General features: G+C 36.4%; 3 protein-coding genes and 2 long non-coding RNA genes across 5 annotated transcripts; 4 read left to right on the forward strand and 1 right to left on the reverse strand.

Moving 5' to 3' along the window:
* Positions 1 to 4,837: 4,837 nt before the first annotated feature.
* On the forward strand, positions 4,838 to 8,151 carry LOC126678899 (protein ABCI12, chloroplastic). The gene is made up of 7 exons (XM_050373819.2): positions 4,838 to 5,378; positions 5,451 to 5,567; positions 5,907 to 6,143; positions 6,496 to 6,660; positions 6,834 to 6,909; positions 7,554 to 7,618; positions 7,916 to 8,151. Exons 1-7 carry the CDS (start codon positions 5,049 to 5,051, stop codon positions 8,066 to 8,068), a joined length of 1,143 nt encoding a protein of 380 aa, XP_050229776.1. The 5' UTR covers positions 4,838 to 5,048; the 3' UTR covers positions 8,069 to 8,151.
* An 11,539-nt stretch (positions 8,152 to 19,690) lies between these two features.
* On the forward strand, positions 19,691 to 22,705 carry LOC126678901 (uncharacterized). Its single transcript, XR_007640766.2, has 4 exons — positions 19,691 to 19,787; positions 19,874 to 19,960; positions 21,068 to 21,159; positions 22,109 to 22,705. It is a non-coding gene; the product is annotated as an uncharacterized LOC126678901 (long non-coding RNA).
* Positions 22,706 to 25,321: 2,616 nt separating this feature from the next.
* On the forward strand, positions 25,322 to 28,151 carry LOC126678900 (uncharacterized). The gene is made up of 4 exons (XR_007640764.2): positions 25,322 to 25,500; positions 25,587 to 25,673; positions 26,780 to 26,871; positions 27,821 to 28,151. It is a non-coding gene; the product is annotated as an uncharacterized LOC126678900 (long non-coding RNA).
* A 104-nt stretch (positions 28,152 to 28,255) lies between these two features.
* Positions 28,256 to 28,917, forward strand: LOC126678291 (F-box/kelch-repeat protein At3g23880-like). The gene is made up of 2 exons (XM_050373194.1): positions 28,256 to 28,266; positions 28,299 to 28,917. Exons 1-2 carry the CDS (start codon positions 28,256 to 28,258, stop codon positions 28,915 to 28,917), a joined length of 630 nt encoding a protein of 209 aa, XP_050229151.1.
* Positions 28,918 to 38,092: 9,175 nt separating this feature from the next.
* Positions 38,093 to 39,318, reverse strand: LOC126678292 (uncharacterized). Its single transcript, XM_050373195.1, has 2 exons — positions 38,953 to 39,318; positions 38,093 to 38,866 (listed from the first exon to the last, which is right to left on the reverse strand). The coding sequence occupies exons 1-2, from the start codon at positions 39,316 to 39,318 to the stop codon at positions 38,093 to 38,095; spliced, it is 1,140 nt and encodes a 379-aa protein (XP_050229152.1).
* Positions 39,319 to 55,840: the final 16,522 nt, after the last annotated feature.

Below are 55,840 nucleotides of genomic sequence, written 5' to 3' on the forward strand. Positions count from 1 at the left end.
TGTGAATTGTATATACCGTTGCGATGAGACACAAAACGAATATGTCTAGTAAATAAATCCGGCAATAGATAAGCCAAGCACAAGAGTCTCGGGAAGGTCCACGAACCCTAGTCTTTGGTTCGATGCACGATAATCTTACCGGAGGCAAGTAAGGTTATCTAGTCGGTTAAAAGGCATTTCCTAGTTGAACTAGGTGGCAAATCCATTTTTAAAACTATTTTTAAATCGAGAAGTCAACCATAAGCCTTGGGCGAGCGGCCCCCGAACTCTGCTCCGCTCACACCTGCTCTGGTTCTTGTACCCCGACAACTTGGCCTCTGCCTCGGCCTCTTCCAAAGTCTCTACCTCTTCCGGCTGCTCAAATCGGTTAATTTTGTCGACCCTGGACAGAAGACTCATCTTGTGCCTCTTCGGCTACATCTCGCGCCATCGCGGCATGAGCTCTTGTTTATCTTTGGTCAGCCATCCTGACCAAAGAAAACAACACCACTATTAGTGCTCATGGCAAACTCGAGCTCAACTTACGCTCACATATAGGCACAAAACTAATCATATACGCATATGCATCTAATCACATACTCTTGATCATACGCACATAGACAGACTCACATCCTATAGAAGAAAGTTGATTTTTTTTGAAAACAAACAAAAACATATTAATGACATGACTCGAATCCTATGTGTTGCAGTAGTTCTTAACTTACTTAGGGACAAATGTCAAACCGATCACATATCATATAACACACACACACAAGCCTAGGAAACTAAACCATTGCTCTAATACCAAATTTGTCACGACCCAAAATCTTAGGTCGCAATTTGTAATACCCCGTATATTTGGAAAAAATACATGATGAATTATTTATATTATTTTAGCTAATTAAGGATATAAACATAGAAAATTACGGAATTTTGACGAAGAATGGAAATTTTAATAAGTTGGATTATTGTATTGGATTATATTTGTGGAAAAATTAATATTTGGATTTTAAGATATTCATGTCGGGATTAAATGAGAAATTAAGAGAAAATTTCCATTAAATATATAAGGACCCTAGGGTAATTTTTTTAATTAATATCCGTATTTTACGTTATTTGGATTAATTAAGAGAATCCATAAATATTTGGAATACTAATTTTATAATACGGACCCAAGGACGATACATGGCTTATTCGATTAAATAATAAAAATTTAAGGAAAATGCCATATTTAATACTTTTGGAATATTAAAAGGACACCGTAAAATTTCAAAGTCGTTGTTAAAAGGGATTTGAGCTCGGAACAAAAACAAATTGGTTTAATCGATGGATTAATAATTATGGATTTTCAATTAAAGGATAAGTCAATTGGGTTGGAGTTAAGCTCATTATATTAGAAGCCCAACTTTTTTTAGTTAGACACAAAAACAAATGCAGAGAATTCATTTTATGTCAACTTCATATTCTACAACAAACATCCTTTTTCCCATTGCATGTTTAAGATGGAGGATGAGTTTCTCCATTTGAGCTCAAATTTGCCAAATTTTCTCTCAACTAAGTGATATCTTTCACTCACCATCAATTGGAAGCTGAAATTGAGGTAAGAAAATAAATCCCTAGGGATGAGATTTTAATTGATATGTTAGGGTTTTATGAGTTTTTATAGAACAATTGCAATTTAGGTTTGAGTAATTAAAAAATTTAAGAGTTAAGGGTTTGATATGAAGATTGATCACTCAAATTAATTAAGAAACCTCTATATAAAAGTTGGAAATTAATGAAGTTGGAAGTGTTGTGAGTTGAGAGTGAATCAAAACTGTTTGGGTCAGAGTGAGGCGGCCGGAGAAGAACCGATCAGGTCCGAAGGCCTGATCAATCTGCTCAATTGAGTAGACCCAAGTCTGCTCAATAGTGCAGACCATGTTTGCTCAAAAGAGAAGAATGGCTGCTCCAAAAGAGCATACAAGATGGTATGCTTTGTTGGGCCGACCAGTTGGTCACTCCGGGTCCTCGTGTCGCCGGAAATTGTTTCGACGTTGGCTGTTTTCAATTTTTTTAAAGAAATTAATTAAAACGTCTTGGCCCTTACTATTGGGTGTCTAGGAAATAATTGATTATGTCGTTTCTTTGACCATAGTGGCCGCTTCTTCTCGGAAGCATCTCATCGCGCCATCCATTGTGCGGTCCATGGCTTCTTGAAAGGTTTGGTTTGATTTTTCTTCTGGGGTGGGCGTTGGACTGCAAAAACCCTAGAAGAAGATTTTGGATCTCTCGGTTGCCCCTGGTGCTATGAGCGTTCGGGGGTTGTCCTCACTCGATCCTCCCTGCCCACCTGACAACGTGATTTTCTCCCTTGCCGCTTGTCCCGAAGCGTCTTTGCTAACGTCCGCCATCCTGGGATCCGATCAGTAGTGATTTTTTTCGTGAATAGGTTCCCACAGACGACGCCAAATGATGGATCCGGATGTCTGACGAGCGTCTCGAGCCCTGAAAAAGGAACAAAGAGAGGAGAATCGGAAACAGCGGGTCTGGGACCCCGTATCCGCTCCGAAGCTCTAGTCGGTAAGGATCTATTTGAGTAACGGAGTATGGTTTTTGGATCTTTTTCGTACTTTTGGGCATGTGGCCTTGTGTCCTTTTTATAGTGATCCCAACGCATCCATCTTTCCTATTCGATGTGGGATTTTCTAGTTTAGCGCTTTGCTTCCTTTATTTATGTTTATTCCATCGTTTTTGTATTTATTCCATCGGTTCCATTATGAAGGCTAGCCTTCAAATTATCGTTGGCAGCCTTTAGGGACGTGATTTCCTCCCCATGTCTCCGAGAAAAATCTTGAATCCTTTTCAAGACCTCAGACGCCTCCTCCAATTGGGCGTTAAGATCTGAATGGCCTTCAACCTATTGGGACAAGTGGGCACGTTAAATCTCCAACCGGCGAACACCATCTAAAACGGAAGTGTTTGGGTGAAAAGAGAGGGAACAACATCCCTGCCAGACATACTGTCGTAGGGAGAAGCAGGGACCTGACAACCAAGAAAGTGGTTCAGGGAGGAACGCACATGACCAACGTTCAATAGGCCCCCCTTAGGCAGGACAAAAAAATCCTTATCCATGTCTGCTCCTTTAATAAGAGAGAACGGAGAACATCTCTCCTCGCACACTGCTCAGGCGAAGAGCAGAACTATAAAGAGAAGTATCCAAACGTTTCCCATCGACCTTCCCAGAAGGCAGCACCAAAGTTGAAACAACGGAAGAATTTTTTTTGTGAAAATAACAACCGAATCAGTAACCACTGAGGAAAAAGCAGCGGTGGAAGCACTAGGAGGCATAATAGCAGGAAGAGAAGTAAGGGAGGCAGTAGCAAGGAAAATGAAGTACAAACGTGCGAAGCAATAAACGGAGTAGAAGGGCGCTCTAGCACTGGAAGGGACATGGTGACAACATCATCATTAAAAAACCTTAATCCATAGCATCAAAGATATGTTTTTTGTGATAAAACGCTAAAAAGCGAAAGCAAAGAGAAATAAGAAGAAAATAGATAAGAGAAGTGAAAAGAAATAAGAAAACACTCAGCGAGGGCTATTTATAAGAAGAAGGAACAAGAGAAGGTCAAATTAAAAGACAACAGTTTGGAAATCAAGATTCTAAAATAATAAAGTGGAGAGAAAAAAAACAAAAAAAGACAAAATAAATGAGGAAGTGAAATGAAAAAAACAACTTTTAATACAACACGAAGACTAGGCGACGTGGGTAAGTAACCGTCACGAATAAGGCAGTAGTAATAGGCATTTGACTCTCGAGAAACATGGGACACGACTGCACCACAATAAAAGAAAAGCATAAATATCACTATAGACAAGAGGAAGACACTAAAGAGAACATGAGAGAAAAGAAAAAACACATGAAGAAATCAAGCTCACTTTCACTATTCTTAGAGCTAACTACGGGGTAAGAATAACGCCTGAAAAGAGAGTTATCTCTGAGAATAGGAAAAATAACATGATTTTCCTTTATGACACAAAATGGAACAATAATAGAAGCAACAATAAAACTAGGGAGGAGCCAACAAAAGGCACAACAGGTCATGTGCGGAAATAAAATACCAAACAAAGTCCCAAGCCTCACACGCGAACTCTAGATTGTGACGTATGACCAAATTTAAAAACACAACTACAATCCAGACAAATGACAAAATCGAAAGGTAAAAGTGCCACCCTTGCTAAAATTGCATCAAGAAAAAAAACTAAATATGAATATCTAGTCAATGCAAACTAGGGAAATTAATAATGGAATAATACAAAATCTATTAATCTCGCATTGCTTAATACAAAAAGACCATGTGGAAAAACTTATAAAAAGATGACAGTCTCATTCCTTTAGATTATTAGACACTTTTTTTTGGCTTAATTACTTAAAAACCACCCACCTTAAACTTTTTTTTCGTTTATACCCTAACCTAGAAAAAAATTCATTTATACCTTGACGTATGTATTTATGTTTCACCTCTACCCCGAGATACTAAATTAACCTCTTTTCATTAAGAAAAAAGTTTAAAATAGTTCTTCATTTTTAACCTAAACTATTAATTAGAAATGAATTTTTCTCTAAATGAAGGACTATTTTAAACTTTTTTTTAAATGAAAAGAGGTTAATTTAGTGCCTCGGGGTAGAGGTGAAACATAAACACATACGTCAGGGTATAGATGAACTTTTTTTTAGATCAGGGTATAAACGAAAAAAAAGTTTAAGGTGGGTGGTTTTTAAGTAATTAAGCCTTTATTTTTTAAATCAGTATCACACTAATTTAAATATCAGAGTGAATGGAGATCCGGCACGATCACAACCTCTTAAATAGCTCCAACAGAACTATATCTCATCGCATCTCCGGATCCATCAATTTTGATTTAAGAGAAATAATGAATAATGATGGTCTATCAATGAAAATCAGGCTATTGGAGAAATTTAATAAATGGCGTTTAAAGTATCAACAATGTCGTTTTGGATTTAATTTAGAATACCGGGAAGTCATTTTTGTAACGGTTGTTTTAATATCAGAAAAAGAGAAGCAATGAAGTGCATGCACAATACAATCCTAAGTACAACTATCATTTCCCCCAAATTTCAAAACCCTAATAATTTGAGGCCCTCAATTTCACCAAATTACACACACTCCATTTATAGAACCCATAAAATTCTGAAGCTAAGAAGCCTTAGAATCAAAGCTTTAGTGGATAATCACTCCGGAGATTCGAGCAACTGGTTGAACCGGTTCCCGACCGGAGCTTTGGCAGCTGAGAAAATATTTAGAGTGATTTCAGGTGCCACAGAAAGTCCGATTGCGCAGTTTATATCTCCTCCAACCACTCTGTTACACCGTGTTGACCCCCGAATTAAATTGGTAATTTTGATAGTTGAGTTGGATAGTTATTGGTTTGGGTTGGAGTTTGTTGATGTGTTGCTTTTAATGCAGGTATGGCTTTTGGTTTTAGTTGTATTGCCTGCAAGGTCGCACTTAATCATGCGTGTTGGGCTGGTAGTTTACTTGGCTCTTTTGTCTATCTGGATTCTCCCCAGACAAGTTTGGATGGTAAATCTTTCTACTTTTTGGACTATAAGCTTTGTTTCGCCGAGACCTTTAATAATCTTAATCTCTTGAAATAGCTTTAGACTGCAACATTCGTCATTATTGTAGTTATTTTAACTAGGTAGCACGGACACAAACATGGGGATATGGGACACTTGGACATGGTAAAACGGTGTTATTTTAAGATTTCTTATCCTAAAAATTTCATGTCCGAAGCGCCAAGTTTCCGACACTGGCGACAGGCTTCCAAAACTGGAAATGTAGACCGAATGAAGTGTCTCTGTGTGTGAACTGTTTCTTAATGGTGGTACTCATTGCTGAATTTCACCTAACCACTTTTAGGATCAATTGGGAAGAGTGTCATTGCTTTCCGGAATTTTGTTTATAATGCTGGGTTTCGGTTCAGATAGTGCACCTGCACTTATACAGTCAAGAACTCCACCACCTGCAATGATGGGCTTGCCTAGCCTTCCTGCTTCTTTGGGAGGCTATTCATATTTAATTATGAAGCTAGGACCCCTAAAGTTTACAAGGAAGGGCTTATCGGTAGCAAGCACAGCTGCATGCTTAACTTTTACGGTGAGTTGCCTTTCATACTTTTCGTTCTCTTTTGTCATGCACTGCAGAGGTTCCATGAAAACTAAGCTTAGAAACATTTTTGCGCAGCTTCTGAAGGCACAAACAATTTACATGTACACATGCAAACTTATAGATATTGTTTACATGGAGTCGCATCGCAGAGCCTTTTAAAAAGTTATTTCACGGGTTTTCTGGAAGCTGAAACCCTTAACATCCATCCTAAACTTCTATTATAACTTTTTTTCTTGAGAAAATAATTTGGGTTACTTAGTATACATATATTACCCGGCTCTTTGATAAACCAAAAACCTTTTGGTCAATCTAAGGAGTTCTGTCTATTTTTTTCTCTTAGGTTTTCCAAAGTGCAAGCCTCTGTCTGGCAACCACAACTCCGGAACAATTGGCATTTTCTTTACGGTGGTTTATGCTGCCTTTGAGATATATTGGCGTACCAGTGCCTGAAATTATTCTTACCCTCTTGCTCTCTCTAAGGTTCATCAATCTAGTGTTTGATGAGGTAAAAAAAAAGGGCTAGTCGATTTATTTATTATTTGTCAAACAGACTGGCAATTTTTTTAGAATACTTGCAGTCACACTTTAATAGTTGAACATATTATTATGATGATTTTGCAAAAAAGTGTTTCCATTAGTTTCTCACGCCCATAAAGTAGCTACATGTTATGTCTGCAGGTTCGTAATGTTGCTTTAGGGATTGTATCTCGAAGGATAAACTGGAAGCTATTAACAATGATGGAGACAATTGATGGTAAGCAAACAGCTCTTGTCTTTCTCGTATGTGTAAAAGTTCAGGAAAGGGCTATTGGTATGTTTAGACTGGGGGTTGGTCTCTCTTGTGATGGTATTAACTTTAATTTATAACCTGTTCCCAGTTGTTCATGTTCATTGCAAATACAAGAAAGAAAGACATTGACCATGTATCTAATACTGCGGTTCAGCCAAATGGCCTCTTCTCTTCTTTGACAATTTCTATTCATTAAAGCCTTTAATCTGTTGTTTACACAATATTTTGTTAGAAATTAGGTGTGAGGGAAAACAATTTCCAGTCATTTGCTATAATAGTGGTTTCATTTTATGCTTCAATCACAATGTGCCCTGATCCTTGATGGTATCAAACATGGGGAATAATGAAATGACTGTTACAAACTGTGTTACTTGGGGTTTTGGAAGCAGGGATGAGTATTGAATATGAGTATTTGGCTGGGTTTTAAATCTCTACTATTTTTCTAGATTTCTGATTTGAGGCATTAGAGTGCCATGCTCATTTATGAGTGTCCTGGTTTAACCTGAGTATTTTGTAGTATGGTTGAAAGTATCGATGTTTTTTTAACTCTTTTTGGATATACTTGGATTGAAATGTTGCTGTTTTAATTTTGATATTTGGGTTTGCAGTTTTTGCTTCCTATATACGTCGAATCTTCAAGAACATCTTTAACCATGCAGAGCAGATATCTCAGGTTCGTATCTGGTTACTCTTCGTCTTATTTTATATGTAATACTATTGATGGTGATCTCATATGGTCAGTTAGTTAAGTTGTGGTCTAGGAGATGATCAGAAGTGATAGAAGTTGAGAAAATAAAGAGTTATGTTATACAAAAGAAACGACAAAAGTGGTAGGAGGTTTATTATAGTAAGAACGGTGATGCGTTTATCTGTTTGTAATTTATTTTGATTAGAAGAAAGCATATGAGTTTGAAGGGAAAATAATAAGAATAGTAAGAGATTGTTAGTAAAGAGGTTTGCGGTTTTACAGGCGATGATTGTGCGGGGCTTTAGAGGGGACAGCAACTCTCATAAGATGTACTACATATGGAAGTCCTCATTTGGGATGGCAGATTTTGTTTCCATTCTGTGCCTCATTAGTGTTGTAGCTGCTGCTTTCCTTTCTGATTATTTCCTCCTTTGATTATCTGATTGTTAGAGACACATTATCCCTCCAGATAATGCATTCTTAATCTACTGTCATTGTCACCACAATTTTATTTTATAGCTTTTCTTGAAACAAATTGATGCATTTTCAATTACGAATGTTTTCAAGCTCTGTTAACTCCAACAACCACCAACTAAAGAGTTTCTTCCATAACCGTTGCGCATATTTACAATAAATCAATGATCATTGATCTTTCAAATTATTATTTTTTTATTATTAAATATTTCACATGGTTAATGCATCATTAGTTTGTTGTATGCATTATTAGCACAATGGTTGTGTTGTATAATTTTTTCCAAACTTAATTGAGCTTCCAATCTTCGTGCCTCTGCTAACTCATCATACATTCTTAGTTTGATCTTTAGGTTTCAGGGTTTTAAGTTATAAAGGAATTCATAAGGAACACTATGAAATATTTCAAAATTTATTTGGCAATATAGTTTAGCACTTTTTAAAAACGGTTTATTGAAAATATTTTAGAACTCTTTTTAAAACTGTTTTAAAAGAAAAAAGTTTGACTGATGGAAAATATTTTTAGAAACTACTTGAAATTGTTTTAAAAACTGTTCTAGAGAATGGTGAAAAATATTTTTATAAACCATTAAACAATTGAGAACTCGTTTGAAAATGTTGGATAGTAATTTTTTGAGATTTCTGGAAGATAGTTTTAGAAACCATTAAAAATTATTTTTAAAATTAAAATGGAAAATAGATGAAAAACATTTTTAGAAATCGTGTAAAAACTATTTTAGCAACGATTGCAATTTATGTTTCAAAAATTGTTTGAAAATAAAGTATGTCGGAGTGAGAAGTGGAGTAGAAATTTTTGTATAATTATTTATTATCATTAGTTTAGGCACATTTTAGTTTCTTTTAACTAAATTTTTTTTATAAGGAGAAATATTAAAATCATAAAGACAATAATAACTTTTTAAAATTGGCTTATTGACTAAAAAACTACTCACCTTCTAGCCCCTTTTTAATTTCACTATAACGTTGCAATTTTGTCAATTATACCATAATTCAAACCTTTAGCCTTCAATTCCAATCTTAAAATCAAATTGGACTTTTTTCGACTCAGAAAAATTCATAAAACCCTTATAAAGTACTTTTTTTTTTGAAAATTTATAAAGTACCTATCCTATCTCTTTTCCATTCAAAAAATTAAAAATGAATAATTGGACCCGTGTACTAAATCATGAATTTTAGAGAGATGAGGAGAGAAAATAAAATGAATTATGAGGGTTATAATTTATTATATATGTATTTATAGTGTCCGTATAAAAAATAATTGAACCCGTGTACTATAGTTTTGCAATGTCTATAGGCAATATTTTAGAAAACCAAATCAATATCTTTATTATTTTTTTTATAAAAATCCCAATTATAAATGATTAAATTTTGTAAGGTAATTATATAAAAAAATCCTAAATTATAACAAAATCGAGTCGAAATACAGCCCTATCGAGAGTTCAACTTGGAAACACCTAATTAACTTAATTTATTGGACTCGTAGAGAGGAGAAATTCTGGTGTGAATCTAGTTTGTCACATAGAATTGTGGCGTATCTATTAATTGCATGACACGTGGTGGTATTTAATATTAGTATATCCCATCAACAAAGAGAAGTTAATTCTAATTATAATAAATGTGATTGGCTATTACATTAAAATTCCATCCTACCAAAATTTAAAAATTGATGAATTGTACATTTCTCCTAAAAAAGAAACCCTTAAACATTTTGGCCGAAACCGTTTTTTTTGGCAAAATAACAGTTGTATTAATTTCGGTAAATAGAAGTACATAATGTTTGTGAGAACTAGATAACAGAGATTACAATAATAACTCCTAAAAAGGAGGCTTTAAGGACTTTTTAGCCACTTCATGGACCATCCAAGTACACATTTGCTTAACATATGCAAAGTAAGCGAACGGTATAAAAGTATGACTTCTATTATTGATGGAATATCTTTCTCGACTTATTCCAGTGTCTTCGCAACTTCGGGTGATATTAAACCTGAAAGACAATGAGAACTACAATAAGTGATAAAACTCAAAATTTTCATACAAATCATACCAACAACTGTTACTATATTATAGTTGCATCAGAACTTATCTTGAACATTGCAGACGGTAGAGGCCTTCATCAACGTACTTTAACCTCACAAGGAGTACAATATCCTCACAAGGAGTATGAAACCTCACAAGGAGTACTTTAACCTCATAAGGAGTATTTTAATTACAGTGTTCGGAAAAAAATGGCAATCAAAAGATGCATATCGGCGATGACGGACCAAACTTTCAAATATTTTTTTTGGTTAGTGTCTTCTGAACAACTTGAAAACGGTAACCAAACAAATTTCACACAACAATACCTTGATGACATGCATAATTCATTTTATTTTCAAATCACATTTTGAACTACATATAACTATACGTAAGAACAAACCCGTCAATTAAGAATATAAATTAATAAACCAACAGAGAAGAAAAATAAATACCACCTTTTAACGAGTGAAGTGAAATCAAAATTTGAAAACTTGATATGGTTTTTTTTTTGTAATTATTAAAAATATGAAATGTTTAATGATGTAGTAATATAATTTTAAACATGCAATTTCATAAACTATATCCACAATTGTAAATAGAATTATGAAATTCAAATTTAGAAAAGAGAAAAAAAGAACTTATCTTGTCACGTTGTTGAAGATTGTTCTGTCCGGTGGTGAAGATGGTCGGATGATAGGTGGCGGTGATTGAGAATGTTACCCTAATCAATGTAATCATCCATGCGGCAAAGTTGAAATTCCACTTGACGGTTACTTGGCTTTGAGAAAATCCTTCATCAGATTAAGTTGATGTCTTCAAAACAGCCACTTCCACAATTATATCGTATTGCATTCAAATGGTTTAGGGATTGAATAATAAAAGGCATATAAGAACAATTCTGACTTTGGTTTTTTTTTTTTGAAATCAACAATTGTGACTCCTAACTAGAAAACTAAACTACATAATTATTAATTATGAACACTTAATTATACAGTTTCATGAATAACTCTAAAAAAATTAACACACTAATAAAACCATTTCAGAAAGTGGCCATTGGTTGAGCAATTCAATGACGTAAGCATGTGATACTGTGACTTGCATTTTGATACATTAACATGGGGAAGTAGAGAAGTTGATTAAGAAAATGAATAAAGAAGGTGGAACCATAAAAAACAAAGCTAGATTAAAACACGAAAACAGAAAATCAATTAAGACAAAAAAGAAGAATATAATTGTAAATAGGAATAAAGAAAATGTTGCAATTTGAAAGTGTGTGAAAGTGAGTATAGATTAATCATTTCAAGGGGAGTTTCAGAAGCTAGTAACAAAATTCTATTTAAAATTCAATACTTCCATCACATAACACAAGAATGCATGAAATCATGCCACACGGATAAAATTCATGTCATGTCACAATTTCCAAAAACAAATCAGACCATGAAACTATAATGCAAAGAGCAAGATACCTGGCCAAGAGAACATCCTCCGCAAAGAAATCCATAGAAGCAGTAGAGACACAGACTAAACAATTCGGATCTGTGTATTTCAAAACCAAGTAACTGCCCGAGAAACCTAAAGTAAGCGCCCATTTGCAGAAACAAGGCGATCTCTTGCATTAAACACATGGCCTTGGTTCTAAATTAAACAGTTATTAACTTGGCCAAAAGCATAAAAAAAGAAGAGTTATTTTCAGGGTTGCCATATACGTCATTCTCGTGCTTGGCCGAAACCATCTTAAAATCTGCCGTTTATGCTAACAATCTCTAATCTTTTGAGTTTTGCCATTGAAATGGCGTGCACAAACGTAGGAGTGAAGAAGCCACACAGATTCAGACCTGGAACTGCAGCTTTAAGAGAAATCATAAAGTACCAAAAGAGCAGAGAGGTTGTCATTAGAAAGCTTCCGTTCCAAAGGCTGGTCCGGAAAATTGGTGAAGATCTGAAGAGTGATGTGAGGTCCCAAAGCGGGGCTATTGCTGATTTACAAGAGGCTGCTGAAGCTTATTTAGTGATGGGAACTACCAATAAAGAGCAGTTACCTGCTGAAATCATGGCGGAGATCCTTTCGCGTTTGCCTGTCATGCGATTCAGGTGCGTTTCCAAACTCTTCAGAACCCTAATATCGGATGCCCACCCACCTCAGAAATTCAACTCGCACTCGCTTTATTGTTTTATGTGAAAGTGGTTCACTCCTTAAATCATGTCCTCTGCACCCTGTTTTTGACAATTCTGCAACTGTTCTGCCCCATTCTTACCCTTTCTCATCAAATCGCAAATACTCTCAGCTTGTTGGTTGCTGTGATGGATTAATACGTCTGACTACCATGACATCATATGTTGCCTTACTCAATCCATCTACAAGGCTACTCCATGAATGTAATACCCCGTACGTTTGACGTTGCCGAAGTGAGCAACGCAATATAAATTAATAGTCAGAACGACTAGAAAAAGGAGTTAGCGAAGGAATTAAGTAATTAAGAACGAGGATAGGTCGATATTGAAATTTAAAGAAGGAATTTCAATATTTGTAATGCCTAAATTAATTAAACGGGACTAAGGAAAAGTTGGAATTAAAAATAAGATTAAGTCCCCGAAAAATTAGAAAATGGAATTTTATTGCCCGAAAAATATTAAATAAATAAATTATTGACGGGAATCAGTAATTAAGAAAAAAAATATTGATAATTTGGATATCAATATTCATAAAAGAAAAATAAGGATGAAAAAGTGATGGAAATCGTCGTTTTCGCTCAAATTGGAGAATTGAGCGTTTTAGCCAAAATTTGGCAAAATCGATTAGCGGAGTCTAAATAGTGAGTTGGCGGAAGAGTATTATTTATTTGGACATAAATAATACGAAATTTATCGAGATTAAACGATTGAGTGATTTTTGGACTAAATTGAGCAAAAGAAAAGCTTAGGACTAAATGTTGAGGAGGTGGCTTCATTAAGGGTTGAAGTGCACTTTTTGCCATAAATATATATAGGCCTAAATTGAAATAAGATCAGCAATTGCTCATAAATTCCAGCCATCATCTTCCACCTTCTTCAACCTCCAAACCCTTCCCCATGTAAGTCAACTTCAACAAAAGAGGAAGAATTGCAAAGTTTTTTTTTTTGAACGCGCCGTACGCGCGACCTTTCTTCCTTCTTCTCAGATGAAGAGCATTAAGAACTTCCGGTATCGGGAAGATCATATAAGCCACATGGCAGAAGACTTTCCATTTTTGCAATCATTGTATATGTTGCTTCCTTCTCACTCCTTCAACTTCTGGTTTTCTGATTCCTTATCTTTCCACTCTCTGCACCCGAGGTTTCCTTTCAGATCTTCTTCGCTATACATGCAAATCTTTTCCCACTTTCGGTTTAGAGAAGATCATTTCTGCCAAATGGCATTTTATCTATCAGATCAGCAATCTTTTCTCATTACTCATTACCCTTTAAGTGAAACCCTTCTTCTTCCCCTACTCTACACTCTCCAATTTCCGGCAAACAACCTTTATCTTAGAATAAATATTTGCATGATGGATTCATATTCCCAACGTCACCCCTCCTCTTCTTACCCTTCCATTGATGATCTTATAGCCAGAACTCACAATCTTACCTTCTCAGATCCTACCATTAATCTTCCCACAGAAAATCTCGAAAACATGTCTCCATTCCAACTGGTCCTCGTGGGGAAGATTCTTACGAAAAAATCCTTTGAAGCTGCTGATGTGCAACAATGGACGGCGGATGCATGGCCATTAACAGGATCTCTGTTGGTGGAGAAAGTTTCCTTTGGTATCTTTACGTTTGCGTTTGAGAAGAAGGCAGATTATGATATGGTTTTGGAGCTCAGACCATGGAATATTCAGCACCAACACATAGTTATCAAGGAGTGGCCTCCTAATAGGAGTATTCGTCATATTTATTTTCGTTCAACCATTTTTTGGGTCCAGATCCATGGGTTACCAAGAAATCAAGTAACCGAAGATAATGCCAGGAGATTGTCAACCTTGTTCTACCGTTTTCATGAGCTGGATTTTGATATGTCGAATCCACTATGGAGACAACAATTTCTCAGACTGAGAGTGGAAATCTTAGTTAGCAAGCCCTTCATGAGAGGGTGTATGATCAACCCACGATCACCATATCAGTTCTGGGTGGATTTTAAGTATGAGGGTTTCCCGGATACCTGCTTTTACTGTGGGCGCATGGGGCATATGCTTCGTGCATGCAGATACCGCCTGGATAATGCAGTCAAAGGCTTTCATCTCAGAGGAGGGGAACCTCTACCATTCAGTCCTCAGTTGGGTACTGCCCCGATGAAGCATAGTTCTTTGGTTCAACCTAAACAAGATTATGCAGCCCATTTTATACAAGATACTCGAAGACCTCAACACTACAGAATCAACCATGCTCAGGAACTTTTTCATCATATTCCAGTCCCAGTTACTACACTTCCTAATACACATCATCTGTCTCAAGGTCCTAAGATTCAACGACATGCAAACCCTAGGCAGCACACTGATGTCATGGAGGATGACACTCCAGGAAGGTCTCTACACAAACAGCTCACCATCAACAACCAAGCAAGGCCTGCTGACAAAGGTAAAAATATTGCTGACATACTGCCACCTGTCCAGTTTTGTTCCCAGTCAGTGCCATGTGGTGGGTCTTCTTCCTCAGGTGCTCAAGAGGACTTTTTGGGTCCACGTTCAGCGATTACCGTTTCTCAAGGGCCTGACATGTCACAACCACAACACTCAACCATCCCAGATGGTATAACACAGTTTGGAGGGACCAAACACCCGAAACCAGTCTATCTGCCTCCGCACTTACTCCAGATCCTGAGCCCCCATCTGAAGGCTAAATTTATCAATGCTGGGTCCAATCTTCTCCTCTCAGAAAGTGAACAAGTTGAGGTTTGTTTAGACCTTATCCACAGAAATAATCCGTTCAATCCAAATGGATCCTTTGATTGTAATGATGCGTTTAATGAGGAAATTGCTACTCTCTTTCAAGAAGTGTGTGTGGACGATTACTCAATGCATGCAACGTTTGGAGACAACAATATGGATAGATATGCAATGGAGGAAACAATATCTGAAAGAAAAGAAAGCAAGTGGACCCGGCTGGTTCGTCAGGAATCATCAATGGCTTTCCACACGGAGGTTACAGTTCAGACGACACAGAAGAAACGCAAGTTGGATTGGATTATCCAGACTGAGGATAACACCACTAGAGTCACCAGCAACGACCAAGATCTCTCAGTTAATGTGGACAATGTTCACACCTTTCCTAGACATGAGCTGCCTTCATCCCAGTGGATACAAGAACTGGAACAGTTTGACACTAATATATTTTTGAGGGACACAGAGGCCACCCCCGAAGGGTCTCCACGAGATCCATGAAGATATTGTTCTGGAATTGTCAAGGGTTGGGGAACCCCTTGACAATTCAGCAGCTTTGCAAGATTTGCAAAGATAATTCTCCAGCGGTTCTCATTTTGGCAGAAACGAAGAACACTCAAGCAAAAGTGACGCAAATGACTAAAGCTTTAAAATTTGAAAACCAGTTTGTCATGGAGTCAAGGGGTCTTTCAGGGGGCATTGCTATCTTTTGGGGATCGAATGTCCAAGTTACCATCCAGCAATCAGACTCCTTTTTTGTAGCTATGACCATAGATTTATCTCATATGTCTAGTTTTGATTTGGTAGCATGTCATTTGAGTACAAAGCAATCTTGTAGAGATGGCCAAATTCAAAGCTTAGCTAGTCTTCAGTATAGCTTAGGAGCCTCCTATGTTTTTTTGGGGGATTTTAATGAAGTGCTTAGTCAGGACGATAAATTAGGAGGTCTCCCTTTTGTTCCTTCCCATCATGTAATCTTCAAGGATTTTATATCCAAGTTAAATATGTCCAGTTTAGATTACATAGGGTGTGATTTTACTTGGAGTAACAAGCGCCCATATCCTCTCCTCATTCAAGAAAGAATTGATCGATGCTTCGCAAATTCTGACTGGATTCATCGCTTTAGCAATGGCAAATATTATCATCTTGACGACATAGGATCCGATCACTGCCCTATCCTCCTTGATACAGACATATCAATAACACGGTCATCAGGATCCTTTCACTTTGATAAATCTTGGATTCACAACCAGGAGATCATTGCTCTAGTAGAATCTACATGGCAAACTCACTACACGGGCAGTCCAATGTATCGCATATTCCAGAAGTTGAAGGAGTGCCGCCATAAAATCGTAAGATGGAAGCAGAAAAATATGTGCAATGCAGATTCTAAAATTAAGTCACTAACCTACAAGTTGAGGAAAGAGCGACATCAACAACCGCATCTCATTCAATGGAACCTCATTTGGGACCTAGAGGACAAGCTGTTTATTGCTCGCAATGAGGAGGAGTTATATTGGAAGCAAAAATCCCGTCAGTCATGGCTGCAGCGAGGGGATAAAAATACAAAATATTTCCATGCTTCCACTCTTCTTCGTAGGCGCCGAAACCATATTGCAGGATTGTTGGATCATAATAACACTTACCACTCTCAAACCTCTAGCATCCACCATCTTATAGTGGATTTCTTCAAAAATCAATTTACCTCCTCTAACCCAGGATCCATGTCATCAGAAAGTGCTTTTCCGAATCAGGTTACTCATATCATGAATGCCTCCCTTTGCAAGCCAGTGTCAGACTTAGAGATTCGTGATGCAGTTTTCTCAATTAATCCTTCTAAAGCACCAGGAAGCGATGGATTCACTTCCTTATTTTTCCAGCACTTTTGGTATGTCATAGGGAGTGATATTACTACGTCAATCAAGCTGTTCTTTCAGGGAGGTCACATGCTCCGAAGCTTTAATCATACAATTATTACCTTAATTCCCAAAACCGCCAAGCCTCTTAGAGCTTCAGATTACCGTCCAATCAGCCTGTGTACAGTGTTCTACAAGATTATCTCTAAAATAATCACTCTGAGGCTTCAAAAAATCCTTCCTTCGCTCGTTTCCCAGCAGCAGAATGCTTTCACCAAGGGCCGGTCAATTGCTGATAATATTCTGATATCTCATGAGATTATCCACTATTTAAAAAACAAGCAATCTGGAAATCAGCATTTCATGGCTCTGAAGTTGGATATTGCAAAAGCGTATGATAGCTTGGAATGGTCCTACATAAAGGTTATCCTTCAATTGTGGGGATTTCATGGAATCTTTATTCATTGGGTTATGGAATGCATCCAATCTGTTTCATATTCTATCAGAATAAATGGATCTTGTCAAGGCTTTGTGTCTCCGAGCAGAGGGATTCGGCAGGGTGACCCCTTATCCCCTTTGATCTATGTTCTTTGCTCAGAGGGTCTTACCCATTATCTCAATTTAGCGATCCAGGCCAAGACGCTCCATGGCATAAAGCTCAATTATCGTTGCCCAATGATTACCCATCTCCTCTTTGCGGATGACACAATAATTTTCTCTAGGGCTACTCTGGCGGATATTCAATCGATTGGCTCTCTCCTTAATCAGTATGCAGCAGTAAGTGGTCAGTGCATTAATTTTCATAAATCTACGGTCCTGTTCAGTTCCAATACGGACGCCCACCAACGAACTCTGTTTTCTGAAATGTTGCGTATTCCACAAAATGCCTGTCAAGAAAAATATTTGGGTCTTCCTTTTCAAATCATGCGATCCAAAAAGCATTCTTTCGCCCCGATTTTAGCCGCGATTTCTGCAAAATTACAAGGGTGGAAGGAGCAGTTCATTTCGTCGGCAGGAAAAGAAATTCTGATCAAAGCTGTTGCTACGGCCATTCCTATCTTTGCAATGATGTCCTTTCAAATTCCTAAAACTCTTTGTAATCGCATTCAGCAAATCATCAGACAGTTCTGGTGGGGTCAGAAAAAGGATGAGAGGAAAATGAACTGGATCTCTTGGTCAACCATGTGTACTCGCAAGTGGGAAGGGGGATTGGGCTTTAAGGATCTCCGGGTATTCAATAAAGCTCTTTTGGCAAAGCAATTCTCAAGAGTAATGTCTAACAAAGAATCCCTCTTATACAAAGTATATGAAAGTAAGTATTTTCCGATGTCTTCCATAAGGACAGCTAAATTAACCGGAAGGCCTTCGTGGGGTTGGAGAAGTCTTCTCCAAGGGAGGGAGTTACTGCAGCAAGGTCTTATCTGGCATATCTCTAGCGGAGACCAAGTTCGGTGCCAGAAGGACCCGTGGGTACCAGGTCAATATCCGTTTACTCCTCGGTGTAATCCAACCACAAGGGATATCCCTGAATTTGTGTCCGATCTTATTGATCCCTGGACCAGAGATTGGAAATCAGAGTTAATTCTGCAGCTCTACCACAGGGAGGATGCTTTGCAAATTCTGGCTCTTCCCCTTCCTCTTTGGCCCCAGGGAGATGAGCTCATGTGGTATTTCACTGAGGATGGCAAGTACACGGTCAAGTCTGGATACCATCTAGAGTACAACAATGGTTTTCGGGAATATCGCTCTCTCATTCCATCATTCAAAAAATCGGACTGGCAATTCTTGTGGGGTCTCCACATTCCTTCAAAGATCAAAGTTTTTATTTGGCGTTGTCTGCATAATGGTATTCCCTCAGCATCAGTGCTTCATCAAAGACTGCAAACGTGTTCAAAATGTCCCTTCTGCGAAGAAACAGAAACTTTAATTCACCTGCTTTTTCTCTGCCCCCGTTCCAAATTAATATGGTTCCTTTCTCCTTTCCACCTCCATCCAGACAGACTTCAGCATGGCAGTTTTTCAGAGATATGGTTGTGTAGCATTTCAGATCTGAAAAATATTCAAACAGAAGAATTGAATATTCCTCTCTTTTGTTTCCTGTTATGGCACGTGTGGAAGTCCCGTAATAACTCCATTTTCAAGGGGCTTTCAGATCCAGTGGAGTCGGTCATATCTCTTTCCATGGAGGCAGCTATTGATTTTTCATTAGCAGAGAAGTTACTGGCTGATCCCAAGAAGAATTTACATCATAAGGTCTTCCAGCCACCAGTTGCGCTAGATCCTCAATTTATAAAATTAAACTACGATGCGGCAGTGGACAGGTCAAAGCAGCACGGTTTCATCGGTGTCGTCGCCTCAGATGACTCAGATTCTCTAAAGGGGAAATTCTCATCCTTTTTCCGCTACATTTGGGATCCTGGAATCTTAGAATGTTTGGCTCTGAGGGAAAGTATGAAGTGGGCAATCCAGAACGGTTGGAAAAATGTTGTTTTTGAGGGAGATGCTCTTCAAATATCCACTATCATTAATAGCCACTGTTGTACGAGGGCTAGTCTCAAGGGTATTTGTCAAGATATCTGGCATCTAAAGCAATACTTCAACAGCACCCGGATCCAATACGTTCCGCGCCAGAAAAATAAAAAGGCCCATAACTGGGTTCAGGAGGTCAAACGGCTTACCACTTTCAGGGGGTTTAATTAGTATGTTCCTTTGTTTTTGTGTTCTATTTTGTTTTCTATCTCTTCGTTGTTATTTTTTCTGTATCTCCGACAAAAAAAAAAAAAAAAAAAAAACTTCCAAGCTTCATAACTCACTCATTCCTTAATCAAATTTAGTGATCTTGGTGTCTATGGAAAGAGGAGAGGAAGACCTACTGATCTAAAGCTTCAATTTAAGGTAAGGATGACAATTTTTGGTTAGGATTTTCGGAATTTGGGGCTGTTCCATGTTCATGTATTGGTAATGGATTGTATCACTTGTAGATTCTTCGTTAGACATCGGAATTGAATGATTTTTGCGGCAACGGAAAGAGGAGAACCATACCTACTGATTGAGCCCAATAAATCAAGGTATAAATCTAATCTTAAGGTTAGGGTTACTGCTGTATATTCTGTTTTAATGATAAAGGTTGAAAGTGATGTTTATAAGCTTAGAATTAATAGTTTTGGCATGATTTTGGTTAGTTTTAAGCTAAAATTAAATGGATGGTTGAGTGAGGTTGTGAGAGTTGTGTTTGGGTTGACGATTGGTGAGATTAATTTGGTGTTTTGTGGCTGTTTGTCCAGCCATGGTGGCCGGATTACTCACCGTGCCGAAGTACGGTGAGCTGCTGCCGTGAGCAGCAGCCCTGGTGCGACGCACCAGGGCATTGGCCGGCCCCTCCCTTGTCAAAACAGGGGAGGGCTGAGTTGAGGGGGAGGGGGCTGATGCCACCCTCCGTTCGTGTTCGAATGCGTAATTGTTTCGATAGTTAACGGAGTTACGAAACTAGGAATCAAACTTGATGTAAAAGCGGTTTTTAGGATAAAATGTTAATGATTTGAAATTGGTATCGGTTAGGCATTATGGCATGGTTAGGAATGAATATGTAGGTTATAATATTGTATTTTAGGCTGTTTTAGATCGACTAAAACGATTAAAAGGCTAATGGTATTAATAGACGTTTAAACTAAGAACATCAATGACGTAAGTAACGTTAAAAATGAAATGTTGAATTTAATAAATAAAATGGTTATAGGAAATTTATTAGGGCTGTACTAAATGTATTATAAGGTTAATAAAATAGTCATGTTAAACAAATTGTAAAATGTTGTTTTTGTAACATGTCCGAATCGAATATGAATCGATAGGCGACGCTTGGTGAATTAAGTCACGTTTCGATTAAGATTAAGGCTGAACTTAAAGTAAGGATACTAAGGGTTATATAAGCTATTTTAAACTCAAATTGCTGAGGAAAATATATTAAGGCCAAACATTTTGAGATTTAAAAACGAAAAGGTGATATTGACGTAACAACGCAACGAAGCGAATTTAGACATTTGAGCGAGTTTTATAGGATTGATTGGGCATTATAGATGGGTTTAAGTTAAGAAGACTTAACTTAATATAGTAATTAATAGTTTTGATTTTATAATGCCAATGAGATATAAATGTATTTTGAACCTCGTTTGTAACAGACAAACCGAGAGGCGAAGGGATCGACGGTTTTGGCCTAGGAGTATTCGGCCAAGACTAATGCGTATAAACAATTTGGATTGGAAAGCAAGGAGTGAGTATACTTTACTCTCGCGTATTATTACGCTATAAGCATACTATTAAATATTTTATTTATAAGTTATAAAAACACATCGCATTATATGATGATTTGCTGTGATTTGAAATTGTATGAACTAAATGGTTATTCTACCGTGAGATACACGGAGTATGAATTATTATATATACATAGATGAGTATATACATATGTATACTAATAGTTTATGTTTGATAGTTAAATTGTGAATTGATTTATTATATACTTGAGAATGAATTACATGTTTGGTGTTGGATCAAATTGTGTAGTGTTTTGTTGTTGTTTGTTCTATGTTTGAAATTTTGTATATCGTTTTGTTGCTATTTGTTCTATGCTTGAAAATGATGTGTGATCCGAAGAAACATGCTACCTATTGGGCGTCAATAGGCCGTGTGATCACCGGTGTCTGTAAGAGTCTAGATATGTGTATATAGAAATGTTTGATATGAGCTCATTAAATGTTGATCATATTGATGACTATGAAATGGAATATGTTTGGGTATCGGAAAGGAGGATTATAATTTTGGCAGATACGAGGTAACTCGGTCGAACTATCTCGGGACCCGTATCTGGTGAGTAACTCGGTTGAACTATCTCGGGACTCACACCATGGGATTAAGCAGTGGCATGATGTAACTCGGTTGAACTATCTCGGGACTATGCCACGTGGTAACGAGTAACTCGGTTGAACTATCTCGGGACCGTACCACTTGGATAAAATTGATTTGATATGAAAACGATACATGTTAGGAAAGGTTAGGAGTTTAAGATTAAGGTTTCTTTCGGATCAATTCTTTGTTTGAAATATAATGATATTATGTTTGTTTGAATAAATGATTTTCACTTGCGATGTTATTTTGTGATAATACTGTTAGTAAGGTATATCTCACTCAGCTTAAGCTGACCCCGTGGTTTTTAAACATTTCAGGTACCTAGACTTGGAGTGACTAGAAGTCCATTGTTTTGCCGGGAGTCTGTCTTGCCATATATAGTCCGACTTCCGTGATCGCTGCAGTAGTACATTGTGTGACCAGTCATGACCTATGATTTATAGTGTTGGAAAATATTTATAACTGCTGTTGTGTATAACATGAATATTGTAAGGATGTTAGGTTTATGCAGTCAGTGTTTATAAAATGACTATCAATGTTTTCATAATTAAATGCTTCCGTGTTATAACATAATTGCGAAAAATTTATAGTGAATTTCAGGCTTGCTACGGGATTCGGAACTATAATTCCCATTCCCTAGCGCCGGTCGCGGCCCTCGATTTTGGGTCGTGACAAAGGTGGTATCAGAGCAGTTGGTCCAGTTACCACTGCCAGTCTATTAAAAGTGTCTATTTGACCTTAAGTACCTAGGAACTACTGCAGCGTATAGAGTCGAGCCTTATTGACTATATGTGTTTGATTGAAATGTTTGTGTCGTTTTGCTTTAATATGCGATTGATTTGATTCACGTGTTCACGTGAATAGTATAAGTTGTGTGTTGCATATTTCATATGGTTAATTGCTTTGTTTTGCTATATGATTGATCGTAATTGTGTTTGATCGATATGGTGTGCATATAATAAATAGTATATCGTGTAGGCATTGCCTATAGAAATAGATTATGATAAACTGTGTTTATTAGAATTTATCCTATGCATAGTTTATAATATAACAATTGAACGAAAAATACATAAAACACATAAAATACATATATCGTCAAACGTAATTCCTAATATTACGTTTTATCTATCACGAAGGATGGTAAGCGATTAGTAAATAAAGATTGTTGTGAAGAATCGATATGTATGCCTAAGGGCTACGAGATACAAGTATGTGGTCGAGAAGATGGATCGTAAAGATAAATGGACATTAGAAGGTATCGAGCGGGATGTTTGATTTGAAGTGTTGGAGAGGAATATTTTTAGTTGTGAAATACTTAGGTAAGGGTTAACGGACGGCGAAACTTCCAATATCAAAATCATAATAAATTCCAATAAATGATAATAAAAGCCAATAATGTCGCAGAGTGTGTAATCTGGAGGGACTTACGGTTTTGCAAATGATGCGAAGATCTTATGTTTTTTTTACAGTGCAATTGTGCTCAGACATTGCATAATCATAATCACGTTAGCAATGCATACAATTTTTATACGAAAAATATTTTTCAAAATATAGGTCATGCATCATATTTGTACAACGATGAAAGAAAACGTGATTTTTATCGAGCAACTCTTTAGTAATGAGAGATGTCATCACTCTGAGCTACAATTGTACTAAAGTTTTTAAAGCGATTTGAAATCAAATGACCAGTTTGAAATGGCCGGCCAAATCAATCAAAGATGATTGGAAATTTTGTTTTGTTTTGTAAGAGAACTCTGATGTAAAGCCCTGCGACAATAATAAAAATATGAACATATGTGATAAATTGTACCCCAATAAAAGAATTGAGCCTAAATAATAATAAAACGTTATGGAATCGATCGAGATGAGTAATAAGAGGTGTCGATGAAATACTTATGATTGTACTTATAAAAGGCTAAGACGAAGAGAAAGTAAGAAGCGTAAAATGAAAGGAATAAAACGTAAAGACCCGAAAAGAATGCGGGACACGAGTAGTATTGAGAAGAATTGGATAATACGCGTTTAACGCTTAATACTTGATTAGAGTAAACGTAGAAAGGGAGAAAAATGTGGTATTAGAACTCGATTATTACTAATCGAAATTAATGGATGTAAGTAGATGGTATTGTATAGATTGAATTTGGATAATTCAATCAAGGCATGGTTAAATTAAATTTGTTGTCTTTAAACCTTAAGAGTGAGTGAAAAACACGAAATTAAAGGAAGGATAAAAGTGTTGAGATGGTGTCAACTTTGAGGACGTTTTTTTTGGAAGTCAAGGAAATCTCGGAAGTAAGTCGAGTCTCAATGAAAGTTGTAGACGAAATAATAAAATATGGGAATGCTGAATTAAATTCAGCTCAAGAAATTTTTAAACGTTTGATTGATCCACTTAATTAGCGGCCTAAAGGACTTGCAAGTGCAATTCCAAAGCTACCTCATGGAAGCAATTTCAGCGCAAGTTTTCGACATTATCAAGGATTATTTTGAACTCGATGTTCAAATGAAAGTTGAAGATGGCATTGAGGACTATAAGACTGCCAACTTTTCTTAACAAACGAGCTACTCGACAAAAGCAATTTTAAGGGTCAAAATTGACCAGAAGAGCAATTTTGGATAAGTTAAAAATAACTTAAGACATTAAGTTATTCAATTAAAGTGTTCTAAATTAATCAAATTAAGATTTTGATTAATAAATAAAGGACAATATAAGGATGTTTAAAAGTTGTATCAAGTACGATACAAAATAGATACGACGACTGAAGTACCGCGGAGGAGCGACAAGTCTACGCGTGACAGAAATCACGAGGAAAAACGTATAAGGAGATAGTAGAAAGTTTACCTAAGAAGGTACTTAAAGTATTGGAAAATTCGAGGACGAATTTTTATAAGGGGGGAAGAATGTAATACCCCGTACGTTTGACGTTGCCGAAGTGAGCAACGCAATATAAATTAATAGTCAGAACGACTAGAAAAAGGAGTTAGCGAAGGAATTAAGTAATTAAGAACGAGGATAGGTCGATATTGAAATTTAAAGAAGGAATTTCAATATTTGTAATGCCTAAATTAATTAAACGGGACTAAGGAAAAGTTGGAATTAAAAATAAGATTAAGTCCCCGAAAATTAGAAAATGGAATTTTATTGCCCGAAAAATATTAAATAAATAAATTATTGACGGGAATCAGTAATTAAGAAAAAAAATATTGATAATTTGGATATCAATATTCATAAAAGAAAAATAAGGATGAAAAAGTGACGGAAATCGTCGTTTTCGCTCAAATTGGAGAATTGAGCGTTTTAGCCAAAATTTGGCAAAATCGATTAGCGGAGTCTAAATAGTGAGTTGGCGGAAGAGTATTATTTATTTGTACATAAATAATACGAAATTTATCGAGATTAAACGATTGAGTGATTTTTGGACTAAATTGAGCAAAAGAAAAGCTTAGTACTAAATGTTGAGGAGGTGGCTTCATTAAGGGTTGAAGTGCACTTTTTGCCATAAATATATATAGGCCTAAATTGAAATAAGATCAGCAATTGTTCATAAATTCCAGCCATCATCTTCCACCTTCTTCAACCTCCAAACCCTTCCCCATGTAAGTCAACTTCCAAGCTTCATAACTCACTCATTCCTTAATCAAATTTAGTGATCTTGGTGTCTATGGAAAGAGGAGAGGAAGACCTACTGATCTAAAGCTTCAATTTAAGGTAAGGATGACAATTTTTGGTTAGGATTTTCGGAATTTGGGGCTGTTCTATGTTCATGTATTGGTAATGGATTGTATCACTTGTAGATTCTTCGTTAGACATCGGAATTGAATGATTTTTGCGGCAACGGAAAGAGGAGAACCATACCTACTGATTGAGCCCAATAAATCAAGGTATAAATCTCATCTTAAGGTTAGGGTTACTGCTGTATATTCTGTTTTAATGATAAAGGTTGAAAGTGATGTTTATAAGCTTAGAATTAATAGTTTTGGCATGATTTTGGTTAGTTTTAAGCTAAAATTAAATGGATGGTTGAGTGAGGTTGTGAGAGTTGTGTTTGGGTTGACGATTGGTGAGATTAATTTGGTGTTTTGTGGCTGTTTGTCCAGCCATGGTGGCCGGATTACTCACCGTGCCGAAGCACGGTGAGCTGCTGCCGTGAGCAGCAGCCCTGGTGCGACGCACCAGGGCATTGGCCTGCCCCTCCCTTGTCAAAACAGGGGAGGGCTGAGTTGAGGGGGAGGGGGCTGATGCCACCCTCCGTTCGTGTTCGAATGCGTAATTGTTTCGATAGTTAACGGAGTTACGAAACTAGGAATCAAACTTGATGTAAAAGCGGTTTTTAGGATAAAATGTTAATGATTTGAAATTGGTATCGGTTAGCATTATGGCATGATTAGGAATGAATATGTAGGTTATAATATTGTATTTTAGGCTGTTTTAGATCGACTAAAACGATTAAAAGGCTAATGGTATTAATAGACGTTTAAACTAAGAACATCAATGACGTAAGTAACGTTAAAAATGAAATGTTGAATTTAATAAATAAAATGGTTATAGGAAATTTATTAGGGCTGTCCTAAATGTATTATAAGGTTAATAAAATAGTCATGTTAAACAAATTGTAAAATGTTGTTTTTGTAACATGTCCGAATCGAATATGAATCGATAGGCGATGCTTGGTGAATTAAGTCACGTTTCGATTAAGATTAAGGCTGAACTTAAAGTAAGGATACTAAGGGTTATATAAGCTATTTTAAACTCAAATTGCTGAGGAAAATATATTAAGGCCAAACATTTTGAGATTTAAAAACGAAAAGGTGATATTGACGTAACAACGCAACGAATCGAATTTAGACATTTGAGCGAGTTTTATAGGATTGATTGGGCATTATAGATGGGTTTAAGTTAAGAAGACTTAACTTAATATAGTAATTAATAGTTTTGATTTTATAATGCCAATGAGATATAAATGTATTTTGAACCTCGTTTGTAACAGACAAACCGAGAGGCGAAGGGATCGACGGTTTTGGCCTAGGAGTATTCGGCCAAGACTAATGCGTATAAACAATTTGGATTGGAAAGCAAGGAGTGAGTATACTTTACTCTCGCGTATTATTACGCTATAAGCATACTATTAAATATTTTATTTATAAGTTATAAAAACACATCGCATTATATGATGATTTGCTGTGATTTGAAATTGTATGAACTAAATGGTTATTCTACCGTGAGATACACGGATTATGAATTATTATATATACATAGATGAGTATATACATATGTATACTAATAGTTTATGTTTGATAGTTAAATTGTGAATTGATTTATTATATACTTGAGAATGAATTACATGTTTGGTGTTGGATCAAATTGTGTAGTGTTTTGTTGTTGTTTGTTCTATGTTTGAAATTTTGTATATCGTTTTGTTGCTATTTGTTCTATGCTTGAAAATGATGTGTGATCCGAAGAAACATGCTACCTATTGGGCGTCAATAGGCCGTGTGATCACCGGTGTCTGTAAGAGTCTAGATATGTGTATATAGAAATGTTTGATATGAGCTCATTAAATGTTGATCATATTGATGACTATGAAATGGAATATGTTTGGGTATCGGAAAGGAGGATTATAATTTTGGCAGATACGAGGTAACTCGGTCGAACTATCTCGGGACCCGTATCTGGTGAGTAACTCGGTTGAACTATCTCGGGACTCACACCATGGGATTAAGCAGTGGCATGATGTAACTCGGTTGAACTATCTCGGGACTATGCCACGTGGTAACGAGTAACTCGGTTGAACTATCTCGGGACCGTACCACTTGGATCAAATTGATTTGATATGAAAACGATACATGTTAGGAAAGGTTAGGAGTTTAAGATTAAGGTTTCTTTCGGATCAATTCTTTGTTTGAAATATAATGATATTATGTTTGTTTGAATAAATGATTTTCACTTGCGATGTTATTTTGTGATAATACTGTTAGTAAGGTATATCTCACTCAGCTTAAGCTGACCCCGTGGTTTTTAAACATTTCAGGTACCTAGACTTGGAGTGACTAGAAGTCCATTGTTTTGCCGGGAGTCTGTCTTGCCATATATAGTCCGACTTCCGTGATCGCTGCAGTAGTACATTGTGTGACCAGTCATGACCTATGATTTATAGTGTTGGAAAATATTTATAACTGCTGTTGTGTATAACATGAATATTGTAAGGATGTTAGGTTTATGCAGTCAGTGTTTATAAAATGACTATCAATGTTTTCATAATTAAATGCTTCCGTGTTATAACATAATTGCGAAAAATTTATAGTGAATTTCAGGCTTGCTACGGGATTCGGAACTATAATTCCCATTCCCTAGCGCCGGTCGCGGCCCTCGATTTTGGGTCGTGAGAATGAATTGCCTGATTTAGGAATTCAAAACAAGTTTTTCGGCTATACCGTGTTTGGGTTCGGTTATGACGCTCAGAATGATGACTATAAGGTTGTTGCTGTCTTTTGCTATAAAACTAACAGGAATGCTGGGATCAAATCCAAGGTTAAAGTTTATAGCCTGCGTTCGCCCCGCTGGAAGAAGATCGGTAGTTTTGCTTATGGTGTACCCACAACCTTGGGGACATACGTGGATGGCACTCTAAACTGGCTAGTGAGATATGAAGGCGATTCAGAAGAAATGAAGGTTGTTGTCTCTTTTGATTTAGCAAAAGAGACATATAAGCTGGTTATGCAACCCGATTACGTACAGTTAGGCCATGGCAGGATATTGGGAGTATTGGATGGATGTCTCTGCGTGAGGTGTAATTATGATGATGTTCGTGCTGATTTCTGGGTTATGAAGCAGTATGGGGTGAAAGAATCCTGGGTCAAGTTGGTTAGCATACCGTATTTCGGTCATCCCAGCTCATTCAAGCGGTATTCAGTGCCACTTGGCATTGCTGATAATGGTGAAGTTCTGACGGAGTTTAGCTCTTTGGTGATTGATAATGGTGAAGCTCTGACGATGTTTCACACTTTGGTGATTTACAATCCTAAAGATAGAACATTTAGGTATCTTTTGATGGATATGGCTGATGATACATCTACGCCGGCAGAAATTTATGTTGAGACTCTGGTTTCTCCTAAACTTGTGAACTAAACAACTACAATGTAATGTCTAAGGCAGGCCAATTTTCAGTGAGCTCGGCGTATCACTCGTCTTTTGGAGCATCGACAGAAAATGAAACAAATCAACATGCCAAGGATTCTTGGAAGCTGAAACTTCCTCCAAATATTAGATGTTTCTTATGGAAAAGTCTACGTAATGGTCTAGAGTAGTGCCACACTAACCTGTTAGAGATATATATGCTTCAAGAAGTCACAAAACAGATTGAAGGACACACTATTTGTGCTTTGGGTGATGCTGCAGCTTGGCCTGTGCAGGGTCTCATAATGCATTTTAGGCCAGAACTTGAGAGAAGGATTAAGGAGGGAGCTGCTGGAGGCTGCTGCTTAAGAATTTTTACAGGTTCCTTGTAATGTCTTTTACTTTTATAGTAGACTTAAAGGGAATGCATTAGTTCTATTATTTATATATTTGGCTTGTTATCATGACATTGATTTTTGTCCATGATAGATGTTTGTACTTTGTATTATTACGGATAAGTTGTCTTGGGTAGCTTTAATTATTCTCATCGACCTTTATGATTGCAGAGACACCTGTTTCATGTTGATATGTTCAGAGAGTATATCAGTTTGACCATTTTTATCTCTATCAATGACGGGAAACGGGGATACAAATGTGTATTTTTTTGGGATATTTCTAAAGGTATAGAGATGATGTAGGGTAGCTTAATCGACCAGCCCAAAATGCTGTTATTGCAAGAAGATTGATTAGATTTGGTGAAGCAATTTGCTAATTGGTCGTTGAATGATACAGGAAAAAATGAACCGCACTTTTTTTAATATCTTTGTCAAATCAAGTGATAGTCTATTTTAATATGTTAGCTTTGGTGTAGCTATCTACTAACTGGTTATTGAAAGTTACAGAGAAAATGAACCAGTGAATGAGAGTCTGCCTTCTGAACCGGTGAATGAGACCCGCAAAACAGGGTAGAAGCTAACCGGACGGTGGTGGTCCGATTAACTCTCCGATGCTAAAGTCAGTTTAGAGCTTTGAGCAGCGTTTTGAGTATATCAATGTAATTGTGATTCTAGGCATACCTCATGCTCCTTTTATAGTAGATGAATGCATACCTTGTAGAGTCATAGTAGGTAAGTGAATCCTACTTTGTAGGGATCGGGCTACTTTATAGAGATTCACCCTGATTTGTTGTGATCTATCTTATTCAGACATGAGTCCTATTTAGGAACGTCTTCCTAAGATAGAGCTTATCTTTCCATGTTGGAGATTGTGTCCAAATGGGAAGATACTTCGAGATATTGTAGTGGATCATGGCGATCTACCCGAATCCCGGATTAGCGCTCTTTGCGCGGATCCTAAGGGATTCGGTCTTCATTGATATATCGGCGGATCTCAAGGGATTCGGCCGCCTTCCACATATATTCAGGTCTTTATTAGGAGTCCGGTATCACCTGAGAATGGATCTCCTGTGACTCGGCTCCATTGTAACTACTGTAAGATTCGGTATCCATCATTAGCCCCCCCCCCCCCGCAAGTGAGCTGAAGTGATTGGTATTCATGCCTTTGTGGATTTTAGCTCTTTCGGAGCTGAGTCTTTTTGTATTCTGGGCGAGTCGTTTCATATATTGGCGAGTTGCTTTTCTTCTTCAATCAGATTCTCTTTCTTGCCACGTGTCATTATTTAATGATTTGAAATGATGGTTCCGGTGATGCTGGATCCGGTCTTGATGTGGCCGGTCTGAGTGTGATCTTCAATCTACACAGAAAAGATAGGTTAGATGGATTCGAGCCGGTGTTGGCTCGAACACCCTCCGATGCCTAAGTCAGATAGACTGAATTGTTAAGAGTTTAGAGTGAATATCAGTAATATAAAAGTGTCCTTTACCTGACCTAGGTTCATTAATATATAATAGATAGTCATTGCATTGTAGTATGAGTCTTGTTACTGATTTGAGTTCATCTTCTTGTTAAGATTAGGTAAAATCCGTCCTTATCCCTGATTTCACGGGATAAGGGCGTTATCTGGTCTTCTGGTAACACTGCGTACTGAGTCAGTGACTTCGGACATGTCTCTGAGTCGGTGACTTCGGGCTTGTCTCTGAGTAAGTGACCAACGCCACCTGTGTGGGTCTTGTGTACAATTCTGGTGGTGTATCCATCATTAGTCCCTCCTAACAAGAACATTTATATCAAGCATTTATGTTTGTTTCATTGTTTATGTGGAGTGTGTTTGTGACATTTTGTCTTGTATTTTGAAACGTTGCTTTCTTCGTGCTGTGTCTTCTTATCGAGCTTTCCTCGGCTCGGCCCACTTCATTTCTTTATTTTTTTTTTCATGTTGGATTTTGTTTATTTTTTTCTCCTTTATTGCAAAGATGGGTGATAATTTTCTTGATGACTTGACTCTCTCTCTTTTGATGATAATGATGATGTTGTGATTGTCGGGTTTAAACATGTGTTACCCAATGTGTATGTAAGCGGCTGTTTGACTTACTTCTGTTCCACTGTGATAAAGATCATTCGTGAGGACTATCCCGATTATGATATCAATAAGTTTATGTCGATTGATTTTCGAGCTCTGGGTCAGCGAGCTGCGACAAAGGTTGCAGCTTAAGAAAGAAGGGATGCATTGTTTCTCCAGTTCTCCCTTCGTACGCTGCTAAAGATGGCATGAAGGACACCATGGAATCCAAGGAGAAAAAAGAGCTTGCTGATACTACTGCCAAAGATGGCAAGGAGCTTTTGCCTCCTTCGGGACTACTGACTGCGTCCAAGACAATTTCAATCGTTATTTGGAGGTTGAAACTTCGGAGGTCCTCAAGCATGATTCTCTTGTCCCTGACTCAGTTGAGGAACTTTCTAAAGAGAAAGATTCAGGTGGTCCAAGGGAGGGAGTGACCCTTCTAGAGGAAAAGATGTAGGCCGTATGTAGCTAGCTTCCTTTTACTTTGTTTTGGTGCTACCTTGTGAGGTAGAACTTCTTTTGTTTGTACTTTTCTTTAGGGGGGGTCTTTGTGGCAGACTCCCCCTTTCAGAGAACAATTGCGTGCTTTTACGAATGTGTGTTGCTTTTTCTTTATTTGTAAAGAATCATACTGTTGACTATGTCATGCGTCTATGTCATAGGTTTGCGACTAGCTTCTACTAGAGACATCGAACCGCAAATGACAATCTTTCAAGATTCTCTTGATGAAGAGGAACTCAATGCGTTTGATGTTGTAAGTCCAAAGGAGGGAGCAACCTTTCCAGAGGAGAACATCGTCTAGGGTCGTAGCCTTTTTACTTCGTGTTTGTTTTTTTCTTGTCCCTTGGGACAATCATTTGTTTTGTATTCCCCAATTTCTTGTGGTGAATGTTCTAGGGATGTTTTACAATCCACATTAATCCTACGTGGAGATCTGCATTCGCCATACAGTACACTAGGTCTGCAACACTACACTGAGTCTGATACAGTACACTGAGTCTGGTACACCATACTAAGTCTGGTACGTTACGTCAATCCCTTTTTGAGTAGGACTCTGTTTGGTCTTTGATATTTCTGGTATGGTTGAACCATATCCATCATTACTTCCTCCCTTTCAAACAAGTATACTTCAAGCATTTATATTTGCTCAGTCTTCTGCCAAGGTGAAGAGTCCAATGGAAAAATTGACGATCCTTCGAGGAAGGAAGAACTTCTTGAGGAGAATACTGATGGTCCAGAGGAGGGAGCGACCCTACCAAAGGAAAATGTTGTTTTTAGCTAGCTTTCAAATACTTTTTGTGTTGCCTCGTGGGACAACACTTCTCTTGTTCTTTCATTTTGGGGCTCTTATGTTAATTAGAACTGGCCCCTTTATTTCAGAACAATTTTCATGTTTTACGGATCAGTTGGTCTACATCCTTCCTCCGGTTTTGTTGGCGCTGTCATGGAGCCTTCTCGTGGAGATGGCACGAGAAGAGTCTCAGTCCTTCCGCAGAAGTCCTAGAGAAAGAATACAATAGTCAATGTAACGAGGTACTTTTACCTCCTTTGGGACTATTGAATGCGTCCGCCGTACTTCGAGTAAAATGGTTCTTCTAGTGGTGCTGTCATTCTAGTAGAATAGTCCTTCAGGTTGGATGGTTCTTTCAACGGGGTGATCCTTTGAGTGGAAATGTTCTTCTAGAAATATAATGCTTTGAGTGGGACGGTTCTTTCGATGGAGCAATCCTTCGGGTGGGATGGTCTTTTTGGTGGAGTTGTCCTTCCATAAATAGTCCTTCAAGTAGGACGGTTCTTTCGATGGAGCAATCCTTCCATGAATCGGGTATTGTGGTACTTTAGTCGTCTGCCTTCGATGTGCTTTGGTTTTGATCTTTGTATGGTGCCTTTAATGGTCCTGTTTGGTTATCTGCCTCCGGTATACTTTGACTCCGAGGAATGTCTTTTGCTTGAAACTGTCCCAAAACTTGGTTGGGCGAGTTGTGAATTTTGGATTTCTACTTCTATTGTTGCATGTTTGTTAGTATTCTTCTACATAAAGTTTCATTTTTAATTGAAAGGATAGTCTATATACCTTTAACGTCTTTTACGGAAATGATGTTGTTCTTTCTTTTGCAAGTGGAGATGAAGCCTTTTTTTCTTGTTCACCTGTTTTGCTTTTGTTTGGCCTACTTCTCGGGCGATTCCCCTCTACATTTAAGTCTAGAGTACTCCTCAATCAGTTGTTTCCCTAACACCTCTATGTCTGTGTCTAGGATTACTCATCCATCTGTGCCTGCACCTGGGACTACTCGTTCATTGTTGTGTATTTCTATCTAGGATAGTTATTTATCTTGTTGTACGTCTTTTTCTTGAATTGTTTGTCCCAACAACTCTGCGTCTGGGTTGTTCGTCCTTCGGTTGTTTTCCTTCTGCGTCTGGGTTGTGCATCTACGCCTGGGACTTCGTCAATCTACATATGTTCCTGGGATTACTTGTCCGTCGGTTCTTCATAAAATCTATGTGTCTGCGCTGGGATCTGTGTCTGCGCCTAGGATTTGCGTCTTTGCTTGGGACTTTGTCAATCTAAATCTGTGCCTGGAAGTACTCGTCCGTTGGTTCTTTTCATAACATCTCTGCGTCTGCGCCTAAGATCTGCGTCTACGCCTAGGATCTGCGTCTGCGCCTGGGACTATTCGTCAATCTACATATGTGCCTGATATTACTCGTCTGTTGGTTCTTTTCATAACATCTCTGCGTCCGGAATCTGCGTATGGGATCATCGGTTATTGTTTCCCCAACACTCTGCATTTGGGAACATTATCCTCCGGTTGTTTCCCCAGTACTCTGCGTCTGGGATCGTTCCTCCTTTGGTTCTTTTTCTGGTGCCTTTCTCTTTTTTCTCACTAGTATAGTGATTTATATACTGAATGGTACATTTGTTTCTCTTCCGAGTGTCCCAGTAGTTTCTCTTCTGACTGTCACAGTGGTTTCTTTTCCGACTGTCGCAGTAGTTTGACTTTCACAGTGGTTTCTCTTCTGAAATTCCATTAAGCAACATTTCAATCATTGCAAGCTTCGGTAAAAATGATTCAACAAGTAAATTTTAATGCTTGTACAATAAAGTAATTTTTTTTTATTTCATTACTTTAATATTTTAATTTAGTAGATCCATAATATCGATACGATTAAACGTTATTCTACAAGTATCATAAGGTTGCCACTTTGAATACTAGTGATATAAAAGGAGAAACTTATCTGTTTGTTTTTTTTTTCTGTTGCATTGGTGTCTACGTCTGGTACACGGTAACTGTTCCTTCTATGAAATAGAGAGATGAAGAAGTTTGGATGAACTGAACTTTCTTGATTTGACAGCTTCATATATTACCTTTTGATAGCCACTTTTACTCTAATTTGTTGATTTTCACTCGTGATTTCAATCTTTTTTTATGGTTGTCTATCACCGAAACCAAAATTAAATTTATTCAAGAACGAATTATCGTTCCCACAGACGGCGCCAAATGATGGTTCCGGCGATGCTGGATCCGGTCTTGATGTGGCCGGTCTGAGTGTGATCTTCAATCTACACAGAAAAGATAGGTTATAAGGATTCGAACCGGTGTTGGCTCGAACACCCTCTGATGCCTAAGTCAGATAGACTGAATTGATAAGAGTTTAGAGTGAATATGAGTAATATCAAAGTGTCCTTTACCTGACCTAGGTCCATTTATATATAATAGATAGTCATTGCATTGTAGTATGAGTCTTGTTACTAATGTGAGTTCATCTTCTTGTTAAGATTAGGTAAAATCCGTCCTTATCCCTGATTTTACGGGATAAGGGCGTTATCTGGTCTTCTGGTAACACTGCGTACTGAGTCAGTGACTTCAGACATGTCTCTGAGTCAGTGACTTCGGGATTGTCTCTAAATCAGTGACCAACGCCACCTGTGTGGGTCTTGTGTACAATTCTGGTGGTGTATCCATCAATAAATGTTCGTCATTTTGAAACTCTTCGTATTTAAGCTCTTCATATTTCTATTTTCTCTTTTCACTTCTATTTCGAAATTACTCTTATTCTTCAGTTATCTTCTCCTTGTTCTTCATTTGCTTATTCTACTCTCCACAATTTGCTTCTCCAGATTCTCAGGCATGTTTTTTCCTTTGTTTGTTGCGCTTTGAAGGTGTTGAAGATGCTTTTCTGTTTTCCTTTTCTTTCTGCGATTGTTGTTCTGGGAAATGTTTTATTATTCTTGGTGTTCTTCAATATCTTCTCTGTTTGATCTGTAATTTGTATTTGTGTTTGTGATTTCCTGTTCTAGAATGCCTCTTAGTCGAGTGGAAGATGCATGCACTACCATGGCCATTACCAGATCAGGGCTTCGTAGGAGCGAAGTCTTAGATATTTATTTTAAGTATAGTTTTCCATTTGACTACAGGGTAATATTACCCGGTGCCGATATGGCCGCTTCCGATTCTCCTAGTTCATCTTGTAGGGTGGTTGTTTTTGAAAAGCAGTTCGCTGCTGGTCTTAGATTTCCTTTAGATCCATTTTTGGTAGAAGTATGTAGAGATTTAGGAGTTGCCTTAGGGCAGCTTTATCCTGGTACGATTAAGGTGGTGCTCGCCTTTGTGGATGCGTGTAGGCTTCGGGGCTATGTCCCTTCTCTTAATGTGCTGTATTATTTTGTAGATTTTAGGAAGTGCGATGGTTGTTTCGTGTTTGCACTTGGTAGGAAAGGGCGGTCCCATATTTATCTTCCTTGTTTGAACAGTCGCTGGCGAAGGCGTTCGTTGTAGTTTATCATAATTTTGCTTTTCTTCATTTTTCGGAGGGTTTTTCTACTCATCAAGTCCAAAATTGTCCGTCTCCTTTAAGTTTATCCGAGTCGATCCTTGCTTCTGATTTATCATTCCATAGTGTCTTTCAACGTCCTATCTTAAACGTTTTAGTAAATAGTCATCTTCGGCATTGATGGTTTCCTTTGGAGGATCCTTCTCGAGGCCTGGCGGATCTACGTTATTCCTTTCTTCAAGGTATATTTATTGTTTTTAGTTTATTTGGTGTTTCTTTTCTTTTTGTAGGATGTCTTCTTCTTCTGACGATTTCCTTTCCGGATTTCAAGTAGATTTAGATATTCCAATGGGCGGTCCCGAAGCTCACATCGCTGAGCCTATTCTGGGCGATGACGCCGAAGTTGCTGTAATTCCTGGTGAGGCAATGCTTCTTGCTGGCGATGGTGTTATCGTCATAGCTGATGGCCATGCGATTGAAGAACCGATAGGCGATGAGGCTGTTATATCTCCACTTCCCCCACCAGCTCCATTGGATATTCCGGAAGAGGCCGGGGAGGTGAATTCTGGCGAATTGATTGTGGTCGATTCAGAAGAGATTTCCCCGAGTCAAAATGTGGATTCTCCGTCTAGGAAAAGACGTCGAGTGAGTAATGACTCTCCTTCAAGGGAGAGTCTTCCCGGAGGTTCTTCGTCTGCTCCCAATGTGGTGCAGTGGATTGAAGGTTATGATCCAGCAAGTTTGCTGAATCCTCGAGTGTTGGCGGAATACATCAGGACTTTGGCGATTCCCGACGACATTACTTGGTTCTGCTCCAGGCCAGGGCAGGAACTCTCTGATCTTGCTTGTTTTCACGGCTTTTCTGTAAGTTGATTTTTATTTAAGTATACTGCTTTTAGGATTCACTATTTCCTTATTTATATTTGATGAGTTGTTTTTTTTGTATGGTAGGCTCTCCAGTCTGTTTTGGCGTTGAATGATCGCCGCCAGTGTGCTGAGGAGGAGGTCGAGCGTATATCTTCTCTTCTGGCGACGTTTGAGTCTGAGAGGGCGAAGTTGAAGGCTTCTTTAGAGGAGCATGATTCACTTTTATCGCAACTCAAGGCGCAGGATGCGATTAATGATCGCCAAGTCAAAGTGATCGAGAAGAAAACTAATGACTTGACTCGGGAGATCGAAGAGCTTATCCGAATCAATACCTTTGTCGACGAGGAGAGAAATAAGCTAAGATCCGAGGTAGAAGGGCTTCATATCCGTCTACTTGATACGAAGGCTTTTTATTCTGCTTTGATTAGTGAGTATCGCCTTGCCATTGGGAGGAAGCTTTTGGAGCAGAATCCAAACATTGATCTGTCAGGAGTCAACGGGTTGGATCCTCAAGTCATCGCTTGTGATCTTCTTGATAGAATGTCTAAGGATCGTGCTAAATAGATTTTGTTTCTTCTTTTATATTTTCTTTTTTCTTTTTGTATCTTGATTTTTATTTGTAATTCGCGATTTATGAATATATTTTCTTTTTGCTTCAATATAAGTGTTTGCTTCTGTTTTATTTAATGTTTCCGAGTCGATGCTTGATTTAGATTTTTGTTTCCCCTCGGGAGTTAATCTAAACCCTGTTTTAACGCTTTTTGTTTTGGCCGAGTTAATCTAAACTCTTTTATTTGAGTTAACACTCGTAATTTTGTTTTGTTTTGAGTTAATCTAAACTCTTTTTTGGCAGATTGCCTTTTTTCTGAGTTAATCTAAACTCGTAATTTCATAATTGTTCGTCTTTGATTTAATCATTCATGGCAGTTCCTGATTTTTGTTTCTTTAATGATTCGTCTGGCCAATCATATAGTAGGGAAATTGAACTTTTATTGATAAAAAGAATGCATACAAAATATTAAAGATAGTTTTGACACCATCGGGTAAGATATAAAACTTTTACTAGCGATGGGTCGTTTTTGTTTCCTATTCTTCCTTCTTCTCGGTCTTGTTCTCTTGAAGGTCTACTATGGACTCGTTGTAGCATTTCTTAGCGATATTCTGATCTCCTCTCAGCGTCACTGCTCCTTTCTCGGTTGGTATTTTCATTGCCAATGCTCTTATGCTAGTCACCGCAGCTGAGTCATGAAGGAAAGGTCTTTCGAGGATTGCATTGTATGTTAGCTCCATGTCTACTATGTTAAATAGTGACATAACTTTCTTGTTGATTCCTCTCTCTGGGCCGATTATCACTTCCAGGGTAACTGCTCCTAGCGGATTGATGGAGGGGCCACCGAGTCCTGACAATGGAATTGGGACTCGGCGCAACCTTGATGCGGTTGCTCCGAGCATTTTGTACACCGCGTTTGTCATAAGGTTCACTGCGCTTCCTTCATCGATTAGGATTCGCTCCGTATTCCAATTCTCAATGATAGTAGTCCCTATCAAGGCATCGTTGTGGGGTGCTTTGACATGTTCATAATCTTCAACATCAAAGATTACGGGTGGCATGTGAGTTTCTCTGATGTTCATCACTTCTCTCCTTTGCTTTCTCCTAATCGTTGAGCTGCTGTGTCCACCTCCATTGATCATATGTATGGTTCCCAATATTTTGGATGTGCGTTTGTCTTCCTTTTCTTTTGCTTTGTCATCTCTGCTTTTCTTTTCTCCCTTGTCATTGCTTTTCTCTTTACGGGCCACGAATTTCCTTAATTCACCTGTGTCGATCATTCTCTCAATTTCGACCTTCAAATCTATGCACTGTCTGTTTCATGTCCGTAGTCTTCGTGAAATTTGCAGTACTTTCTCGTGTCTCTTATCTCGAATTTCATCTTCGGTGGCCATACCATGTTTTTGACGTTTTCTTTGATCCACATGAGGACAATAGTTCGGTTGGTGTTCAACGGTGTGAAGTTGTTTTCATCGTCTCTGGGGTCATATCTTGGTTCGTATCTCGTTTGGGGGGCGAATCGCCTATTTTCTTCTGGCCTTCCTCTCCTATCTTCGGATTTTGACTTCGACTTCTCTTTGGATTTTTCTTTCGATTCTTTTCCTTTCGCTTCTTTTCCACGAATCGCCCTTCGCCCCTCGTCTAGCTCGAAGTATTTTTGGGCTATACCCATCAGGTTCGAGAAAGTCGTGGGTTTATTAACCGGCAGCTTGTCTACCAGTTTTCCGAATCGTGCTCCTTCTCGCAATGCTTCGGTCGCCATGTCAACGTTTAGGTTATCAATCTTCATAGCTTGCTTGTTGAATCGTTCGATATAGCTTCGTAAGGTTTCTCCTTCTTCTTGAATGCATGATCTTAGGATGCTGGTGGTAGTTTTTGCTGGTATGTTTGTGAGGTATCTGTTGAGGAATTCTGTTGATAGGGAAGCGAAGCTCTTGATGGATCCTGGTTTCAGTTTGTTGTACCACCTCTGGGCGGTGCCCGTGAATGTGGTTGGGAAAACCCTGCATAAAATAGCGTCTGATAGGCTGAGTAGCCCCATGGTGGCTGTGAATCTGGAAGTGTGATCTCGGGGGTCCCCTTCTCCGTTGAAGGTTGGCAGGACTGGTAGCTTCATGCTATATGGGATGGTTTCCTCCATGATCTCGGGTGAAAGGGGCGATCCCTTCAGCCTGAGATCGTCTATATCCAGCTCCTCTGATTTCAGCTTTTTGAGTGCTTTAGTGATCTTTTCTTCCAAATCTTCTTCGACTACGTATGTGGCTTTGCTCTTCTGGGGCGATTCTGAGGACTCGCCCTCCCCTTATTGGTGTTTTTTCTTCGGCTGCTCTTTTCCCGCATCTTTGTCTTGTCGCTTGCTTTTTAGTGGGGCGTCTTCTTTCTCCTTCTCTCTTCGTTCTTCTCTTTTTGAGTTTAACCCGCTTCGGGCATCGTCTTGATTTTGCTCATTTTTGGGTGTTTCAGGAAATTGCTAGTTTGATTTTTCTTTTCCATTCTCTTGATTGTGCGAGTTTTCTTCGTCACTCATGTTTCCATTTTTTCGTCGGTTTCTTGTCTCGTCTCTTTCCTCATTTCCTCCGTTTCGGGGTTCCCTGCCTCTGTTATTTTCTCCCCTTGGCTCTTGGCGGCCTGGATTTGTGTTTTCTGTTATTCCTCTTCTTCTTGTTGCTGTCGGGCTGAAATTATCCCTCAGGATTTTCATAGTTTCTTCGTGCCTATCATTCGTTCTTTTTGCTTCACTAGCCAATTTATCCAGATTTTCCTGGACAGATTCTAGTACCTTTTTCAGCATCTCACTGTATAAATCTTGTGCTGCCATGCCTGGCGTTGATTGTTCATCAGTGCTCAGGTTGAAAGCAATTGGGTTGCTTCCTCTCATCGGATTAGTTTGATATTGAGGTGTTGAAAAAGAGGGCCCTCCGGTGTCACTTCTCCCGCCGGCGTTATGGAGCCCATCTTCAGTAACGTTGATTACTTCCGGCGTGCCTTTTGGATTCATTGGTTGTTTGTCTTTCAGGTTCACTCCTTCAGAAGTCATCTTCTTCAATGAAATTTGTTTTGAGTTCAGAAAAGCTCCTTCTAATGGAAGTTTAGTTTAAGCTTTTCCCACAGACGGCGCCAATTGATGGAGTCTGCCTTCTGAACCGGTGAATGAGACCCGCAAAACAGGGTAGAAGCTAACCGGACGGTGGTGGTCCGATAAACTCTCCGATGCTAAAGTCAGTTTAGAGCTTTGAGCAGCGTTTTGAGTATATCAATGTAATTGTGATTCTAGGCATACCTCATGCTCCTTTTATAGTAGATGAATGCATACCTTGTAGAGTCATAGTAGGTAAGTGAATCCTACTTTGTAGGGATCGGGCTACTTTGTAGAGATTCACCCTGATTTGTCGTGATCTACCTTATTAAGACATGAGTCTTATTTAGGAACGTCTTCCTAAGATATACCTTATCTTTCCATGTTGGAGATTGTGTCCAACTGGGAAGATACTTCGAGATATTGTAGTGGGTCATGTTGATCTACCCGAATCCCAGATTAGCGCGCTTTGGGCGGATCCTAAGGGATTCGGTCTTCATTGATATATCGGCGGATCTCAAGGGATTCGGCCGCCTTTCACATATATTCAGGTCTTTATTAAGAGTCCGGTATCACCTGAGAATGGATCTCCTGTGACTCGGCTCCATTGTAACTACCGTAAGATTCGGTATCCATCATTAGCCCCCCCCCCCCCCCCCCCCCCGCAAGTGAGATGAAGTGATTGGTATTCATGCCTTAGTAGATTTTCGCTCTTTCGGAGATTAGTATTTTTGTATTCTGGGCGAGTCGTTTCATATATTGGCGAGTTGCTTTTCTTCTTCAATCAGATTTCCTTTCTTGCCACGTGTCATTATTTAATGATTTGATAAATGTTTGTCATTTTGAAACTCTTCGTATTTAAACTCTTCATATTTCTATTTTCTCTTTTCACGTCTATTTCAAAATTACTCTAATTCTTAAGTTATCTTCTCCTTGTTCTTCATTTGATTATTCTACTCTCCATAATTTGCTTCTCCAGATTCTCAGGTATGTTTTTTCCTTTGTTTGTTGTGCTTTGAAGGTGTTGAAGATGCTTTTCTGTTTTCCTTTTCTTTCTGCGATTGTTGTTCTGGGAAATGTTTTATTGTTCTTGGTGTTCTTCAATATCTTCTCTGTTTGATCTATAATTTGTGTTTGTGTTTGTGATTTCCTGTTCTAAGATGCCTCTTAGTCGAGTGGAAGATGCATGCACTACCATGGCCATTACCAGATCAGGGCTTCGTAGGAGCGAAGTCTTAGATATTTATTTTAAGTATAGTTTTCCATTTGACTACAGGGTAATATTACCCGGTGCCGATATGGCCGCTTCCGATTCTCCTGGTTCATCTTGTAGGGTGGTTGTTTTTGAAGAGCAGTTCGCTGCTGGTCTTAGATTTCCCTTAGATCCATTTTTGGTAGAAGTATGTAGAGATTTAGGAGTTGCCTTAGGGCAGTTTTATCCTGGTACGATTAAGGTGGTGCTCGCCTTTGTGGAAGCGTGTAGGCTTCGGGGCTATGTCCCTTCTCTTAATGTGCAGTATTATTTTGTAAATTTTAGGAAGTGCGATGGTTGGTTCGTGTTTGCACTTGGTAGGAAAGGGCGGTCCCATATTTATCTTCCTTGTTTGAACAGTCGCTGGCGAAGGCGTTCATTGTAGTTTATCATAATTTTGCTTTTCTTCATTTTTCGGATGGTTTTTCTACTCATCAAGTCCAAAATTGTCCGTCTCCTTTAAGTTTATCCGAGTCGATCCTTGCTTCTGATTTATCATTCCATAGTGTCTTTCAACGTCCTATCTTAGACGTTTTAGTTAATGGTCATCTTCGGCATCGATGGTTTCCTTTGGAGGATCCTTCTCGAGGCCTGGCGGATCTACGTTATTCCTTTCTTCAAGGTATATTTATTGTTTTAAGTTTATTTGGTGTTTCTTTTATTTTTGTAGGATGTCTTCTTCTTCTGACGATTTCCTTTCCGGATTTCAAGTAGATTTGGATATTCCAATGGGCGGTCCCGAAGCTCACATCGTTGAGCCTATTCCGGGCGATGACGCCGAAGTTGCTGTAATTCCTGGTGAGGCAGTGCTTCTTGCTGGCGATGGTGTTATCGTCATAGCTGATGGCAATGCGATTGAAGAACCGATAGGCGATGAGGCTGTTATATCTCCACTTCCCCCACCAGCTCCATTGGATATTCCGGAAGAGGCCGGGGAGGTGAATTCTGGCGAATTGATTGTGGTCGATTCGGAAGAGATTTCCCCGAGTCAAAATGTGGATTCTCCGTCTAGGAAAAGACGTCGAGTGAGTGATGACTCTCCTTCAAGGGAGAGTCTTCCCGGAGGTTCTTCGTCTGCTCCCAATGTGGTGCAGTGGGTTGAAGGTCACGATCCAGCAAGTTTGCTGAATCCTCGAGTGTTGGCGGAATACATCATGACTTTGGCGATTCCCGACGACATTACTTGGTTCTGCTCCAGGCCAGGGCAGGAACTCTCTGATCTTGCTTGTTTTCACGGCTTTTCTGTAAGTTGATTTTTATTTAAGTATGCTGCTTTTAGGATTCACTATTTCTTTATTTATATTTGATGACTTGTTTTTTTTTGTGTTGTATGGTAGGCTCTCCAGTCTGTTTTGGTGTTGAATGATCGCCGCCAGTGTGTTGAGGAGGAGGTCGAGCGTCTGTCTTCTATTCTAGCGACGTCTGAGTCTGAGAGGGAGAAGTTGAAGGCTTCTTTAGAGGAGCATGATTCGCTTTTATCGCAACGCAAGGCGCAGGATGCGATTAATGATCGCCAAGTCAAAGTGATCGAGAAGAAAACTAATGACTTGACCCGGGAGATTGAAGAGCTTATCCGAATCAATACCCTTGTCGGCGAGGAGAGAAATAAGCTAAGATCCGAGGTAGAAGGGCTTCATATCCGTCTACTCGATACAAATGTTTTTTATTCTGCTTTGATTAGTGAGTATCGCCTTGCCATTGGGAGGAAGCTTTTGGAGCAGAATCCAAACATTGATCTGTCTGGAGTCAACGGGTTGGATGCTCAAGTCATCGCTCGCGATCTTCTTGATAGAATGTCTAAGGATCGTGCTAAATAGATTTTTTTCCTGAGTTGGAATCTATTAAGATGAAGAGGTTGTGGAAATTGAACACTATTAAATTAAAGCGGCTAAATGTAGATATATACTCCCTCCGGTTCGTAATATTAGTCGCATTTGGAAAAAAAATTTGGTCTATAATATTTGTCGCATTTGGATTATCAAGATAAATTTTATTTTATTTTCCAGATTTACCCTTAATAAATGTACATTGAAATAATACAATACACAAACAAAGAATGAATAGTGCAATTATCAAAAAAAAAAAGAATGAATAGTGCAACTTCCAAGAACTCATCTCTCTCGCCTACACAAACATGCACATATATATACTGTATGTTAGTTTCAACTCCTTGTTTCAAAAAGAATATTGAGAATTCCAAAACTTGATTACGTAGTAAAGAGTTTTTTTAAAAATGTAATTAATAGGGTTAACTTGGTAAAATTATACATAAATTAAGACATAATTATTGTTTCCTTAATTCCTGTGCCGGAGCTAAATGCGACTAATATTACGGACCGGAGGGAGTATAAACGTTAAAAATAATCAGTTTGTTGTAATTACTCTTTAAATGATAATATTAAAATCAATATTTAACATTGAAGAGAAAGAGTTTATTAGTAAAAGTTAAACACCGAAACCTTAGTTATTTAGGATTAGATCATGTCAAAACAATAATGAAAATAATCTATTTTTAACAATTTTTTAAAAATTAAATAGGTATTTTTTTTAAGTTGGAAACTTATGAGAATGCTCCTTTGATCCTCTTAATTATATAAGTATATAGATACTATACTATAAAAATGGAGGAATCTATCTAAAGCTAAATCTAATTCTAATACATATATAAATTAATTAAGAGTTTAATTTTTTTTATGAATAATAATTTTATAAGAAGTCATAAGAAGTGGCAAACACAAAAGTTAAAGTTTTTCCACAAAATATAACACCTTCAAAGAAGCATAAATGAGTTTAATTTTACTAATAACTCTTTAGTACACGTCTAAAATATAAAGTTAAGAAGTCCATGTCATTTAAAATTCTAAAGTTAAATACAAATTAAATCTAATAAAAAAACAGAACTAAGTAAAAATGCATTTTTTGTAATTGGCAAAGTGTACATGTACTTAGTAATAAATTTTAAACAATAATTCTTTTATTTTTCTCAGACAACATATGCTTTGATGAAACTGAGACTGAAACTTTTTCTTTAAATAAAAAGCAATAATGTTTGTTTTTTTTAAAAACAATAATACTTTTACCTTTCAATTTGTGGTAAAACTATATTTCCGACCCACCACAAGTCAGCTCAATTGGTAACAAGTGTGGACATTAAGTTTGGAACTTAAAAAACCTAAGTTCGAATACCATATTCTATAAAATGGAACTTATTGAAAATATTTGTAGATGAGTTGTTAAAAGATTTGTATTAAATGGGAGGTCCGGACGGTGAAATGCCGAGACTAACCTCCCCGAAAATTTACCCAGGTGGTCGGGCTCCGCCGAAAGTTCCCTCGTCGCAAAAAAAACCTATATTTCCATTTTTAATATTTTTATATTGATTGCAAAAATCCAAAATGCTATAGTTAAAACTTAAATACACGGAATCAAAAATGAATTACACAATTCATCAACAAAAAAATAAATTACACAAATTTAATCAACTTATACATAATTGGATAAAAATAAATAAATTAGAATATAACAGAAGAACAATATATATATATATATATATATATATATATATATATATATATATATATATATATATATATATATATATTCTAAAAATATCTATAATTACATATATATTTGTAATAAATATGTAAAAATTTTAATAATGATATTACAACTTTCAATTTAAATAGAAAATATTTATAATAAATTTTAGGTCTAATTACCAGAAATGGCCAAACTTTTCATGAAAGTTTCACAAAAGTCCAAACCTTTCAATTTTATCAATTTTTCCTGAAACGCATGATTTCGTTTCAATAATGTCCAGCTATGTAGTTTTGCTCATGTGGCGCCTACATGGCGCTGATGTGGCATATACTACACATCAACGCCACATAAGTAAAATTGTGTACTGGAACATAATTGAAACGAAATTATGCGTTTTGGGATAAATTGAAAAAAATTGAAAGGTTTGGATTTTTGCTAAATTTTCATGAAACTTTTGGTCTTTTTTAGTCATTTGGCCTAAATTTAAGAAACTAATATATTATAATTGATGATTTAATAAATATAACGGGTCATTGTAGACACCTATTTTTCGGACCGGTAAAAAATGATAAAGGACTGAAGCGCCCCATGATGATTTCTAGAGAAATTCGTCTGGTTGACGAACAATCGATTTTCTTCCTGAAATTCAGGCAGGCGCAATCAATGCACATTTGCGAACTTAAAGGGTTAAAATGTAATTGGCCATGAATAGCCCATAAAAATTTAAAAAGATTGTAGTTTAAGTCCAGAAATTGGACTAACTGCAATATCTTAGAAATTCATGGGTTAATTTGCAAGTTTTACGGACTAAAATTGACCATACTCAAACCCATAGGTCCCTGTGAGACTTTTAAACACTTTCGGACCAAACATGACTTTTAGGCATGTTTTTCTAACCAACAAGCATTGATACGAGATTTACTCTTTTTAATGTAATTTTTTCGAATACAAACTCTCTCATTAAGTATCTCATTAATATTAATTAAAATTAAACAAGTAGTAGAGTAAATTAACTTTAACTTAATCCTAAAAATCCTAGGTCACCCCTAACCACTATAAATACAGCTGTTAGTCAGCTTAGCTAAGGGACAAGAAATTTGACTAAAAACTAGAGACCAGAAAAGAGGTACAAACCCTAAAAAAAGACCTTATTTTGCGCCCCCCCCCCCATACACACAGACACTAAAATTGTTCAATTTTAGTCCTAAGAATGAAGCTGAAACGTTCTAATCAATCAAGTACGAGCTGTACGCGTAGATTGGGGAAAATTAATGCTGCGTCGCCTGAAAGACCAATGGGAGCTGCTGAACTAGGCTGACGAGCGGTTGGAGACAACAAAACAACTGGGTCGCTGGGCGAGCACGAGAACGCTGGAGCTACTGCCGACGTGAAGGAGATGGGGAAAGTCGCTGGAGCTGTTGCTGTCGGTTTGGAGGTTGCCGCTGTGGTAGTAATTGGCCGTTGGTCACTTTTTTGAACAAGGGAAGTTTGGATAAAATTTATTAATGGAGATTGGGGAAAATTAATTCTGATTTTGGAGTTAGGGTTTACTAGAGGTATAAGGGAGGAAGAGGATTTTGAATTCTTTTAATCTTCTAGAAAACTTGCACTCTTTGACTTTTTGTGTATTTTTAATATTTTTGAATCTTTTTGGAGAGTTCTTTGAAATAATTTTCCCTCAACTTCTAAATGATCTTGAAGCATTAATTTTGGATTTTCAACTCTCCAAAGCGTTCATCAAATTTAGAAAATAAGACTTTAGGTCTAATCAATAATGAAAAATAAAAAGAAATAATTTTGGTCAAAAGAATATATAAATTGCTTCACTTTAAAGCCAATTTTATTGGAGGCATTATTTACACCAAAATTAAAAGGCTTAATCACCAAAAAATACTAAACCTATACGTTTTGTGTCAATTATAGCCAAACCTTTAAAAATCACCAGATTTAGCCAAACCTTATATGTTCTGTTTCCTTTTTAGCCATTTTTGAATCGAACCGGTTTTTTAACACCGTGTCGTCCATGTCACCGCCAACTAAGCAATTAGCTGGCATGACAGCTGAAATATTTAAATAAGATTTGGCTATAACTGACACAAAATGCATAGGTTTGGTATTTTTTTGGTGAATAAAACTAATTTTAAAATTAAATAATTAAATGATTAATTATATTATAATAAAATTCATATATATTTAAAAAATAATATTTTTATTTAACGCCAATTAAAATTAATTTATTTTTTTACTAAATTTAAATAATTCTAATAATTTTTTTTTACATATTTGATGGATATATAATTAATGTGCGATTATATTAAAAACAAAAAATGTCATATTCATCTTAAAATTTATTTTTTTTTAAATTCTAGTCGTGGGTTCTTTGACACCACCGCCGTTTGAGACCCAATTATTTGTTTTCCGAATAACAATCTAAAAGTAATATAAACAACAAACATACGACAGTGTTCATAATTCAACTATACACACATAAACATAAAAATAATCACTGAATAGACTGCATCTTTAAAGGACGAGTGTAATTATTTTCTCATTTTTTTTAAAAAGTGAAGCTCATTGTGATGCAATCAATATATATCATGATGTTTATAAGCATAAACGCATATGTCATTTTACTCGGCATAGCCAAAAACTTACCTTAATTTACACATAACTATTTTATTTATTACCTAAACCCAGTCATGACAAGATATTAACAACATTAAAAATAATAAATTAAGTTCTAAATTATCATGAACATTAAACCCTTTCACCAAATTTAATTCAACATTAGTTCCTAAGTAATACATTAATTCATTTTTTCAATTACATATTCATTAAAATATATTAAAATATAATTTTATTAGATTTAATTAGGTTTAATAAAAAATTAAAATTAATTTTAATTAGTATTAAATAGGAAATATTAATTATTTTTAAATATATATAAATTTCATAAATGATATAATTAATTTACTAATTATTAAATTTAAAAATTGGTTTGAATTTAAAATTAGGTTTATTCACCCAAAATATACCAAATCTATTTTTTGTGTGTCAATTATAGCCAAACCTTATTTAAATATTTCAGCTGACATGTCAGCCAATTGCTTAGTTGGCGGTGACGCGGACGACACGGTGTTAGAAAAACCGGTTCGATTCAAAAATGGCTAAAAAGAAACAGAACATATAAGGTTTGGCTAAATCTGGTGATTTTTAAAGGTTTGGCTATAATTGACACAAAACGTATAGGTTTGGCATTTTTTGTTGATTAAGCCAAATTAAAATACCCCTAAAGCGCAAGCCTAAAAGAACTTCATAAGAGAATTGAGTCCAGAATTAAATGGTTAGAAGAATTAACTGGCCATAAGCCCAAGCCCACAGTTAAAAAGGATGATGAAGAGTGAAAAGGTGGGACATTTATGAGATAGTGGGAATATCAAGTAGTTACCACCTGACAGTTTCTACAGATACTATAAAAAGGAGAAGAAGACAACAATTTGAAGCCCCCAACAAAATTCAACAAAAACTCAATACTCTCGGAAGATTATCACCACCAAATTTTTTTATTTTATGAAATCCTTTGTACACAATTTTACAGTTTTCTTATTTTCAATCTTTGTTTTTTACATTACTTTCAGCATAGTTTCATTTACAGTGTTGAATTCTAAATTTTAATTGCAGAAGTTTTATGCTTATTTTTAAAGTTCTCGAGAAGTTTTTCTTACAAACCGCTTAGATTTCTTACATCCTTTGAAAATCAGTCACAATGTTAATCAATTTTTTATTTTTAATTTGAGGTCCAACCTCTGGCACGTTCGCACACTTCAAAGGCACGAACTGTTTTCTTAAGAACAGGAAAACAATAATAGTCATTATAGGATAAGTATTGAATCGCTATTAAATAGATGGGAACACATCCTCGTCGAAACCAAAGTAGGCCAGAGATATATAACCCCGCCGATAACAAAATTAGGCTAGATAATAATCTGCCAATATATATTACCAGTGCACACAGTCTCGATAATGCGCATCGAGTATCTCATTCCAATCCAGATCCATAATGAGTTGAAAATTCTTTTAAAGCTGCATTTACGATATATAAATAAATTATATACTGTACTTAATAAAGCGGTAAACGATAATATAAACTCACTGCTTGCGTATCCACGTGATAACCTGGCAAGCAACTAAACCTGATTCGACTTGGAAGCACGAACAATCGACGGGTGTAAGAATAAGGTATAAAATATAATTAACATCATCCTCTAACTCTAGAGAGTACTAGACAAAATGATCTAAAATATCACAGATATCAACTAAATCCAAAGTGCACACCATCATAATGTCACTACGCATATTTAGCCAAAATGCCAAAGCATAAACCAACGTGGAGTAATCATACTTACTCAAACCACAACCAGAGTCATACAATAAGTTATGTACTATTGAGTTCCCACTTTGAAAATATAATCCGGAAAGCCATTTCAAATAACTTAGTGAAAATCATTAAATCAAGTTTAAAATTCCAGAGTAGTGAGTCAGCCAAGTTATCATAGTATAACCCAAAGTATAAGCGAAAGTTTAATATCCAAGTCTAACCCAACCAAACGTTTTCCAAGTCTAACCGACGCAACGTTTTCCAAAGTATAAGCCAAAGTTTAATATTCGGAAAGCTCTTTGATAAATCAAATGATCATTTGAAAATAACGGAACTCAATAAGACTTAACCAATCAACGTATAACAACACGCACACAAGGTGTTCGACAAAAAGTCCCCAAGGGACAACACATTTAGACAAACCATAAATCAATATACAACAACCCGTACATAATTCATAAACATATATGAACCACACGTGCCATAGCCAAACAATTATAACCATAAATATGCCTTTCACCAAACTATGCCAAACTAGCATACATGACAATTAGCCCATAACCAAATTAAAACATGAACCATCAACTAAACACCTTAGATCAGATTATAAACATGCCTTGACATACAAGATGAGTTCAAAACAAATCCTAAGTCACCACAACACATTGAATCTGAAAACATGGCATATTAGCGTAAAATTAGCTAGTTTTGCAAATTAAGCCAATATGAATCAACACAACATGAATTAACATTACAAATCCTTATAGATCAGTTAGTACACCTTCTATAAACATAAAATATTATTTTAGTTCAGATCCTATTTTAAGCCAAAAATACCAATTGAAACAACAACACAGTTTCACTAGAAATTTCCTAAACATGCCAAATCAAACACTCAGGGTTCCAAAAATGAAATAATTCATTATAAACAATACAAACATCAAATTCAACATTCTAAATCAATAGTTACATCATTCCATTGCGTTCGTTTGGTTACAACATCCGTAACTCATGAATTTGCCATATTTTACAAAATTGCCTAAACAATTGATTGCATATAAATGTGTTATAACACCCAACCAATTCAAATCATAAACATATAAACCACCCTATATATGATACACATCAGTAGATACAACATGCCATATCAATTTTATGGATCCAAACAACCAACAATCTAATTCATGTGTTTCTAGGCATAAACATACAACGACAAATCCAAGAATCATAAAAGTGAGATAACATTACCTAAGATTGATAAACAACACGGTAATATGAAGATTAAACCCAAGGAATAGTGTCTGGACCGAAGTATGCCATGCCACAAACACTCCAACGATGAAAATAACGAATGATAACTCTTGAATCTTGCGAAAGGAATCACAACCGGATTAGTTAGAATGAAGAAATATAGAGTTTTCAATGTATCAAATCGATTTTAGGGTTTATGAGTCGAAATGAGGCGGATTAGTTGAGTTAGGGGTCTATTTATAGTCTCCGCAGAACTGACAGCGTGGGTTCACGATCACAAACTCAACAGATACACGATCTGACCGTCCAGATTTTAATAAATCCTTGTAGGAACAACATATCCAAACGGCGGCATGATCTGATGGTGCAATTGTGAAATATGGACGTTTTACTAAAGCATGACAGATTTAAAAAGTACACAAACACATCTACCATAATTACTCGGAAACGAATCAAATCAACATCGAATACACGCACGACACGCATGAATACCCGCACGACACATATGACACATATGGGATATAAGATAAGGCTCTATCGGGGTGTCACAATGCAAAAACCAATCCGAAATCAAGTCAGAACATAACGAGAAAATACGGGGTATTATAGAAGGATTCAATTTATTCTTAATCGAACTAAAAATAGAGAGTATTGTTCTCAACTAACCTGAAAATAAAAAGTGTTGTCTTTAATTGATGAAAATGACTGAAAGTAAATAATTTTACCTGGATTACAAATTTAATTTTTTTTGTATATTTCAAAAGATTTAAGTGGCAAATTATCCCCTCAAACAATGATCAACTAGCACAAATGTTTAATCATAAATTTGGTATTTTTTTAATCAGTTTACCCCATTCTAACATAAAAATTACTATATGATGCTAGCCACACGCGTTGAATTAAGTGTAAAAATAAAGTCATTTGATAAAAAAAGAGCTAAATTGACCATAAAATTAAAAATTATACTATACTTGACATTATTTATATGTTTTGGGGGGAATTTCCATTTAAGTTTATTTGACAAGAATAATAAGTGATTGCCCATCACCTTCACGAAAGAGAACTTATTCTAATTTTATGATGTGGACATAATTCATTATTATTATGAAATTGTGTATATGAACACAAAATCTTTACTATAAATTTATATATTAGCTCCTAATTTAAATATCTAATTACAACACTATATTTTATTTTCTCTTTAATGTTCAAACATATCACCAATATATGGGTGTGTTCTATATTTGAACATCGAATAAAAGATCACTTTAGCCCCAAAACTTGACACAAAGTATTAAAAACGTCCAAATAAGTAAAACGGGATCACTTTTACTCTAAACTTGTCAAAATTGATACAAAAACCACCATTTTCACTCTCACCTAAGAGATTGAAAAACGCTCTCCAGCCCTAGGTGGTTTTTAAAGGTAAAAGGCTTAAAATAATCCTAACTTTTTAACTCATTTTAAATTAATACTAAATAATTAAAAAAAACAATTAAATCATTTTTATTTTAAAACATTATATATCAAATTAATGTTAATTAAAAATATAGAGGGCCATTTTGTAATTTTTACAAAAAAAATTACCTCCTCGCCTGCTCCTCGCCTGAGGAGCGATTTGCTCCTTAGGTTGAGGAGCAAGGAGCAGATCTGCTCCTCGAAACAACAAGGAGCAGATCTGCTCCTCGTCATTGACCCACTGCGCGGTGGGTCGTCCAAAACAGACCCGACGTCGGGTCTGTTGTTAACAGGCCCATCGGAGGGTCAAGAACAGACCCGCCGGTGGATTTGTTCTTCTTCAACTGATTGGCCAGAAAATTTTCCAGCCAATCTGTTGAAGAAAGTAAAAAAATTTAAATTTTTTTAAGAAAAGATTCAAAAAGATCCCTGATTTTATTTATTTAAATTAAAATTTAATTAGAGTTAATTAATATTTAAGTGTGATTAATTAAAATTAATTTTGATTTTTATTAAACTCATTCTCCAATTAAGTGTCACGTCAGCACCGAGGGGGATTTTGAACCGGTTTTGTGAAATTCAGGATAAAAGTGATCCGGTTTTCGCAATTTGAACGTTTTTGATACTTTATGCCAAGTTTAGGGGCTAAAGTGATCCTCAGTTTTTTGAACATCCTATAAACTTATTTTTAGGAAAAATAAATTAATATATTTAAAATTATGGGGACATTGATAAATATATCTAGAGAAACTTATAAAACTTATATATCAAATCAACAAATAAAGAGATGAATAATCTAATGAGGAAATTAGACTCTACACCACCAAACACGTAAATAATCTCACTAATACGGATGCGCGTGTTTCCTTGCAAAAATATCCCACTTTTCTTCCTGCTTTCTTCTTTATCTTTTTATTTGATTTCTTTACTGTTCAAGATTTGAAAAATACGATCTATGCTGCTAAATAGAGAAAAGCTATTTGTTCAGTCGATTCAAATGGAAAACCGATTTTGCTGAGATCTCTCCGGACATGATGCATAAACAATGTCAATTTCGGTGATTAAGAAATTTCTTCCTCGTTATGGCGGCGCTTTGAATTTGAGGCCGGATTATCCATGTTTATTCGGCTGATTTGTTTTTGTTGCGACGGAGGGTGTCATTAATTTTATGTTCAATCATCAATAATCGCAGATAATTGAATCTTCAAAAGGGGTTTATAACAATGGGTAACCAAGAACTCGCTTGTACTTTGGCTGTCTTGATCCTCCACGACGATAATGTCGCCATCACTGTAATTCCTGCTCTTGATTTTTTGTTTGGTTTAAAAAAAGTATAACGCACTGTATGCTTATTACCTTGCGTTTGAGTTCTCTTTCTTCAGTTTCATTTTGTGGATTTGTTATTTTTTTTGTTACATAATCATTTTTATGGAAGAGTATTGGCCAAGGAAAAAAGCTACTGTTTGAAGGAATGGCCAAGGCTAAGGAGTATTATAATGACGTATGGAAAAGAAGAGAATTTAGAAGGCATATAAAGTCAATTTTTTTTATATCAGTTTTTGCTCCAAAATTTAATTGTTATCGTTTTTATAATTTTAAATTAACAGATAAATGTCATTTTTTCATGAATTGGTTACATCTTAATGTTTCTATCATTTTTTAGTAAAACAATAGTAAACTGTTTGTAGACGTTAGTAAATTAACTTTTCTTTAATTTAGTAATTTCATTAGTAAACCTTGAGTTAACCGTTGGTAAGATTATAATTATTGTTTTGTGATGCTTTTGATTTTTTTTATGTAATTTCTTTTACTTGTGTATCTGCAATGGTTTTATTATTGATTAATCGATGGTTTACTAATGATACACCAATAATTTTAGTAAATTAAGTAATAATTTATTTTAACATTTAATAATTTAAAAATAAAAAATAGTGTTAAGATACCCAAAATTTCCAAAAGAATCTACTAATAGGTTTCCTAATATTCACCGATAATAAAATAATTTAAATCGGTATAGTATTGCTTTTCATTTGTTAATAGGTTACTAAAGGTTTACTAAATATTTACCAGATAATTTTACTGATAGGTTAAACTTTCAACTATTAGGTAACCCAAAGATAACCAATAAATATTCCTAAAATTTTCTAATAGATTTCTAAAAATTAACCGATAAAACTTATTATACATCCCTTTAACATTGCTATAATCCAAACTGGAAGAAAAATGGAGTCTTCGCCCGAACGAGAAAAGTTTAAACTGTTATGTTTTGTGATCTTATTTTGTAATTTATGATTGTAATGATTTTGTTGTTGGTTTACCAACAGTTTACTAATAGTAAACCAATAATTTTAATTTTAGTAATACCGTTAGTAAACCTTAAGTTAACCGTTGGTAAATTTATAATTATTTTTTGATGATGCTTTTGATTTTTTTATGTAATTTTGTTTTTCACTTGTATATCTGTAATGGTTTTATTGTTGGTTAACTAATGGTTTACTAATGGTACAACAATAATTTTAGTGATTTAAGTAATAATTCATTTTAACATTTTATAATTTAAAAAATAAAAAATAGTAAGTTGATTTTTAAGTAAACCGATAGTAGACCATTAGTAAACTGTAAGTGAACTTACAGTAAATAGATGTTTAGTAAACCGTTAGTCTACCGTTAGTAAACTGAAATCGTATTTTTGCAAATAAAAAAAATATTTTTGTAAAAAAATTTGGTCAATCCGTAAATTTTAACTAATTTTGGTCAAAAGGTATTTTTGAGAATAAATAGGTGTTTGATAGGTATTTGTCTAAAAATCCCTAATCTAATTACTAAAAATTATGTATATTTTAGTTTGTTAGCTTCTTTTTGAGAAACTAGTTTCGCATTACGTGCTATACACGTGGCTCGTAACGTAACCCGTCAATGAATATATTAGTAAATTTATTATAGTTATATCAATTTTTTATTTATAATTAATATTAAATTAGTTAAGAATTTTTGTAAAAGTAAATATAATATATTCGGTTATTAAATTTTTTTCCATACTAAATTTATTATTCTTTTGGTTTTATAATAACCATAATTAAATAATTAACTTAATTTTATTAATAATATCTTTATAAATAATAAGATAGTTTAAATAATAATATATTGACCAAATACAATATTTTAATTTTGTAGTTCAATCAAACTGAAAGATAGGTATTCCTACTAATTTGGAGATAATTTAGCAACATATTCTAATTAAGACTTTAATTACAATAGTGATTAATTAAATAACTAATTAGTTAATGACTTTAAAACCTTTATTTAGTAGTAAACTGAAAAGGATTATT

The sequence above is a fragment of the Mercurialis annua genome, linkage group LG4, assembly GCF_937616625.2.
Source record: "Mercurialis annua linkage group LG4, ddMerAnnu1.2, whole genome shotgun sequence".
Taxonomy (NCBI): domain Eukaryota; kingdom Viridiplantae; phylum Streptophyta; class Magnoliopsida; order Malpighiales; family Euphorbiaceae; genus Mercurialis; species Mercurialis annua.

Bases quoted from the DNA above. Each gene is read 5' to 3' on its own strand.
- LOC126678292 (XM_050373195.1), bottom strand. From the start codon at position 39,318: ATGGCGACCGAAGCATTGCGAGAAGGAGCACGATTCGGAAAACTGGTA. The intron at 38,867-38,952 runs GTATGGCCACCG...TGAAACAGACAG, and splicing joins AAGAAAACGTCAAAAACATG to TGCATAGATTTGAAGGTCGA.
- LOC126678899 (XM_050373819.2), top strand. From the start codon at position 5,049: ATGAAGTGCATGCACAATACAATCCTAAGTACAACTATCATTTCCCCC. The intron at 5,379-5,450 runs GTAATTTTGATA...CTTTTAATGCAG, and splicing joins TTGACCCCCGAATTAAATTG to GTATGGCTTTTGGTTTTAGT. The intron at 6,910-7,553 runs GTAAGCAAACAG...TTGGGTTTGCAG, and splicing joins AATGATGGAGACAATTGATG to TTTTTGCTTCCTATATACGT.